Source organism: Telmatherina bonti, assembly GCF_933228915.1.
Source record: "Telmatherina bonti genome assembly, chromosome: 15".
NCBI classification, from domain to species: domain Eukaryota; kingdom Metazoa; phylum Chordata; class Actinopteri; order Atheriniformes; family Telmatherinidae; genus Telmatherina; species Telmatherina bonti.
Genome location: NC_136613.1, coordinates 17,153,873 through 17,225,961, shown reverse-complemented (window position 1 = coordinate 17,225,961; position 72,089 = coordinate 17,153,873). Strand labels below are relative to the sequence as shown.

The following is a 72,089-nucleotide window of genomic DNA, read 5'->3' as shown; positions in this document are numbered from 1 at the left end:
CTTTCATACAGTTTCAGACACAAGCTTGTTGAGCTGAAGCCCGAAGAGAGCAAAACATACCAGTTAAGGTAATGGCAGCACAGGAAACCCATGCAGCTATCTTTGATGTTAAAGTGTAAAGATTAAAATACGTCTTGTGTTGTGTGAATGGCACAACTACTACAATTTTTTAAAGGAAACCAAGACGACCAGAGATGAGATGCATGATGTGGATTCATATCTTTATCTTCTAATTGTTGAAAGTATGGAGATTGGATACAGGTTTGACACATTAACATATAACATGCATGTTGTTAAAATGTTGTCTGTCATCTCGAATATTCTGCTTTTAAAACAAAATGTTTTAGTCCACAGAGGAGCTTGTTTTCACATAAGTTCTTCGCTTGTCATGATACAGACAGGTAGGGACAGGAGCAGAAAGAGCCTGTAAAAGGCTTATACTTGGGCTGTCAAGTAGGCAAGCAGGAGTGAGAAGAATTTTTCTGTCTCGGATAATCAGGGCAGTGAAACATGCAACACAGAAAAGATACAAACCATCTTATTAGCTACTAACAAATGAAAAAAAAAAACTGATGAGGTAAATATCAAAAGATCAATAAACACAAAGAAAATGATGTAGATAAACCTTTTGATTTAATTCTTTTTATTTAGTTTTATTTATTCTTAAGGTTGAGAAGACTGGAAATGTGTTAAAGTTATTCTGTAAAAGGGTGTCATTATTTAAAGATAATATATAGCTTGTTTTTTGCATGACAGTGTGAAAAATAAAATAACATGACAGATTGCAATGTTTTTTTTCTACATTTTTTTCAGGTTAGTTGTTGAAGACTAATGTATTGTTATGTTAGATATTAAAAAGTATGGATAGATTCATTTTTGGATCAGTTTTTGTAACATGAATCTAACATTTATTTTTTTAATTCATTCTAACCATCAGTCTATTTTTGTCATATGCTGAACTTATTTCTACCTGTCTCAGACAGTAATTTGCATTTGAGTATCAAATCTTGGAATATTGTTGGTGTCTTATGACACTTATTTTATATGTAGTTTCATGACAGAATAATATTCCAATAAAATATTAATTTATTATAATTTGTAAAACTCAAGCATATTAATTAGTAAAACTCAAGCTTAAACTTTCCTTATTTTCTAGTTCACAGAGAAGCAGATTTCACCGTTGGAAGTAATGTTAAACTGACTTATAGCAGTAAGACATGTCGTGATAAAAGGTATCTATTCTGGAATATAATACTGAAACAGATCAGAGACCTGCAGGAGTTTTAAGGAGTTTGTGAGACAATGACAATGTATGGATTGGTTATCATGCAGCTGAAATAAAGTAGCTGGTTACTTTGTCTTTTCTTGGACAAGTAGTAAACGGATTCTAATTGGTCTCACTCATAAGGTCAATGTCGTTTTATTGTGGAAACTGCAGGCATAAAGGTGGACATACTGTCGCAAGTTTACAAAGAAACCTGAAGACGATGAGAAATGAGAAGCGTGATGTGGATTTACACCGTAATCATCTTTTTGTCCAAGGCACAGAGCCATGAAACAGGTCTGAAAAATGAACACTTGCATGTGGTTTTCTATTATTTTAAAAGATTTTGATACAAAACATATTTGATCCATAAATTGAATGCTGGAAGGGATTGTCTCTAGAAAACTTCTTTGGTAGTTCATATATTTTACTTTAACAATTGTGAAAGAAGTCATTTTATATGTGAACAAATTTTAAAGTTTGAAGTATGTGAGAAAATGACAATATAAGTTCAGTTATGCCAGAGGTGGCATAGTTTTGCAATAATAGTCGCGTGTCCAGCGCTCATCAACTTGACGTGGAAATAAGCGGTATTAGTCTGGAGAACTTCTTTTTTTCTTTCTTTTTTTTTTTTTTTTTTAGGGTTTCTTGAGGGTTTTTTCCACTGTGGGGTCCGTTAGCTGTGGTACAGTAATGCCACAAGTTACTTTTAAATGCAAATAATCACAACACATAAGACTCACATGTTACATGAGATTTTAATCATTGAGATAAGATTTTGTTGTGTTTCTTTCATTACTGTTATTCAGGTCTGCTGGAGATTAAACCTCTTCTATTATAACGAAGTCCCTTCTCGCCTTCATTAACTTGCAAACTCACAAACAGCACTACTAACAAATGAAAATCTTGTTTGTTGCCCTGCTGATTAAATACATCAGCATGAATCTCAACTCACTGACCGATTAACCAAATCACTCTATCACTAACCTTTTTTTTTACATTCACCTCCTTCTTTGTCAGGAACTAATGGAAACAGCTCTATGACCTCCAATACAAATTCTCCAAAAATTGATGGTAAATTTCTGTTCCTGTACTTCTTTTTTTTTTTTTTTAAACTATGTTGCTTTTGTGTGTCTGATTTTAATAAATAAATATTAAAAACATCTGCAAACACAGTGACTGACAAAAAATAAACATTTAGCTTTTTCTTTTCTGTTTTTTTTTTAAATCCTGAAGGCACTTTATATCTGAAATGATTGTAAATGTTTCATGATTTTATTTTTTAAAAGAGAAAGGTGTGTTATCCTGAATGAAGATATAAACTATTAACAAACTCAATCCATGTCCATCAATTTTAAACAAACCAAAAAAACATCTTAAAATACATATTTAGTCTTTACTTGTCTGAGTATGATTTTATTTCTGTATCTTATAATTTTGTCGTTTGAGAAAATTAAGGCAAATGATAAAAAGTCAATAGATTAACTTAAAGGCCAAACTTTTATGTAACAGGCAGCAGTCATATAATTTAGTAAATTTTTAATTTTTACATGTTTAGGTCTGATGCCTTTATTGGTTGTTTTCTCAATTATATTGTTGTCTTTGCTAAATGTTTATTATTGCTAAATCTGTTTATCCTTTCTTGATATAATAATAAAACACCAATAAACTTTTTAGTTACCATAATTTGCTGAACTAATGGGAGTTTGCTTTCTTTTTCTTTCTCCAGTTCACAGAGAGGCAGATTTTACTGTTGGGAGTGATGCTAACCTGACATGTACCAACAGAACATGGAGAGATACATTGTTTGTCATCTGGACTATAAAACTGAAACACAGATCAGAGGAATGTAGGATCTCATTTAGTGATAATGGTCAAAGCGAAAACACCTGCAATGATGGCAAGACTCTTCTAAACACTTCCAGTGCTCTGCCATACCTGCACATCCCAAACTTTTCAGCTGATGACGTGGGGATCTACAAGTGTGAGGCAGTTTACAGAGGAGGAAATGAATATTGTAATATCACAGTAACGGCCACAGGTAGGATGTTGTCAGATATATCACCCTTACACTGACAAAAGGATTATTTGAGTTTTAACCACTTTAGTTTAGATTGTGGGAAGTTATTGAACTTTTGATGCTTTAAACTAAAGTCTTATATCCTTTGTGATTATCTTTCCCGATTTAGTTCCTCCGACTATATCTGCCTGGTTAGAGTTTAAACACAACAAGATGGTAGCAGTTTGTAGAGCTGAAGGAGGAAATCCTGCTGCCAACTTCAGCTGGACTCATGCAGGGAACACATCGTCTTTGATTGTGCAATGTGACAAAGAAGGATATTTCACAGTAGACAACAATCTGGAGCTCCCTGCCACCAAGATTCCTGAAAACCTGACCTGTGTTATCAGTCACAAGTCCTGGAAAGAAGACAGGATTCTGGTACCAAAGTTAAAAGGTCAGACTGCTGCAAACAAGATAGAACAGGATGGAAAGTTTTTAGGTTTGACTTTTTTTTGTGCAATACATATTATATATGTATATATCTATCTATCTATCTATCTATCTATATATATATATATATATATATATATATATATATATATATATATATATATATATATATATATATATATATATATATATATATATATATATATATATATATATATCTATGCAGTTTATACATACATATATAAACTGTATGGACATTGTTGTGAGTAAAATAGATGGTTATTGTTTGTTTATCACATGGAAGTCACTTTGGATAAAAGCCAAATGATTGTAAATTAGAACAGAATAGAATATAATAGAACCGGATATTTCTGTAACAGTTAAAAAAAAACTCCATGTGCAAACTAGAGAAATACTCAATTTCAGGTTAAAGGTGTCAGTATAGTCAGGAAGAGTACTTTGTAAATATATCATTTTTCTTATCTTTGTGTTGCTGAAGGAGAGGACACTGCTCTATGGTACCACTCTGAGACACAAATGTTTAGGCTAACGTTGATAACAATTCTGATCTCTCTGCAGATTTTTCTCCCTTTCTGTGGGTACGTATAATTGTGGTGATTGCTGTTCTTTTGGGAGCATTCTTTCTTTTTGCAGTAAAGTTAAAGTAAGGGGTTTGATAAAATTTAACGTCATTTAGATACGTTAGAATCCTTTCTTTTGTTATTGAGTAAGTCTGCCTATTTGTGTGAACTTTTCCAGGCAGCATATAAAGTAAGGCAAATCACCAACCACATCACCACAGGTAGGTCATTTTTCTCTAATATATAAATAGGATTTTTTTTTTTTTTTTTTTTTTTTTTTTGTTTGTTTTATAAAACTTTCATGACAATGTTTTTGTTTTGTTCCTCTTTGTCTGACATTCTTCTTTGCCAGCTGGAAGGAGTGTCAACTATGCAGAAAGATGGTGAGAATGATGAAAGTGTGTTACAACGATTAAATGGTCTCCATCACCTGCACAATCTCATCTGATCCTACACCACCCCCATGAATATACTGTTGATATACTATTTGATGCATGGTTACTGCTGGCTGTGTAAAATGTGTCTCTTAGCAATAAAAATATACATCCTTAATTGCTGAGTCTTGTTTGCTAATATGGAAACATCTTGTGCCAAGAGGAATCATAAAGAAACCAAATCATTTGTGAGATATAACCTCGGTGACAGGGCTTCCTGAGACAGCCTAACAACCAGATGTGGATACGTTTTAAAGCTCATGTGATAGGCTGATGGCCTGTCCAATGTACCCATGCCTCCTGCTTGATGGCAGCTGCAAGGGTACATCTATGTGACTGGATGAAATAAAGTAGGTATAGAAAACTGTTGGATTGTTAAATAAATGGAGTCTATAAAAGGAAGTCTTTAATTCTAACTTATTTTGCTGAAATACTGAAAATACGTAAATATGTTGTTTTTCTCCATTTAAATATTTCCAAATTACAGCTGTTGCCTTTGACCACATACATGCATATTTTTAGTCATTAAAAGATTAGAGAAAACCGCGAAATCAAATTAAAAACAATAAGATCAAAGAAGTATGAACTACTCTTCTGACTGATAAAAATCTTTTCTGTACAGGCACATTAGACTGTGTCACAGCATATTGGGGAGGGGTAAAGATACAGTACCGAAACAGTTCCTCATTAAAATCACCAATAATCTCCTCATAGCTGCTGATTGTGGTCTGTTCAGTATTCTCATCGTTCTTGATTCGAGTGCGGCCTTTCACACAATTTTTCACTCAGTTCTCCTTAATAGATTGTCTTCCACTGGCATTTCCCACAACGCACTCCGTTGGTCTCTCAGGCCGTACTCAGTTCATCCAACTCAAATCCCTCAATACCCACCCTTCACCCTTTACATCTGGTGTGCCCCAGGGTTCAGTCCTGGGACTGCTTCTTTTCATCATCTATCTCCTTCCTCTTGGCATTATTTTCCGTAAATTTAATGTCTATTTTCACTGCTTCGAGGATGACACCCAGCTCTACCTCTCCAGCAAACCAAATTCCAAACTCCCTCCCTCCTCCCTTAGTACTTGTCTTTCTAAAATTAAATCCTGACTCACCGCCAACTTCCTTAAATTAGTAATAAAACAGAAATTCTTCTTACTGGAACAAAATCTTCACTTTCGAAAGGTGACAGTCTCTCTCTGTATATCGACAATGTCCCTGTGTCTTCCTCCCTCCAAGTTATGAGTCTGGATGTCGTCCTCCACAGCACATTGTCATTTCATGCCCACATCAATAACATCACTCGTCTTGTGTATTTCCATTTACGTAACATATCTCATCTCCACCCTTCCCTCAACCCAAATACCACCTTTGTTCTTGTCCACAGTCTTGTTACCTTCCATATTTATTCTACTATTGCAAGTCTCTTCCCTTTTTGTCTTCCACAGAAATATCTTCATAAGGGTCAAATGGTTCAAAATTCAGCTGCACGCATCATCACCAAGACTCCCTCTTTTCACCACATCACCCCTATTCTACAGCAACTTCACTGGCTACCATTTAAATCAAGAATAGAATTCAAATACCTCCTGCACACCTTTAAGCCCCCATGCCCTTATCTGCCAGACCTCTTACAAATCTCCCCTCCTGCTCCCTCAGGTCATCCTCCTCCATCTATCTCACTCTTCCCTCCTACTGTCTCAGCACCATAGGGGGAAAGAGCCTTCAGTTGCTCAGCTGTCCACCTCTGGAATGCCCTCCCACCAGACATCTGTAACACTGACTCTTCAAATCCATCCTCAAAACACACCTGTTCAAGAAAGCATACTCTATGTAGTCCCGGTTTTTATTGCTTCTTCTTGTTTAAATGCCTGTTTTATTGTACAATGTCCTAGAGTGACTTGAGCGGGGCTTTTAAATGACATGCATTATTATTAATATAAAGACAGGTAGGCATTATTTTAGGACTGCAGTCCTATGCACATCTATCTATCTATCTATCTATCTATCTATCTATACCTACCTACCTACCTACCTACATAGGTTGTGGTCATTGGTAAATTGCTCCCACCAGCTGGCAGATAAATAGAAAATTTCACATAAAATGCCATAGAAAGATGTTTTTATCTTATCAAAGATTTGCATTTGCAAAGATTTGTTTCATAGTGGCTTACATTGATATTGCTTCTTTTATACCTACTTGCTAATTTCTCTAAACACTATCATGACCAGGTACACAAAAAATTTAGTTTCTTTCACATCTTCTTTATAAAACATAATAAATATTTATTTAGTTAAGAGTTTCTTGTCTAAGTATTGAGCTACCTAAAATTACATTAATGAAATGAATCTTGTGCTGGATGAGTCATGGTTTGGACTTTTCAAAGATCAACAAAGAGCTGAAGTCGAGGGAATAAATACACTGAACACAACAAAACACAGATGAAACAAATCTACTAACTGAACCCAGGTGAACTAAATCAACAGCAACAAAAGCTAAACAAGACATAAGGGAGCTAAACTGGAAAAACTACAAAATAAAACAGGAAAACAAAGATGAAAAGTTCAAACCATGACAGGATGACATTACTGCATTCTTTTTTTGCCATCATTCAACTGCATTGCAAAAAATATCACCTGTAGCTTCTGGTGTCTGAGAAATGATTTATTTGGTCCAAATCACTCACTTTGAAGGCCACAATAATTAAAAAAAAAAAAAAAAAAAAAAAAAAAAAGTAAAAGCCTTTTTGATAATTAAACGTTGTCTCGAAGTGGAATAATAAAAATATCCACTAGATGGCAGCATTGTCAGGTGAGTAGTGTCCTTTTGGGATATATAGTTGTGTGGTTGTTACCACAGTCACCTCACAGTAAGACAGTTCCTGATATGAAGAGAATTTATTTCTTTGTTTTCTGATAGTATTTTTTCAGTCCCAGTTGGGTGATCCTTCTCTGCTTTGAACCCCTTCTAGTTACGTTGCTCCCCATCACCACCCAGGGATAATTATAATAAATGACTGCAGACTGTGTTTGTCAATGATAGCCATTAGTAGAAGTTTACAGCTATAAAAACATCATGGCAAGTAAACAACATAGCTGTTGTTAGTAGTGCTTTAACTGTGGTGAAAAAAAATTGGATTTAGTGGATTTTTCCAAAGATTAACATTGACCACCAGATTTATTTAAAAAAAAAAAACGTATATAAATTATTGCAAATGTAAATAGATCCCAGTCTGTCCATCTTATTTAATAAATAACATTTCATAATACCTGGACTTGTTGTCAGAGTACCCATGAAGGCTGAGTATGGAGTCTGCAATCTCCCAGTTCTGGCTAGATGCTCAGAACCTTATCCTCAGCACGGTGAAGATCTGGTAACAGATGGAGATGTGTATGGAGACGTACTTATGTACAGTTAAACTGGACTTTACTGACTTCATGATTTTTATGTCGTTCAGCTTACAGTCCTCAGATGTTGCCAAGAAGTTCAACACATTGCTTTCGCGTTACTTATCTGACTCATCCCAGACAATGCTATTTTGAGACTTGAACTTCAGTTTTCTGCCTTTTCAGTGATGTGTCTGACTTTCCTATAGTCAAGTCAGATTTAAGAGTTAAAACACAGCATGGTTAGAATGGTTAGAATGAATGGTTAGACCCATGGTTAGAATAAATGAACACTGTTTGGTTGAAATGTTAAAATTAGATAGTTAGTATTGAATAAGACCACCTCGTTTTTTTTTTTTTTAATGATTTCTAATGCTCCCAGGTTATGATTCATGTGTGACTGATGCTGCCTCGTATGTTATTTATAGCACAATTTTTAACCATGAATTGTGGCCCTTTTACACTTTGGATATGTGGAAAAATAATACCCTTCACCACTTTTAAAAAAGTCATTATGTTTTAATTTTTTCAAGCAGTGATGAAGTGATGAATCAATCCACATGAACCAGGAACTGAATATAAACATGGCATGGAACTTAAAAAAATTAAACTGAATGAAATCTAAATGTTTGCTCCGTTTTTTATTCAAAGCTCTTTACATAAAATATGCTGAAAATAAATAAATAAATATGTAACCACTGTCTCAGATACCCACCACCCCCCATTTCCATGATCCAAGACCATGTCATCTTGTTAGTCTCCCCATAATCTTGAAAATTCATCGATAGTGAGTACCAAACTTCTGCTGCTGACTCCTTTGGTACAAGAACTTAAGCAGTTGACAGCTTCAAATACACAATGTGTTAAGCCCAATTTTGACAAGTCATAGAGAATGGGGAAAGACTGCAGAGTCTGCAGGACAATTTCACTATATGAAAGAAGCTGTAAATTACTTTGGAAGAGCAAAAAGTATGTCTAGGATGATATCGTTCTTCATATGGTGCTTCTCTGGAGGTGCATTTATTGTTTATATTGTGTTGGATTTAATGATGGTTAGGAAAACAAAAATAAATGATAGCTCCGACAGCAATTGATAACACTTATTTTCTCCCAACATTTATTACAAAGAAGTTGTATCTGCATCTTATTCAATAACAGACTATTGTAATGAAGTTTTTGTTGATTTTTAAAAAAAAAAAAGCTTTATATGACTTCATGGCCTTAAAATTCCACGTTCCAGACTCATTTAATGGCACAGTCATAGCTATTAAGTACTTTATTGGGACCAAGGTCTTGAGACTGAGAATGTGCACTATACAATTTTTCATCTAGGGTGACATGCAAATTTTTAATCAGTTTTTGCTTGATGCAAATACATCACATATTAGCAAATTAATATAAACTACCAGCCATTTTGAACATGCACCAGGGCAGATTCAGCAAACAGGTGTAAGGAAAAATTATGAAGAGAGAAAAAGACAGCGAAAAAGATGCAGAACAAGAAATGAGACACGAGCCAAAGACTGTTTTTTTTTTCACTAGCTGGAGAGGGCTGACTGTGGTAGATGCAAGATAAGCTGAATTATACATCAATAAGGGGGGTGTTTAAGGTCAACTTAGGTAACAGATGTGACATATTTGGTATGGGAAAATAATCAATCTCGTTCCAAAAATATTCTTTCTGTATGACTTGTTAATATGCTCTACAGTCTCTATACTCAGACATTTTTTTATGAACTATAAATCTCACAATGTATTGACATTTATAAATTAATTCTCCGAATGCATATAATTGTGAAATGTACATATAATACAAGATGTAAACCTCATGAAAGCTGACTGTGCAAATGTTCCCACACCGTTTGCAGATCACGATTAAAATCGCGAAGAGGAAAACATGCTGTGTTCTTTGAATCAGCAGATTCAATTGTTACTGGTGTACGTTCAACTGATAATATCACATGTCAGCTAAGCAAAAAGCAACAGCGGTGTCTTGACAGGCAACTAAACAAAATGTCATCCTCAGACAAATCAACTGCACCTGTTAAAGTGCATAATTGTTAACCGCAGTTAATTTTCCACAAACTGCAGTTTCTCTTCGTAGAAATGTGTCGTCATTAAAGCTTGATTCATAGGTTAGCTGCCAAATGGCTCTTACTGCTGGAGGGTCTAAATGACACGGCTCCTGCAATGACTTTTTATTTTCATTTAGTTTGAACAACATTCAGGTAGTAGTCATTGTGGAACTTGGACATATTTTGAAGTTGTAGAAGGATAGAAGTATTAGAAGTATAATTATTAATCTATTTTTTGTTGGCATGTCTTGTATTTGCTGTGTCCTTCACTCTTTTCTTTTTCTTTTTATAAACTTTATCTGATACTTTGTAATTTTCTTACTTATATTAAACATGATGTCAAAAACAGATTAAACCCAATGGTATGCAATAATAATGATAATAATAATAATAATAATAATAATAATAATAATAATAATAATAATAATCATCATGATAATAATAATAACCTACTTAAATAGTACTTTTTATGAACTTAGAGACACTTAAAAAGAGAATCTTCTCTTTTTCTCTTTTTGTCCTCTTTCCTCTTGATAAGAGGACAAGAAAAGCAACAAATGTAAATGAGACTAAAATGAGATAAGTTAATAACCAAACAAGGCTACAACGTGGACATAAATAAAAAGAATGACAATTTACATTTGAAGTGCCTTGATATAATATTGTCCAATGGGCAACCTGTATGTGAACTCTGACATGGTAATCTTTTAATTTCTAACAAGTATAAACCACATGATTTTGGACCAGCCAGACCAAGATCTCAGTTTGTGAGTAGTAATTTGTGTGTACAATCTACAATTTTGTGTGAGGGGCTAAACAACGGTATGTGGGTAATCTACTAAGACTGATTACATCAATGAATGGCAAGTGCAAATAAGTGGTTTGCGCATGACGTGACGAGTTTGGAAAACATGACCTATTCAATTCAATTCAATTCAGCTTTATTTGTATAGCACCACTTCACCATAATGTAGTCCGAGAGCACTTTACATACACATCCTTTCAAGCCAATTCATATATAGCCTATAATAGAAGCCAACTTATTGCATCGAATCATGACTTCGATCCAATCCCCCATCCTGAGCATGCACAAGGCAGCATTGGGAAGGAACAAAATTCCCTTTTAACGGGAAGAAAACCTCCGGCAGAACCCGGCTTAGGCAGGGCAGTCATCTACCTTGACTGGTTGGGGTGGAGATGACAGGAAAGACAGAACAACATGTACAACTGCACTTATTCAGGAAGACCTGCGGAAAAAAGGAGAAATGAGTTAGAGACGGCGATATTATACATTAAAACATTAGAGAAATGGAGAAAGGTACTTCTCAGTGCATCAGGTAACATCCCCATTGCTACATAAGTAATAAATGGCTAAACTACCCATAACTACTAAAGAGCAATGAGCATAACCTGGACAGTTCGGTCCTGTACAAGCAGACTCCAAATCAGGAGATGCTCATATCCTAACTATAGGAATCATGAAAAGGAAGATTTTCAGTTTAATCTTAAAGGTGTGGAGGGAGTCTGCCTCCCGAACCCACAATGGTAGCTGGTTCCATAACAGAGGAGCCTGAAAGCTGAAGGCTCTTCGTCCCATAGTACTCTTCAAGACTCTGGGAACCACAAGTAAACCTGCAGTCCGAGACCGAAGTGCTTTATTTGAAATATATGGAACTATAAGATCTTTTATGTACAATGGAGCTTGGTCATGGAGAGCTTTATATGTGAGGAGAAGAATTTTAAACTCCATCTTGGATTTAACAGGGAGTCAGTGTAGAGAGGCTAAAGCTGTTGAAATATGATCTCTCCCACTAGTCCTCATCAGAACCCTCGCTGCAGCATTTTGGATCAGATGGAGACGTTTGGACAACCCATAAATAAAGGAATTGCAGTAATCCAGTCTGAAAGTAATAAAAGCATGGACTAATTTTTCTGCATCTTTCTGAGACAAGATGCCCTAACTTCTGCAATATTATGCAGATGGAAGAAGGCGGTTCAAGAAACCTGTTTTAAATGTGACCTAAAAGACAAGTCGTGGTCAATAATGACTCCAAGATTTCTCACAGTGGTACTGGACGCCAGATTAATGCCATCCAGATTAATTACATAACTGGATAATTTTGACCTAATTTTTTCGAGCCCGAAAATCACGACCTCTGTCTTGTCTAAGTTTAAAAGGAGAAAATTCAGAGTCATCCAGGTTTTGATGTCCGTAAGACATCTTTGTAATCTATGAAACTGATTGGTTTAATCTGGCTTCGTGGAAAGGTAGATCTGAGTGTAATGGTAGTACACATACTACTCATAATAGTAATGAAAATTTATGCCATGCTGCCTAATGATATTTCCTAAGGGAAGCATGTATGATGTGAAAAGTATTGGTCCAAGCACAGAACCCTGAGGACCTCCATGACTTACCCTGGTGTGTGAGGGAGACTCATTATTTACATTAACAAACTGAAATCTATCAGAAAAATATGACTGGAACCTGCCTAATGCGGCCTAATACTTATGCCAGCAAACAAAGAAATAAGATTGCTGATAACCTTGATATATAAAATCTTCTAACATACAAATATGAGTCTGAAAGAACAGCATTTTCTATTGTTTTCACACTTTCAGTTTTCATGTATTTATACAGACCACAACACAGACATGAGTTAAGATGCATTCTACAGATTGGGACCATTGTTGACATAGTTTATTTACTACAAAATGCTATTTTTTCACAAGGATATGTCAGATGCTGGTAAGATTACACATCTTGTAATGCTTGAATATGTTTCTTCCTTCTCTTAAAGTACTCTATTTTTTAAATACAATTACCACAACTGCACCTTTTTTTCTCTCTATTTAAATGCACAGAAAATTTAAGTTATTGACTTAACAGGTGTTTTATCTAAACGTGAAAAAGATTTTGTTGATGTAATGTTTCAGTGCCTGGTTATATTTGCATTTCTGAAGAATGTGTCCACAAAAGCCCTGTTTAAATTAGAGTTGGAATAAAAGAAAAAATGCAAGCAAGCAGATACATCTAAGAGAAATAAGAAAAATGTGTAAATCTCATAATGCTGTATATGTGGTTTCACTTCTTGCAACTCTCTTTTATCGTTACCCCTCAGAACATGAGTTTGAGTTGCCAAAAAAAGCTTACTTTGACATCAACAGGAAGCTGGCATTATCAAAGGGAAGTGGTGCATACACAAACATGCGCTAAGAAGAAATATGACATGGAGTTTGCTTCTCCTTTTTGAAAGTCTTAAAAGTTTTAAAATGGATTTTCTTCCCTTTTTTGGGTTTGGATGTTTAGATGACGCGCCTGGGTGCCGTTTCTTTACAGCTTGGGTGTTAGTTCTTTGTGAGAAATAGTTTCACATGTATGAAATATGCCAGCTCATAGTCAGCTGAAATTTAGTTGTCCATGTGTAAATAAACACGGTCTAATGTTAGATGACAAGAAAAGAAGAACCACAGTCTAAGCTACATTAGTACAGGTAGTACTTCCTTATTTGTGTCACTATTTTCAAATCCTAAAAGCATCCACTTTTTGATGTTTTGAAGAGTTTTTCTTAGTCAGGTTGTTTTTTTTTTATTTATTAAGATTATTCAACAAGGATTTTTCTCACTTGCTGTTACACAAATCTGCATCATGACCAGATTTTTTAGTTTTGTTGCAAACATGATCAAACTGAGAGCAAAAAGAAGAAAAATTCAAAGCCATTCTGATTCACCAGATATTACTTTATATGGAAGTGTTAATACCAAGTTGTCTCATTGTAAGATGCCGTTATGAACCACAGAGTCCACACACAGCTAGCAGATGCTAACCGCATGTATAATGACTACAACGTGTTGTTTTCAGTGAAATCTCCGATCTGCAAATGCAGGATCGAGTCAGTAATAATGCCTACACCCACATTATCAGTGCATGTCGGCAACTCAGTGTAACTTGTTCCCAGCAACATGTTCTGACACCAGCAAATGATAGACCACAACCAGCCCAGCATTGCGCCTACTCAGCATAAATCATTTCTTCTCTGAAAAAGTTTTTTCTTTCCATGTGATTCAAGAAAGCTGAGAAGGTTGTTCATTCTGTGAAAGTAAAGTTTTATTTCGTTAACAGTTTTAGGGATTTTGAATGAATAATTGACATTTTTCCATACTTTCTGCCTATATCAAGAGGACTAGCCAAATAAAATCACTTTCAACAAGTTAGATTCAGAACCCTTAATATTCTGTACCACTGCCCAAGCTTCAGATAATAACTATAGATTATAACCACAAAAATGTAAGACAGATGATAATGCTGTGGCTACACTTTTCAGAGAGCTGCACAGTTCCTCAGGTAGCAAGAATTTCAGACAGGATATTAGACCGTTAAAATTCATGTATTTGTGTGAAGGCACAGAACATACCGTAAAACAGGCAACGCATTTTTAGTTTTTCATTTGTATAATTACGGAAAATTATCCAAAAAATCCTATCTGGAATCAGTTACAGTGCATGATCAGCACTTTCATTCTGTCCTGTGAGACCCTTTTACAGCAAAAACTAATCAAAGCCAAACTCTCATTTAATTTTCCTAGTTGACTCTCTCTGTTGTTGGTAGGTTTGTTAATATGAGATGCCCGCCTTTGGGTTCTTCCACAACATTTTTAGTGCATTTGGGGTTCTGGACTTTGATGCAACGATCATAAAGCAGTAGCCTTAATAACTGAAACCACACTTTGGGCTGTTGTGTTGCTTTATGCTTCACCTTTTGTTAAACACAGTTGTTGAAGAGATAATATTTTTTCAGTATGATAGGTTGTGAAGTATCTGTGTAGGTCAATGAAAATTACATTCACAGACTCGGAAATGGTCTAGTTCCTTAAACTTTGCTTCCATACTTTTCTACATTAATTTTGCTCTTCTTACTATTAATGACATTTCTACTTGTTAATATTTGCTTTTATAAGCCTCCAAGCTTTACACAAAGCATTTTTGTTTGAGTCAAAGCCTCGTTAAATTTTTCCTCAGTCCATTGGCTTCTCTACGTTTTGCATGACCTATTTTCTACACCATTTCTGCTAATGCACTTTGAACTACATTTCTTTTCTCTTGCGCCTATGCATGAAATCTGCATGGTATCTTTTAACTCATCTTGCTTTCAAACATTTATGATTTATTTATGATTTATTGTGAGTTTTACTATTTGTTGCTGCCACTTTTTAATGCTTTCTTTGCACCATCTGGAAGGATTTACTGACTGACTTTCCTGTTTGGCTTGACGCTACCAGCCACAAAACTTTTGATGAAAACAACAAGTTATCAGGTTTAAGACATGAATATTAGGAGTAGGATCAAACTGCTGAACTACCAGGCAGAAAGGAGAATTTGAAACTTTATCATTAGTAAAACAGAAAGTGGACATGAAACTAAATCTAAAACAGATCAAGACAAAGTTCAGATGAAATGTCAAGATGGACTGCCAGATAAAAACTCAGACAGAGACAAGTTTGAAAAGCAAATATTCTGAAAAATACCAAATAAGCTGGGCCAAGGATTTACACAGATGAATTTGTGGTGTGACTGTGGCATCTTTCTTTCAAATTGTGCTGGTAAAATTCAGTATAGATTGTTCCAAAGACTATCCATCTTGACCTGGATCCAGTAAAACAGGCCCACAGCATGATATTGTCACCAACGTGCTGCACAGTTGTCAACAAAGTGTGTCAAAGTTAATGCAGTGGTCTCAACCTAAAACAAAACAATACACATATACTGCGGTGTCCTCCCTGATCTTATCTATAAAACCCTGTCATACAGACACAAACTGTTGATCAGTTACTTCCCAACTTCCAAATAATAATGGAAACCAAACTTAGAGAAGGTTATAATTGTTTAAATGTAACACATTTATTCTTCATTCCTGCCTTTGGGAAAAATGTCACTGGAATTGCTGGAATAAAACTTCTTGAGAAATTGTAGCTAAACAACAACATGAACAACTATGTTTTTATATTTTTACTCAGATCCCACAAGTTTGTGTCATAATTCCCATTCAGACACGCATTGTATGATTTTTAAGATGAGCCTTTTTTGTCCTATGTGTTGATGTTTCCTTCTACTGTCATGGCATTGGTGATACATTATCTCAAATTTAATCTGAAATGTTTACATCTATTAAATGCTCAAAAATGTTAAAACACCACAAATGTGCTGTGTTTAGTTTGTTTCATGCCTGCTTTATAATGTAGTCTAGCTTCACACAGCCTTTGAAAGACGACGATCATGTGACTATAAAGAAAGGAAACTGCTGTCTTAACTTGTGAGACATCTTCCTGTGTGGGAGAAAAAAAGGCAGATGTTTGAGTGGAAAGTGGTTTGGAGAGGGAGAAGAGCAATCACAAGTAGGGAGGGATTAATTTGTCACACATCTTATATATTTCTTTTTCACAGGGGCGTCAAGTACTTTGACGCAGTTCATCTGGATGGGAAGGAGCAGGAACTTGAAGCCTGAGCTCATTGAGCATAGATAGAAAGAAAGTGAAATTATATAAGCAAGGAAAACCCATGGATCTTGACGGATTTGGAATGTAAAAAGACTAAAATATGTTATGTGGTGTCAGAGGCATTGCTGCAGCAAGTTTACAAAGGGACCTGAAGAAGAGGAAAAATGAGAGGCGTGATGTGGATTTATGTCGTGATCATCTTTTTGTCCGAGGCATGGAGCCACGAAACAGGTGTGAAACATTAACAAGTTAAACTCGCACGTGGTTTTATATCATTTTAAAAGTTTCTCCTTTTCATACAAAATGTATTTGGTCCACAGAGGTTATAAGAAGGAATCGTCTCAATGGACAATTTCTTCAATAGTTCATATATTTTTACTGGAACAGTTTTGAAAGAAGACATTTTGTGGTTTAACAAATTTGAAAATGTGTGATAACATGACAAGCTATATTCTGCTATCATGCAGCTGAAATAAAGTAGCTAGTTACTTTGTCTGTTTTTGAACCCGCGGTAAACTGAGATTTCTTTTAAATTGTTCTGACTCATAACACCGATGTAGGTCTGCTGTAGAAACTAGAAGCGTAAGGGTGGGCACATCCTAGAGCTGACACGGAAAACAAATGTTACATCACAGATATATGAAAAGATTGCCCATATGTTCTGAATGAGTGAACGGCTGGCTGGCTGTTGCTTCTGCAGTGGAAATCATGGTTTCAGCTGAACTCTGCAACATCACGATGCAGCTTTTTTCCACTGTTGGGTCTCTTAGCTGTGGTTTCACTATCCCACCTCAGTATACAGTGTTTGGCCAAGATGTAAAATGTCAGTCCACATATAACTCAGCAGTAATAAATATGTGGTGTGAGAGGCGGTTTTTCTAAAACCAGTTACAGTAATGCCACAGGTTACTTTTAAATGCAAATACTCACGACACATAAGACTCACATGTTACATGAGATTTTAATCATTGAGATAAGATTTTGTTGTGTTTCTTTCATTACTGTTATTCAGGTCTGCTGGAGATTAAACCTCTATTATTATAACAAAGTCCCTTCTGGCCTTCATTAACTTGCAAACTCACAAACAGCACTACTAACAAATGAAAATCTTGTTTGTTGCCCTGCTGATTAAATACTTAAGCGTGAATCTCAACTCACTGACCGATTAACCAAATCACTAACCTTTTTCTTAAATTCACCTCCTTCTTTGTCAGGAACTAATGGAAACAGCTCTATGACCTCCAACACAACTTCTCCAAAAATTGATGGTAAATTTCTTTTCCCGCGCTTCTTTTTTAACTATGTTGCTTTCGTGTGTCTGATTTTAATAAATAAATATTAAAAACAACTGCGAACACAGTGACTGACTAAAAATAAACATTTAGAAATTTTTTTCTTTTCTTTTTTTTTTTTAAAATCCCTAAGGCACTTTATATCTGAAATGATTGTAAATGTTTCATGATTTTGTTTTTAAAAAAGAAAGCCGTGTTATGAATGGAGATATAAACTATTAACAAACTCAATCCATGTCTGTCAATTTTAAACAAACCAAAAAAGCATCTTAAAACTTATATTTAGTTTTTACTTGTCAGAGTAATTTTATTTCCATATCTTATAATTTAGTTGTTTGAGACAATTAAGACGATTAAAAGTCAATAGATTAACTTGAAGGCCAAATTTTTATGTAACGGGCAGCATTCATATCATTTAGTCAATTTTTATTTTTTATTTCTACATGTTTAGGTTTGATGCCTGTATTGGTTTTCACTTGTTCTCTAAATTATATTGTTGTCTTTGTTAAATCTTTATTTCTGTGTTTGATTTGTAATTTTACCACATTTTACTTTGTTTATTCTTTCTTGATATAATAATACACCAATAAACTTTTTAGTTACCATAATTTGCTGAATTAATGGGAGTTTGCTTTCTTTTTCTTTCTCCAGTTCACAGAGAGGCAGATTTTACTGTTGGGAGTGACGCTAACCTGACATGTACCAACAGAACATGGAGAGATACATTGTTTGTCATCTGGACTATAAAACTGAAACACAGATCAGAGGAATGTAGGATCTCATTTAGTGATAATGGTCAAAGCGAAAACACCTGCAATGATGGCAAGACTCTTCTAAACACTTCCAGTGCTCTGCCATACCTGCACATCCCAAACTTTTCAGCTGATGACGTGGGGATCTACAAGTGTGAGGCAGCTTATAGAGGAGGAAATGAGAATTATAACATCACAGTAACGGCCACAGGTAGGATGTTGTCAGATATATCACCCTTACACTGACAAAAGGATTATTTGAGTTTTAACCACTTTAGTTTAGATTGTGGGAAGTTATTGAACTTTTGATGCTTTAAACTAAAGTCTTATATCCTTTGTGATTATCTTTCCCGATTTAGTTCCTCCGACTATATCTGCCTGGTTAGAGTTTAAACACAACAAGATGGTAGCAGTTTGTAGAGCTGAAGGAGGAAATCCTGCTGCCAACGTCAGCTGGACTCATGCAGGGAACACATCGTCTTTGATTGTGCAACGTGACAAAGAAGGATATTTCATAGTAGACAACAATCTGGAGCTCCCTGCCACCAAGATTCCTGAAAACCTGACCTGCGTTATCAGTCACAAGTCCTGGAAAGAAGACAGGATTCTGGTACCAAAGTTAAAAGGTCAGACTGCTGCAAACAAGATAGAACAGGATGGAAAGTTTTTAGGTTTGATTTCTTTTTTTTTTGTTTGAGTGCGCTCTGACTTATCATGTAAACAGCTGCAGCGTGGATGTCTATTTCATTTCAACTTGCCTTTGACCTCTCTGCAGCTTCTCATGCTTGGCTGTGGCAAGCTGTGCTTTCAGTAATCACCGTATTGATGGTGGGAATTTCACTTTTTGCACTAAAGAAATTAAACATTTTGAGGTAAGCAGTAAGATATCATAAAAAGTTTGATAAGATTATGTCTCACAATTAGAAATATTTTAATAATATACATATAAGTATGTGGATAATAATTGAAGAATTCAGCTTGTTTGTGTAACTTTTGGCAGAAATTGTCGACAGTCAGATGCAGCAACATCCAAACCACCACCGGTAGGTAATTTTTCAAACTTTTATTCAGTTTTACTTCTGACAACCCTCTGATTTTATTTATTCTCTTTTTTCAGATAGAGGATGTGGAGGAAGTGGAGCCCTATGCTTGCTATATTCAACGTGTGAACTCGATATATAACTAATCAGCACACATCGACACATGAAAATTCTGCACATGCATCACATTCACACACTTAGATGGTCGTACTGGGACTTTATGAGAAACTGAAGAGCGTGAAACTGAGAAACGGTGACATAGTAACAAAAAAAAAAAAAAAAAGGAACGGTAGTGACATCAAAGCCTTCCGGTAAGAGAGGGAAGCCTCTCACTTGAAGCTTGTGCCACCAGAGGTATAGACTGATGGAACAGGGGATGTACCCACTGTCTCATATTTACAGCGCACACTGCCCACTGCTCTCTGTGAGTGGGTCAAATGCGGAACATTGCTACAAATGCAAACTGGAAAAAATGGCATTGTGATCCAGATGTGGGATTGGATGAATGCCGAACTACAGACCTTTCCTTATTCTGATTAAATACACACAGCAATTGCATTTATTTATAAATCAACCATAAAGAGATCTGCAACTATTAATGTATTCTCACTGGAGTCAGCCTGGTAAGACCAGAGTACATGTCCAATGTAGAGACAGAGTCATGTGACCATAATGTTGATAATATTACATCTGTTTTATATTTTAGTATATAATAATGTATTTGTGTGTATTAAAATGCAGATAAATAACTGATTGTTTCCTGCTCCAATCATATTGTAATGACATAAGAGCACAAAATGCTAACTGAACATCTGCAGGATGTGTAAAAGTAAAATGAGTAGATGTTTTTCTTTTGATGTGTTCATATTAAGAAGATTAACAGTCGAGATTATAATTATATTTTATATTCTTTGTAGATAAACAGCAATAGAGAACTGACACCTGTTCGAAACCTACTTTTGGTCACCTTTTTGATGAACATTGACAAAATGGACCCTCAAATTGAAAGGTGGGTTAATGAATTTGGCCCACTCACACTCACATAATGACTGTAAAACAGAAAAAAGAAGCTGATGGGCATGAAGTGGGCTTTTCTGCCCTCTACTGGTAGATATTGGAACATAAGCAGCTTTACTGTTGAGTTGCACATAAAACGGGCAAAAAAGGCAAAAACTACAGTTCCATTGTGCAAAACATACCACAGAAAACAGCGAAACATCCCGTCAAAAACAAACAAAAAAAAAAACACACATACACACTGAGCATCATGTCCTGCTCCAAATCCTATCTTTACAGTTGAAAGGAATCTGCTTAGTTTGCTGCTCATGTCTGATACTTTTCATTTTGCTTGCATGTAGGCTGGAAGCATGTTGGGGATCTGTTAGCAGACTATTTAAGCGCGAGAAATGGTTAAGTTTAAAAAGAGAAACATGTTTACGTGTGAGTGCAAAGACAAAGCGTGAATATAAGTTGGTAACACTTTCCAACAATGGTCCAACTCATATACTTAAGTAATCGGTAGCTCATGATGAACTAATGTTTTTATTATTGAAGACTTTATCAGGAATTCCTGTTGCTCATCATGAACTAATGATGGTCTCAGGGTTGATTTATTTGATTACTTGATCCCTAATTGCTCATCAATGGATGAATATTAATTCACTGTGATTCATCAATATATAGACAAATCTAATAGTTTATATCGAAACATATAATTTGATTCCATGCTACGGATTTTCTTTTTTTTTTTTTTTACATTTTTTTTAATTTTAATTAATTAATTTATTTTTTCTTTTTTATGAAAGACAGACTTAAAGAGGTTCATTTGGGTGAACATGGATATGTAAAAGCACCTTGGGTCACAATTAATAAAGGTTGATTGTATTTTTTTTTTTTTGTTTGTTTTGTTGTTTTTAAAGCAGCTATGTATTTGATATAAAACATTTACATATTAACTAGTGTCATATCTTTGTTAAATGGACTGCAACAATGCGGTGATTTTAAAATCCTAATAATCACTACAAGCACTTTTACATATCCATGTTTACCCAGGTAAACTTCTTTAAGGTGTGTCTTTAATTTAAAAAAAAAAAAAAATCTGTAGCAGGGAATTATACTATACGTTTGTATTTATACTGGGAAATTCATAAGATTTTGATGAATTAACAGTAAAATAATATAAATCAACTGATGATCAATTATTGTGTCAAGTAATCATATGACTCAACATTGAGATCATTATTAGTTCATGATAAGCAACAAGAGTCCATTATAAAGTCTTAATTAATTAATGCATTAGTTTAACATGAGTTACACATTAAGTAAGTATAAGACTTGTACCATTATTGTAAAGTGTTACCTATAAGTTGAAAGTCCTTCTTGAAGTAACTTTTGTATTGCTTTTATTAGTAGCTGCTAAGTCTAGTGTGAAGTCTATTTAAATCTTGCAACCTAAGAATATAATTAGTACAATTAGTACTATAACAATTTCTGTTTAAATAATACATCATTCAGCGTGCATCTGCATACTGGAAGAGGATACTGTTGTAAGCCGCAGCAGTGACTTTTGGTCTACATTTCATTCCTTCATTAGTTTCTGCTCTTGACCATTTAACCACATATCTTGTCAGCATGTTGACGTAATTTCAACTTAAAACAAGCAACTTCTTTGAGAATTTGACATTGAGTTAAACAGATTATTGTTCCTGCAGTTTTGAAATATTTTCAGTGATAAAAGTGGTTCAAATGAATAAAATGAATTAACAAAAACTCTGGAAATTTTGATAAAATAATTTATTAAAATGTGAAAAAAAAACATGAATGAACAGTACTTTTTCACAGTCGTCTCTCTCTCTCTCTCTCTCTCTCTCTCTCTCTCTATATATATATATATATATATATTCTAACGTTTAAGAAGTGTGCAATATTTCTCAGTAACTTAAAGCTGTAAATGGACAGATTCCTCTTTCATCAACATCATGTTCTGCGTTACAAACCATGAAGCTGCAGTTAGGCTTGAACATTATTAATGTTGAGCAAAAATCAATCGAGGTAGCTCAGCATGAGTCATAGGTTGTGAAACTTTGGTTCTAGATGGTGCAAGGCTTTGGCTCTGACTCAACAACATCAACAGTCTTTAGATAAAGATCAGACCTCAATCTGCAGAGTGTTATCAAATGACAGCAGATGTACTCAAAATACCAAACGCACTGTTGCTATTCTTCATTAGTTTCCATTTTCTGCTAAACATGTTTTTTCCTAATCTTTTCCTGATGTCAAAAAGAAAAGACAAAGTTCTGCCATTTTTCTTAGCACAAAGACCCTTTTATAGCATGTCAACGCCATCTTTCTGTAACACGCACAAATAATATAAGAACTATCCTCAAAATTGTTTTAAGATTCTCAAACAGTTTATGAAAATTCAGTTTAAAAGCGCTATAAAATTCTTGAATGACATTTTGCCACAGTTTTTTCTGACTGTCATTGTGTCAGATAAAACAAGACGTATTAATATGAAAAGAAGATTTATTCCATGCAGGCTGTAGTTTAAAGAGGAGCAGAATTATTGACGCTGCTTGATTTTCTGTTTCTGTCGCTGTTGACTTCATTATAGACGCTTAGATTTGGAGGTTTTTCTTCGCTTTGTGCTTCCAACAGTCCATTTGTTATGAAGACGTAACTGAAAAAAAAGAAGAAAAAACAGCCATAGACAACTGAAAAAAAGAAAATCATATTCCTCTGAGTTCTTTGTGTAAAAAGATCATCTTCAAATTTATCAACTTGAAGAAGAAACCATGCAGTTTGTGTCCTGGTTAGAAGTTACCTCAGAGAGGAAAAAGAAACATATCGAGGTTAAACATGTCAACCGGCAGCTGCACTTTTCCACAGTTTCTCTTTGATGATCAAGATTTGTTCTTGATTCACCCGTAAATTTGAAAGTTCATCTGGAAAGAAGGTTTTCCACACCATTATGAGTCAGTTGACATTATGGAGAATATTTTCTACTTGTCCATGTGAGCTTTTTCTCTTCTCTTGTTTACTCCATGAGTACATAATCGTCTGTGCATTCATCTTTAGAGGAGCATTCAGAATCTGCCTCAGGTTGAGATGCTCCTGGGATGTTAACTATAGCATAGTCACAGTCATCGTCGGTGGTAGCTTTGACCCGTCTTGATCCTTGGATATTGCTGTGGTTGATAGAGGCGTATGTTACATCTTCATTTGGCTGCCGGGGAAAAGTGCAAAGAGTAAGAATTGAAGTACCCCAAACATGAGCTTAACATGCATGTAAATATATGACATTATTTTTCTGAGACCTGAACTCGTGGGAATCGAAAAAAAAAAAAATGAACGGAAAGATGAATATGAATGTTGTCCTCACCTAATAATAATAAAATTCCTCTTTTACAATGTAGTCTCTTGCTAAAGCTCTCCCAGTATGCAAATCTAGCTTCTCGCTGAGCTGTCATAAAAGCAGTGACACACACAGCTCCCATGAAAAGCTGGAGCTGATAATGATGCAGATTAATGGTCAACAGAAATAGACGTAGGCAAATCTACCTTGTTATCTTTGCTTCCATCAGCGGATGCGCAATTGCCTGAAAGAGAAAACAGTGTAGAAAAGCACATCAATATATCGTATTTTGTTACGTATTTAAGACTGCATACACTAAATACTTTCATGCATACAGTTTTACCTTTCCTGGTCTTCTTTAGCCTGATAATGAAAGAAATTGATAAGATAGAGCTCAAGACAACACAACACAAGTTACATGCTCAATTGTTGAACATACATGAAGCACATTAACAGTCAAAAAGTTTCTTCACACCATTTCTTTATTAGTGTCTGTCAGAAAATGTCACAGAACGATATCTGCAGCAGCTTTTCAGATATGCAGGTTTATCCTACAGCTGTGTCTCTTTGACAGCTTGACAGATATGTGCGCTGCAACAGGAAACACTTTACACAGACCTACAAGCAACAATTGCCTGTAGACAAGTGTCCGTATCATGACCAACGGCTCTGGATGTGGAACTTTGCATGCTTCTGGATAAACATGTAACATGATAATGTAAGATAAATACATCTTGCTAAGGAGCAAAAATGTTATTTAAATTTGACTCGGTGCTGACAAAGATCCTAACCGAAACCAATGTCTATTTTTATCCACTAACCACTATTTCCTAGATAAGGCTAATGCAGAACTGCCATGCAATCTCTTTTTTATTCAAACAGTGCTGTTTGTCTAAACAGATGGTTATTATTAAATATTAAATGGTCTTCCCTATTACAGATGGAACTGTAGTTTAATCATCGCAGTTGAAAAGACACTTTCTGTATATGCAGCTCTTATACGGAAACTTTAGAGTGCTATTACTACTGCTTTTAATTTGTAAGTATGCATTCATGGTGACTTACCTGGAGCTGCAGATTCCCATGATGATCCCTCAGAAAGCTCCTGGTTGTTGGAGGACAACCCCAAGCGTAGCACCGTTGTCGCCCCTGATGCCACTGAGCTCTCTACTGCTGCATTAGAATGCAGACAGAAGAGAAGATACTAGAGAGAGGGAAGGAGAGGAGACTACACAAAGGCCTGCTTGTGTGCGGTTGTGTTTGCTACTTTGACTTCCTGTATGAACACACACACGACAATGCATGACACACCAACACAGATACCGACTAGAGGAAATGCTGGATGAGAATCGATTCACCTGAATGTACTTTTGGTGGAACTCACTATTGTCACAATACGTTTCTCAACAACTATACCCATTACAACAGAACACCAAAACCTCACCCTTATCTTAAAATAATTCTCAAGTTCTACAGAAAAACCCCATTTTCACCCTCAGCTCATTGGTCAAAACACATATCTTTGGCAGCCAGTAACTTAAAGAGCCTTTAAATGTGTCATTTTTAGTGTATTGGTTCCCTAAAATGATCAGACATTAGGAAATTCAAACTTTTAAATGAAATATTATTCCTCTGACTTTATTAAGCTGGTAAGAAAATGTCATTATGAAAGCAGAAATCATCTGCACTGTTTACTACCAGGGGTAACTTGCTACATAGCAGAGCAGCTCATTTGAATAATTGTGCAAATTTTCTTGATGAAGAATTTTAGGAACTTACTCATTTTTTCATATACAAGGGAAAGTCTGGTTTACATTTACATCTATATTTACATGTCTTCCACATAAAGCACAGCAAGAGTCCCTGGCTGACTGGTGAGTCACTGCTTAAAACTGACTTTACTGAGTTTAGGAACATTTACCTCTAAGCTCAACTAGCTTTGTTTTGTTTAAATTTAGGGTTTGTGGTAAGTAGCTGTGAAGGTTATTTCTATCTCTGCCCAGTTTGCTCTGTAACAGTTAGAGCAGACACATACTTTCACTTTGAACAAGTGTTTCAAAGTCATATTTGACAAGCAGACAGTGGTTGCCGTCATAAGGCTGAATTTTGAACTTGGGCTTGCTGGAAAGGGTTTAGTGACAGATGGAAATGCTTAATGATGTCATAGCCATAAACATGTTAAGATAAAAGAAAGCATGACTGCTCTTCATTAATTAACAGATACAAACATGCACATGTGTGCTGGTAGTAATATTAAAGCTCTACACCAGATGGGGATGTTTGAAAAGCAGAGAGAAGTTTGCACACAGCAAGAAGAAAAAGTAACACAGATCTCACTGGCTGTCAGAAATGGGTTAGCTTCAGTTTGCCCCACCTACTGGTTGTGTCAAAGAAAAGAAAAAAAACACAAAGGATAGGTAAGATAAACAGCATTCACTTCGGCAGGGGATTTAAACATTTGACATATTTGGTAGCATATCATTTACCAAATAACTTCTAATCACGACATATGAGCTTCATCTTCTTTTTGTATGCAAGGGCAGCATATATTTCTGAATGTAGAAGCAACAAACAAACTATTATTTCAAAAAGTTGATGATAACATCAAAACTCTTTACTAATATAAGATGCTTGCAAGTATAAATGTGAAGTAAAGCATGTAAAAGCTGAGAAACAATCATTTTGGGCCTGAGATTAAAATAAATTCCTTTATCTGTCTCAGTGGCTTCATTTTGAAAAGCTTCAGCAGCACTTGTGACCATTAAGCATGTAGTTTCACCATGACATTTTGAAATAGACTCATGTTCAGGATGTTGTCAGAATGCATGCAGGTGGTCAGGATGTGGTGAGCACTGTCATAAGCCCCCCCCCCCCCCCCCCCCCTCAGGGGCTTTGTTAGACTTCTCACCACTCTTTAAGAACCTTTTGAGTCTAATGGACAAACTGAACTATCTGATTCTTCTCTTCTGCATTAGTTTAATCCGTATCTATGGCAAAGCTGAAGGTAAAACTTAGCATTCTTTGGTTTATAACAAGACTATCATATGGGACATTTTTAATAAAATGTGAATAGCAACAATTACTTTTATTTGTCATTAGAATATAAATAAACAATTGCTATTATCAAAAGAACACAGAAAACAGACAGTATCAAATGCAACTAAAAGCATTTTGCCAATCAAAAGATAAACATTTATATAAGTGTGACTTGGAGTTTAGGTGATCATCTCATGGCAGCTAATCATATGTGAACAACCGATAAGATCTGCATACATGCATGTACCCGCAGACACAAAATAAACAACCCAACCAAAATAGATTTAATCCAAGAAATACAATAAATAAATGAATAAATAAAGCACTTTAACACAACAATAGTCATAGCAAAAGTGCTGAACATAAAACAGATTTAGTATGAACATGTGAGCTGATTGGTAGAATTTGGACAGGATGTCATGACTTTAAGAAAGGCTTCATAAACCTTTATAAAGTCATTACATTACAATGAGTTAGGAAATAATTCAGTCCAGTCATACTGGTGTTTCCTGTGGGAGGACACTCCTGACCTACAAAAGAGAAGAAATAAGTATGAAAACCCACAGTTGTGGGAGAAGTGACTGTGCAGCGGGTTATAGAAAGGAAAAAAAGATGACTGCAGAAACTCAACTAGTAAAGTATCTAAACATAGTCTTTTTTTTTTTATTTCTTCCACCCTGGCTGTTAGTTGTTTCCTGTTTAATTTTATGCTGCAAGCAGTTAGTTAGGTCACTACTGCTTTTCTGCACTGTTTGGGGTTTTTGAGCTTTCTGTTTGCCTGCACCTTGTATGCTATTACAACCTTGTCCTGTTTTAAGATGTCACATTGACAAAAACAAACAAACAAAAAAAAAACTAGACAGAGTAAGATAAATCGTGTAAAAACCGCAGCACACAAATTAGACTTTCACTTGCATGTATTGAGAACTGACAGTTGAATAAACCTTTGGACCCACCACTTTTTTCTTTGTTCACATACCCATAAATGTGTCACAAAAAGCTGTGTTGAAGAATGTAAAGAGCAATAGAGAGCAATAGTTTCCACTGGAAATGAAGCTGGGCTGCAGTACTATTCTCAGCACCAGATGGCGCTGTTTGGAACATCTGGAAGGAGTTTACATACCACTGACAAGCAATGCCCACAATCTACAACAGGAGGGTGCTTCAATTTGCACCAGTGGCTGGTCCTAGGAAAAGAAGTAGGGAATAAAAAATAAACATTGCTTTTAATTTTATGTGATGAGAATAATAAGTATAAGAATCTACAACCACATCTCCAAGTCAACCTGTTACCCCCCAAAAAATAACATTCACAGACATTTTAATCATTTTAACAAAGTTACTGAACCTGCTTATCCTTTCAGATGTTTGAATCTTCCTCTTTGCCTTTAGTATGTGTAGTTATTAGACATGTTTTTCCCATTAGATAGCCCATATTAATGTTATTAAAAACCAAAAATGTGTCACAAGTTAACACTGATCAGTTACATAACAAATCTGTAGCCTCTTTTAGATCAAAAGGACTTATTTGTTTATTACTTTGTGCCTTCATTTGTCTATTTATTTAAACTATAATAAGTTTAACAAAATTTTCTTCTCTCTTTGGTATTGAGTAGAAGCACACAACAAGCCTCTGAAGTCAAGACGTTGTCCTTAGCTATTGGACCCCTGTAGCTGGATTCCTCTATAGACTGTTTGTTAAGATTATGAATGTGTATGTGCTTCTAAACCAAGGTGATCCAGAGTTTACTGGGACAGAAAATAAAAAAATGAGAGCCTACGTGTCTGTTTCTGTGCTGAAGCGGGCCTACAGTAATGCAAATACTTTCCCCGGCATTCTACAGTGTAACATTTATTCCTGATGTAATACTAATACCAATAATAATGGAATGCAGAGTCTTCACTTTTGTGCAAACTGGAAACTTTGGTACCTCATGACATAATGAAATTCACATGTGCAGGATGGCCGTAGAAAGTGTGTGGGAGGTCAGGAAGTGGTGTGCTCACAAGTGAAGTCGGCCCTGCAGTAGTCGAGACATTTTAGGTGATGAACATGGCAATAAAGCTGAATTGTCTGGTTGTTTGGTGCTTTACGCTCATCAACATGTGTAAAGGAGGTCAAGGTAAATATTAATGTCTTTTTTTGGTGATACAATGGTCAAGAGAGCACAGAGTAACATTTTAATAGTGTATAACTAATTATGTATGTGTAAGAGATGAAAGAAGGTTCAGGAAAGAAGTAGGGTGATAATAGATGTTAACCTTTTTAATTGGTGGGCTATGGTAATTCATTTGTGTGAGATTAAATTAAAATGAGGTTAAAGGATGAAAAATTAATAGTTTTATTCAACACTCAATAGGTATAAGTATGATTTTACAAGTATATTTGGCTGATGCAGTTTAAATGTTAAAATACTCAGACATTGAGGCACAGAAATGCTGTTTTCTGACTGCATCTGGTGACTTTATTAGAAAAAAAGATTGACTTGTTGCTATGTATCACTAATGCATCAACAACTCGCCCAATATTCAGTTTCTGTTTCAAACTGTGCTCCTTCAGCACCCAAGCTTAGTGTCTTTTACTGAAGTGTCCTGTTCTGATGAATTGTTTTTATCTGTATATCACATAAATCAATCACAGATTTACAACATGATAAACAACTATCTTAGTATATAAGGTTTTAGGTTTTAAGTAGGATGCGTACGCAGATTGGTAGTTTTTCTTAGAGGGGACACCACATTAACCCTTTCACGCATAGTGGCCATAGTGGACACCTATTTACAAGCTTTTTTCTTGCATATTCATGAACAAAGATGGTATTTTTGTAAATAGACCACTTCAGTGAATGTAAGTGAGTCATCTGATACGTTTCCACTCACTGTAGAATAAATAAATATACGATATAATTGGACATAATGTAATTACGCATGTTTGCCTTTGTGATTAAAAAAAAAAAGAAAATAATACAGCTATATTTTATAGAAGATTTAAATAATATAATCATGATTATATGATTTTATACATATTTTAAATAAATCATAAATTATGACAGATTCTAAATATCACTAATAAACAAAAAAGTGTCATTGCATGTGTCTGTAGAGGTAAAATACTGTATTTAAAAAATGTTGAATTGTTTTTTTTTTTTTTTTTTAAATTAATTCATGCATGAAAGGGTTTAGACATTATATAGGTAAGCTATTCCACTAAACTTGGTGACTATTTTATTTTAACAATACAATAGACTAGAACTGAATAACAACTGCCCATAAACATGCGCTTTACTGACACGTGGCAACACTATTATCATCTTTTCCCTTGCATTAGTAATCCGTGGCCACGGGGCAACATCTCACAGCCACCTTGGTAAAGTGTGGCCACCAGTTCATTCTTTTTCTCAAAATGTCCTCAGAAACTTTCTAAACCTATTAACCTTAATTAATTAACTTGTCAACAATAACTTTGTAGATGTGTGTATTAGAAAAGTACTGTTTATATACAGCTGGGACAGCGTCCAGCTTCCCACTACCCTTAATTGGAGCAAGAGGTTAAGAAAATGGATAGATGGATGTACTTGTACAGTTTTTTCTGCACTTTGGACTAAATTAACTAAAATAAATATGTGTTTGTGCACACATACTTCTTTACGTCTCATGCTGACACTTCATCAAAATGATTTTTTAAAAAAAGAACAAGAGATTAAAAAAATTATAATTTGTAAAATAAAATGTTAGCATTTAACATTGTCTGTTCCTTGACAATTAAGCATCTAGGTCTGAAATGACATTTGTAAATACTGAAGTATTAAATACAATTAAAAAGTAACTTTATCAGAGAGTCACAGAGATTTGACCCCTGTTCTGGATCGTAAAATAAGCAGGTAAACAGACTGAGAAACAGGTTATTGTCAAAAGAAGGTGAAATATAGAAGAAAATATGAAGAATAACTTGTTCCTTTGAACTGTCATTTCAGATGGGTCTGCTTCATGTGAGATTATGCTGAAGGTGAGGAGAGGTGTAGTCTTTAGCGTTGCTCCAACAAATGCCCTGACGGTCAGCTGTTCAGTCAAAAACTGCGGAGAACCACTTAATGTCACCTGGTGCAAACTCCTCAGAAACATTACCTGTGAAGAGATTAATAATGCAGAGAATGTACAAATAAGACAAACACATGAGATGGGAGGGCTGATCTCTTATCTGAGTTTCAAGCAGGTTTCAGCTGATGATGACGGCCTGTACAGATGTGTTTCAATTAGACGCAAGCTGCTAGTCTTTAGTAACTCCATTAACATCTCAGTTTCAGGTAGGCATTTTTTCTCTTCTTTCATCATCAGATACCTATTGTAAATACACACATGGTATGTTTCATTCTTCATTGCTGTTTATTATTCCCTAAAGACAAGATCCAAGGGGTTGAACATTTCAGTTACAGGGCAGGTAGGAAGCAATACTTCTTAGTTATATTTTACACATTTATTTTACAGTTCAGAAACATTGATTCGGTTCGTCTTCTTCTGCAGGTGAGTCACAGAGCACCAACAGCAACGAGGATGACTGGGTGCCCTACTTCTCTATCTGTACTAGCCTTGCTTTTCTGGTCACCACACTGACCGTATTAACCCTCTTGTGTTTTCCTGGATCGAAACGTAAGTGCACTAATTCTTTTAAACTGTTTTTATTAATTAAAGAAAATATGTTCTAATCTCCTAAAACACTATGTTGCGTATTTACAGGAAAATGGACCTCCAACTCAAAAGGAGAGGTATGTAGATGCAATTCTGTGTTTTAAAGGGAGGAGATTTAGGATAAATCACTCTCATAATTAGTGAGAAATATGGATGTGAATTTAAAAGCAGATTTTGAAACAGACGAAGGTCAAATGCTTTGAATACAAATAGATAATTATATCTCTCCTTGTGTTAACAAAAATCAGAATGTAAACGTGTTTTCATTCTGGTATTTTTCTTTCTATGATAGGAAATGCCAATTCATATGATTCCAACCCTCCCAAAAAGGAGCGTTCCTTCTGCTCCTGTCCTGCAGACTCACGCTTCGATTCTGAGCGATATTTACTCTTCATGTACTGCAGAAACACCAACATCACCTCCTTTCTTCATCCCTACTGAGAGACAACATGCTGACACAAAAACAGCAGTTAGAGGTCCAGAATCAGAGAATGCAGTGTATGCTGTCATCAGCCACAGCCAGCGTGGGACCCCTGCTATAAATCTGCATGCCACCTCTAAAAAGGACAAAAACCCAACATATGCTGTCATCAATCTGCCCTCGAGGCCTTGACTTTGTCACAGATTAAGTATTTGAGAGATAAACAGCATGAAGAAGCTAGTGACATATAAAAAGCATTGCTTTAGTGACATGGTGGAAGGAGTAGATGGAGGAGCTTGTGGTCAGCGTGTCATCTGAAGTTAACCCGAGTGGCAGAAACAATTTGTTTCAGCCGTTACTCTCTATGACTCCTCTCTTACTTTATTTTTTAAAATCTAATTTCCTTCCAGTCTCTGGATTTACAGGACTTGGAGGATTGCTTTGACTTCAGTCATGTTGCTGGCTAAAGCTCTGGCAGTTTTCTTAAAAAAATGTACTTATTATTCTTATGACTGATTTGGTATGTAGACTGAAGTTTGGGAGGGAGGGCAAAAGAAAGAACAGTCTTGCATTTTAATCTTGGTTTGATCTGTTGTTTAAAAAGCTGAAGTATATTTACAGAATCCACTTACAATCAAAAGTCTGGACACACTTTCTCATTAAATCCTATTGGATTTGATGGGAAAGTGTGTCCAAACCTTTGGCTGATGTGTGTGTGTGTGTGTGTGTGTGTGTGTGTGTGTGTGTGTGTGTGTGTGTGTGTATATCTATATCTATATATATATATATATATATATATATATATATATATATATATATATATATATATATATATATATATATGTATGTATGTGGAGCTGGAGTGCGTGTGTTTGTGTGTGTGTGCAAATATTGCACATGAATTAATTATTTAGATATTTAGAGAAAAACTTGCTATTAACCCTATAAAATGCTGTGAAACCTCAGAGAACACAGACAGATGTGGAAAAAACATGTCACATTATTTTCAGTTGTACATAATCAGTGGTTTTGTCTTTGAGCCTACAAGAACAGATCACCGGGCTTGTCGACCACATAAATGTAATTTAGTTCAGACACACAGGAAATAAGAGAAGCAGTTCTAAAAGTCCCTTTACTTGCAGTTTACTGCCTCTGCCACACATGGATAGTTAGACACTGCATTTCAGTCAGTGGCCGTGCCAACTGTAGTTAGTCTTTGTCACAATTTGCTGTTATAGCCTAATTACATTACTTCCAAGAAGAAATTTTTGTGATTAATGCATATTTTAAAGTGAGAAATTATTAGAAAAGAATAATAGAGGAAAAGGAATTAAATTTTTCCAAACAAAGGAGCAATGACAAAAGGATCCATTTACTAAAAAAGTCATGCATTAGAAATCCTACTAAGGTACAGTTAATACGGTACCATAACTAAAATATGATTAAGGTACTTGACAAAATTAGATTATTAATACTAATCCATCAGAGTGTTGGGAGCATGTTGCAGTTGCAGAGCTGGGTTGAATTGCAGTTTATATGCAAGAAAAATGTGGAGGATAGTCATATGATAAATTGTCATTTATTGACTATTTAATAAAGGTTTTGATACACAAATCTGTTTTCGGGTTTAGGACTTTTTCTCCAGATTTAGATTTTTGGTGACACATCAGATAACTTAGTTCAAACTGAAATGAAACCATGTGAGAAGTTTCTGTCATTCCAGACATCCCATCCCAGCATTTCTCCATAGGAACACCCCTTTTCTCAATCCCTGTGGCCCAAACCTTTGCAAAATAAACAGCTTTAGGCTCAGTGAACTTTTCATATGCTTCTTGTATCAGTGCAGCACATATAACACCCTCTTGTACCCCCCATTATTAAAAGACAACCATTCGGTCTCAGATTTAGTTAATCTCTGTATCATCATATCCACAGAAAAAGAAGAATGCATCTTAAACCTAAATAAGGTACCAGTCAAAATTTGGACACTCTTTCCCATTAAAACCAATGGTGACTGGTAATGTATCTCTATATCTGATGATGACTGTTGTCTGGGCAACATAAACGGCATTGCTCACACTAACAAAAACACACATTTACTGACAATAACGTCCAAGAGGCCCTAAAACTCATGGCAATTACTGCGACACCTCACAAATTAGATTAAACTTTATTTCTTTGGAATAACTGGGAGTTTATTCACTGTCCTGCAGCATATTGCTGATGTCCATCGTGCAGCTGGACTTATCTGAAACATGGCCTGTTGGATTCAATGTGATCCAACCTTCAATTCTTTTAAGAATTCTAGACTGGCGATTTTTTTCTCCTTCTATTCAGTTTCAAGCTCAGCTGAGACCGACATGAATTGATTAGATACATTCTGCAACACACATGATTTTGACTGAACAGAAGAGATAAGATTGTGACAAAAACCAACAAAGCTGAGGCTGCTGCTGCCCAGCTCACCTCATTCAACCCCCTGGAACCACAAGCCTGCGCTCATCCTGCTGAACAGCTAGTCACACGATGGTAATTCAGTTTACCGTTTATAATATCCAGGGGAGCACAGTGTTGCTCGTAAAAATACCACCTACTTTGTTTGTCTTACACCTTGCTCTGTGGTATGGTTGCCCAGGAGATGGCAGTGAGAAGCTAAATTGAAGATGTACACAAGCCATGAGTCAGGGGGACTACATTTTATGTCATACTGGAACTTTTTCCATTTAGCAGTGGTGTTTGGCAGTCACGGCTCACACACAACCTCTGTACGTACACTCTTTCACACAAACACACACACTGGTAATTGCATTTTTTTTTCTGTGGTGGACAAAGGCCTCATTCAGATCACCAGAGGTTGAAAGCATCATGGCTTGTGCTAAGGCCTGATTAGATCGGGCCTGAGGTCACTCAGGAGTGTGTGGACAGAACTAACACTCAGACAAGATGTGTTCAATGCATGAAACATTGTCCTCACACCTTACACATATAATATAAATGCCAAATAAACCTTTACACAGGCACCGTTAGAGAACTATAGATCCTCTGAGAGGACTAGATTGTTTTCAGGGCTCAGAAAGATGGAACCCAATAACAAATCAGAAACTTCAGGATACTTTATCAACTTAGGCTGGAGCCTGGGAAGCAGCTGGCTCTTCCTTTCTTGTAGATTTCCATAATAAAGGTGCAGCAGAGATGAACAGTCCAATACCTAGAACAATCCGAGATACAAAAAAATGGGAAGAGCCACAAGGAATCAGGGGAAATGTTGGGGCTGGCAGGTGGTGGAAGCTGTGGGGGGAAAGGGGGCCAGACACCACTGAGCACAGGTAACAGGTTTGACAGGTCTGGAAACACACAGAGAAACTCTGACAGTCTGGCAATCAGCAGTTCTGGGATTGCTGCTTAAGTAGGGCACAGCTGGAAGGCATCAGCAAATCAGTGCTGGGGAGGGACGCCTTCACAGACAACTGGGAAAAACTATGTGCAAAACAAGACAAAAACCATGACAACTGTGGGCTTTTAACCTGCAGCTCTCAAGTTTAATTCTATTTCCCTTAAGTTTATTACAATTCAGTTATTTTATTTTATTTTTTTTTATCACTTTTCACAGTCAAAAAGCAAAGATCCCTCAACAACTCTCCACTTCACAACATGCATACCTACAATCATCATCTAAAATATATACAGGCCTTACAGCCAATATTCCTCCATGGGAACTCACAGGGTTTTGTCTTTTAGTCTTTGAAAACAGTCAAAAATTTCAAATTCCACAGCATATACTGTTAAACATTGACACATATCTGGAATGTGGGATGTGAACCAGTATGTGTGTGGAGATGTGGGTAGGTGGGTGGGTAAAGAACAACATTGATGCTCTCTAGCAGGGTTGGCAGGAAGGTTGAAGGCATGTGGCTTGGCTGTAAAAATACACATTTCCAAGGTGCAACAAGGGACACAATCTGAAGGTTTTTTGTGTTTTTTCAATAACCAAAGGCATGAAGGACATTCTCAGCTTAAGTAGCTTGTCTGCTGCAATTAATACCCTTATTTTACATCTGTCATTAATTCTAGTTTATTTTAATATGATATGTACAATTGTGCTTATATATATTCATCCCCTTTCATTAAAGAAAAGGCAGAATTTACAAATAACTCTCAAATAACTGGAGACTTAAAAGAACAATAACTAAAACTTTTCAAAAAACCTAATTTAGTAATGTAAGACATGGTTTTTTAATTTAATTGAGTTGAAGAAAGAAAAACAAACAAACAAAAAATTGGTCCTTGACAAATTAGAGCAGTTTTCTGTTAAACAGTGAGAAAAAAAATACCTGTCAACAGGTGCAGAAGTCTGACTGAGAGGGACTGAAAACACCTGACTGGAGCAGAAACATTAAAGGATTGTTCAACAAAATATTAGTTTATGAGTCATGTAATATGTAATAAATTATCTTATTTGTTTGCTTTTTAAAAAAAATATTTCTATTGAACCAGAATGAGAAAATAATGTAAGGATTTTCACAAAAGTTTTATTATTACTTTAGTCAATTTCAGCTTATTTTACAGGCAGCTGTTTTTTTTTTTCCTTTTATAATGAAAGGGTATGAATAAATTTGAGCACAACTATATATATTCATAAATGTGCTTAGGCTGGATAGCAAAAACATTTTTTCCAAAGGAAAACACAAATGTTTTATATTATCCTATAGTTTAGGAAGGCAACAAAGCACCAGGGAATTGAGGTGCTTATCAGCAGTGTGTGTGTGTGTGTGTGTGTGTGTGTGTGTACTTTTTTAAAAAACTTTTTGTCTTTTACCCCAAGATCCATCATAGCTTCCCTGGTTTAGGATTTTTTAAACATTTTTTTTTAAAAAGGCCTGAAAAATGAGCATCTGGCATGCAGGCACACAAGAGAGAAATCTGATGTTTCCTTGAATCCAGTTTTAGATGTTTCAAAGCTGACAAAATGAGTGACAGCGAGATTTTTTTTAAAGAAATAACGATTCAGTTATTATTTTTTCTGTTCTTTTATTATTTGTTTTATTTATTACATTAACTTTACATACATAGTTGGTGATAATGCATCTTCTCTCGCTTGCTAGCCGACAGCTGCTCCATGCAAATGTGGATGCCTCAACACATTTCAGTATATCGAAAATATGCTCTGGAAGCTTTTTCAGAAATATTCAGATGTGATCGACTCTGTTAGCAAACAAGAGAAACTCTTAATAGTAAAAAAAAAACGAGACGTTCCTCTGATAACTTTCATATGAATGCTGAAAAAGTAAGCAACTCACAGCTGCAAATCATATGCTTCGGTACTTTTTCAGTACAAAGCAGTCGCTGGGTACATGTGAACATGACGTTACCTGGAAGCATCCTTGCAATGTAATCATAGACCAGTACGTTTGGAGACTCTGATCCATCAACATAAAAGTGAGTGTCTCTTTGGGATATTTAACCTGGAGTCCTCAAGTAATTTATTTCAAACCGTTGACACACAAAGTGACCAACCACACGACCAGCAACACGATACGCATTCCTTTCTGGAACACCAAAAAGGTTTCACTGTTGCTCCTTCAGGCAACTGATTCAAGCCATCTGACCGTGGAATTTAACCTCTGACAAATACACACATATACACACCACAAATTGACTGAACTATGCAGAAAGGTTTGCAATGGCTACAACAGATTATATGAGTATACAGCTCTGATAGTTAATTTATAGTGTCCACAAACCCACTCAGCTCTTTAATACTGACATCTATGAGGAAAGAGGAAAAACCTTAAATGTCGGCTCACTGCAGCTATTAGCTGGGTGATCAAAAGCACAAGGTCCACAATTACTTTAATTTTCTTACTGTAAAAATCCACAGGCCAATTACTGAAACGTCAAAGTATGAGTTATGTGGGCCACAGATATGTTTAAGGTCATTTCTTTGGACTTGGAAGAAGTTCAAATCACCACTTCATCCCCACCTCTACTTCAAAGAAAAGGTCAAGACAGAGGTCAACAGAAAGAAGTATTTCAGGATATGTAACATGCTACAAAAATCAGTGAACTACTCCCAGCCATACAGAGGCTCTGCAGTTGGCTCTGGAATGTGTGTCAATCAATTACAGATCCAGTGAGAGAGAAATAAAACACGCTAAACCACATCTCACTGACATTGTGTGAGGTCAGCCTGGAGATTACACAAGAGTCGGATGTTGAGGCAGCAGAGCACAGCTGAAAGTCGTCCAGTTGATGCTCAGAAGTGGGATTGTACCGGACATCTTGTGGAGGTGCGTCACAGCATCTTCCCTTTGCACCTGTATAATTGCAAGGAAGATGATGTTGACGATGATGCAGTCTTCTAAGGCTGATCCTAAGACGTGTGGCGTCTTCTTTTCAACCTCTGGTCACTTCAGATTAATCGTCTGGAAAAACATGAAAATAGTTAATTGCACTTTAGATTATCATTTCCTCAGAATGATGACACTGTCATGAAAGGAGTGTTAGCCAATGTCTAGAAATGAAACAAAGCCGCATGAGAAGGATGGGGGTGCAGAGGTGGAGTAACAAACAGAAGACCTCGTTTCAACATAATTTTATCTTTAATTTGTTTTTTAAAATTTAACTGTGAATCTTTATGAAATTAACAAAAGAACTGATAAATCATCACTCATATTAAATCCACATAACTCATCTAAGAAAACTAACTTTTGAAAAGCAAACGTGCACCTGCACATTGGTGCACTTTCTGTTGCTTTTATATTGCTCCGTACAAAGCTACCACACTCCTTTAACAGCAAGACACATTATACCCATCCATACAGAGAAGCCTCTGTTCTACCACAGCCATGGTTTCTCAGTGTTACTGTAAGTAATGTGTTAAAACACCAAAGCAGATCAATGTTCTACAACGTTTGGACAATGAGTGTGTAGAGACCAGCCAAATGGATGTGTGCTAATAGTGGTTATGGGAAAAATGTGAGTGTGATCAACACAGTGTCTCCCTACAGTAGAGGGTTTTTATGTAAACATGTGTCTTATAGCACTTTAAAAGAGGCACAATGAATTTTTTAACAAGTTGATTCAAATGAACTTTTCGACTTTAAAACTTTGTGCTTCCGACTTGACCTTTTCTTTACCAAGCAAGCAAATAATGGTAATGAATTAATAATACATTTAAAAAAAAAAAAAACTCCTCTCCCACCCACCCCTCCCATCTCCCCAGGGTCGGACAAGTGGCTGTTCATCTCTCAAGCTCGGGTTCTCTACCAGAGTCCTGGGAGTTTGAGACTCCTATGCAGTATCTTAGCTGTTCCTGGGACTGCACTTTTCTGGACAAAGATGTCTGATGTCTCATCAGGTATCCGTCAGAGCCAGCTCAGTTGGTAGAGCAGCAAAGTGGAGAGCAGGAGACCTGACTTCAAGTCCTAGAGGTGCTAGGTATTTACTTAGCTCCAAAGTAACATCATTCAGTTGGGTCCCTTAGTGCTACAGTCCAAATATGTGCTGGCTCAGATGTCACCTGGTCAAACAAGGTCTGTATCACACACTGAGGAACCAGGGTGTGGTGATGAGAAATGGGCTACTGAAACATGAAATAGACGACATATATGTATATTAAAAAAAAAAACTTTATAGAAATTGTTATATTTTTGAGACTGGCTATGTCTTCTGCCCACTGAATTCAATTCAATTCAATTCAACTTTATTTATATAGCGTCAAATCACGGCAATGCCATCTCAAGACGCTTTACAGACGGAGAGGAAAACATAATGAAAGCCAATTCATAATAGCCTATATAAGGAAACCAACAGATTGAGTTGAGTCCAACTCAATCTCCCATCCTGAACAAGCACACTGGCAACAGTGGGAAGGAAAAAACTCCCTTTTAACAGGAAGGAAACCTCCGGCAGAACCCGGCTCAGGACAGGCAGCCATCTGCCTCTGCTGTGTGGGGGGAAGAGGACAGAAAGACAACAGACAACAGGAACTGTTACTCCCGGCCAGGGAGACCTGCTGAGACAGGAGACATACATGTTAATGATGCAACACTGTTATGGGGGGGGGGGGGGGGGGGGGGGGGGGGGGGGGGTAAAAGAAAGAGATAAAGAGAAAAAGAAAGAAGTCTAAACCTATAGCAGCATAACTAAGGGATGCTAACCATCCCTAGCTATAGGACTTATCAAAAAGATAAGTCTTCAGCCTAGTCTTAAAGGTGGGGAGGGTGTCTGCTTCCCTAACACTAACTGGGAGCTTATTCCATAAGAGAGGGGCCTGATAACCAAAGGCTCTGCCTCCTGCTCGGCTCTTTGAGACTCTAGGAACCACAAGTAAGCCTGCAGTCTGCGAACGAAGTACTCTGTTTGGTATATAAGGAACAATGAGGTCTTTGATATATAGTGGTGCCTGGTTGTGGAGGGCTTTATATGTAAGGAGAGGGATTTTAAATTCTATTCTAGATTCAACAGGCAGCCAAAGAAGAGAGGCTAAAACTGGAGAAATATGATCTCTCATGCTGGTTCTGGTCAGGACTCTGGCTGCAGAATTCTGGATCAGCTGAAGGGTTTTCAGGGCATATTTAGGACAGCCCAGTAATAGAGAGTTACAGTAATCTAGTCTCGAAGTAACAAAAGCGCGAACCAGTTTTTCTGCATCACTCTGAGACAGAATGTCCCTAATTTTGGCTATATTACGTAAATAAAAGAAGGCTGTTTTAGTAACCTGCTTAATATGTGGACCAAAGGACAGGTCAGGGTCAAATATTACCTCAAGGTTTCTCACTGTAGCACTGGAAGCTAAAGTAATGCCATCCAGGTTCATTACAAAACCGGAAAATTTAGCTCTGAGTTTTTCAGATCCAACGAGAATTACTTCAGTCTTATCTGAGTTTAAGAGGAGAAAATTTCTAGACATCCAAGTCTTTATGTCTATGAGACAATTTTGTAGCCTATTGGGCTGATTTGTTTCATCTGGTTTAAAGGATAAGTATAGTTGAGTATCATCTGCATAACAATGAAAGTTTATTCCATGCTGTCTAATAATTTTGCCGAAAGGGAGCATATATAGCGTGAAGAGTATTGGTCCAAGTACAGAACCTTGAGGAACTCCATGACTTACTGTAGTTTGGGAGGAGGACTTGTCATTTACATGAAAGAAATGAAGTCTATCAGATAAATATGATTTAAACCAGCTTAACGCTGTAACTGTAATTCCAATCACCTGTTCTAGTCTTTGTAACAGAATGTTATGATCGACTGTATCAAATGCAGCACTAAGATCAAGCAAGATAAGTACGGACACAAGTCCTTTGTCTGAGGCCATAAGAAGGTCATTAGTAACTTTCACCAATGCTGTCTCAGTGCTATGATGAGCTCTAAATCCTGAATGAAACTCCTCGCATAAATTATTTCTGCTCAGGTGGGCAAGTAGCTGAGCGGAAACTATTTTCTCCAGAATTTTGGACATAAACGGGAGGTTAGATATAGGTCTATAATTTGCTATCACCTCTGGATCCAGAGATTGCTTTTTAAGTAAAGGCTTGATTACAGCAGTTTTAAATGATTGTGGTACATATCCTGTCACTAAAGACATATTGATAAGACTTAGTAGTGATGTATTAATTAAAGGGAAAATGTCCTTAAAGAGGCTTGTTGGGAGAGGGTCTAAGATACAGGTGGATGGTTTAGATGAAGCTATTATTTTAGTTAATTCAGAGGGTTGGACAGGACAGAAACTATTTAGACACAAGTCAGATCCTGGTTCTAAGGATGCTTCGGAGACCACAACAGGCTCAACATTATAGGTAGAAGGAAGAGTATTGTGAATTTGATCTCTAATAGTGTCAATTTTATTCCTGAAAAAATACATGAAATCATCACAGCTAAGTGAGAAAGGAATACATGGCTCCACAGTGCTCCGGCTCCTAGTAAGCCTAGCTACAGTGCTGAAAAGAAACCGAGGGTTGTTTTTGTTTTCCTCTATCAATGATGAATAATAAGCTGTTCTTGCCGTACGTAAGGCTTTTTTGTATACGATTAAACTTTCTTTCCAGGTTAAGTGAGACTCCTCTAGTCCTGATGAACGGCATCTGTTTTCCAAACACCTTGATGCCTGTTTTAGAGCTCGAAGCTGGGAATTAAACCAGGGAGCCTTCATAATCTTACCTAATTTCTTCTTCTTTAGGGGGGCAACATTATCCAAGGTTGTACGCATTGAAGCTGTTATAGTATCAGCATGTTGATCAATCTGAGCAGGAGTAAGGCTTAAAGGGGGACTCTCAGTCATGCTAACACATGGTAGATGTGAAAAAATTGATTCAATTGATTGTTTAAATTTTGTAATATTATTGTCTGATAAACATCTACTATAGTAGAATTTATTTTTGGTCAGTGAGTAATCAAATAAAGTGAATTCAAAGGTTAATAAGAAGTGATCGGACAAGACAGGGTTTTGAGGAAATACTTTGAGCTTATCAGTCTCAATACCATATGTTAGAACCAGATCAAGAGTATGGCAATGAGAGTGAGTAGCTCCATTGACATTTTGTGAAAACCCAATTGAGTTTAGAATAGAGCTAAAGGAAATGTTTAAACTATCATTTTCATCGTCAACATGAATATTAAAATCACCTAGTACAATGACCTTATCAGTAGTCAGCACTAACTCAGACAAGAGATCAGAGAATTCGGTCAGAAACTCGGAGTAAGGTCCAGGTGGGCGATACACTAATGCTAAAAGGAGCGGTTTCTCTGAATTCCATTTTGGATGAGATAAATTTAATGTCAGGAATTCAAAAGATTTATAGTTAGTTTTGTGCTTAGGATTAATTAAAAATTCTGACTTAAAAATAGCTGCAACACCTCCTCCTCTGCCTGTAGTTCTAGGAATGTGAAAGTTTAAATAGTTAGCTGGTGTAGCTTCATTAATACTAACATAATCCTCTTGCTGTAACCAGGTTTCCGTAAGACAGAATAAATCAATGTGGTGATCACCTATCAAGTCATTGACTAATAAAGACTTATTTGGGAGGGATCTAATATTCAATAGGCCACACTTTATTGTCTTATTTTCAGATTTTATTAGATCCATTGTTTTTATTTTTATGAGGTTTTCACGATTAACCCCAGAAGTGTTTTTGTGTTGTTTAATTCTTACTGCTGGGAAGTTGTATAAGGTCGGAATGGGGTTTTGGGTGGGCGGCGGCAGGTGGGAAGCTGCAGAAAAGTGTGTAGGACTACAATTCTGCCTCCTGGTCCCAACCCTGAGTTGTCAATTTAGCTGACTAATAAAGAGTCCATATTGCTAGATAAGAGAGCGGCTCCATCCAACGTGGGATGGATGCCATCTCTCCTAATAAGACCAGGCTTTCCCCAAAAAGCGCTCCAATTATCTATAAAACCCACGTTGTTATCGGGACACCACCTAGACAACCAGCGGTTGAAGGATGACATGCGGCTAAACATGTCATCGCTGATTAAATTTGGCAAGGGACCAGAGAAAACCAAGGAGTCCGACATGCTCTTGGCAAAGTTACACACCGAAGCAACATTAATTTTAGTGACCTCCGATTGGCGTAACCGGGTGTCGTTACCGCCGACGTGAATTACAATCTTACGGTATTCACGTTTAGCCTTAGCCAGCAGTTTCAAATACGATTCGACGTCGCCCGCTCTGGCCCCAGGAATGCATTTGACTATGGTCCCCGGTGTCTCTAGAGCCACGTTTCTGACTATGGAACTACCTATAATCAGGGTTTCTGCCTCAGCGGGTGTGTCGCCGAGCGGGGAAAATCTGTTAGAAACGTGAACAGGTCGGTGGTGGCCAGTGGGTTTTGGTTTGGGGCTACGCTTCCGCCTGACCGTCGTCCAGCCCGCCTCGGCTCCCGGCTGCGCGGGAACTGCTGAGGGACGGCTCGGGATGGCTGCCCTGGCTGGTAGCTCCGCACTGGCTAATGGGGGCTTGCTGACTAACTGCTTCCCTAACTGAGTGCAGAGCTGGGCTTCTAACTCACACAGCCTCGCCTCCAAAGCTGCCAAGCTGCTACACTTAATACACCTACCGTTATCACTAAAGGAGGCGGAGGAGTAGCTAAACATCAGACACACCGAGCAAGAAAAGGCAGGGGACCAGTTAACTGTTTAACAATAGATAGAAGTTAGAAAGAAGTTAAAGGAGCCAACGGCTCGTAGCAATCCGCAGTGACACACGCTAGGGAAACAGGAAATGACACAATACGTTACCGCAACGTCAGCACGTCCAGCCTAGCTCCCACTGAAACTTGCTTATAGTGTGTTATAGTTAAAAGCAGTGTTGCAGGGGATCCCAAAGCACCTCTGTTACTTCATTGTTTCTGAAACACCCTAGCAGATTGCCAAAACCCATGTTAGGAAAGAGGCCTCAGTATGAAATTCCGTTGACTGTGAGATGAAATTTTGGGTTTGAGAGATTGATTGCAGAGGGAGAGAAGAACTGCATAAGTAGCTCAAATCACAAACATAGGCTGTCTAAAATAAATTTGTTTGGTCAAGTTTTTTGGCTCTTTAATAATACCAATTGGTGTATTTTAAACCATTGGATTAGTTACCTGATTACCTTTACATAAAGTATGACTTATAAGGATTGTGCAATGTGCATTTGTAGAACTACCAACATGCGTGGGCACTGCCCATTAAAAATATGCCAAAATCTCCTACAATATTCTCCTATTGCTTTCCACTCTTGTTTGAGTTTCTTGGTGACTCGGTGATTGTGGTCTCCCATAGTAAGGAAATAACGGCCACTATTTAACTTTATTAATTTGACACTGTGAGGGACCTTAGTGGGATGATGTGGAAGATCCATGAACAGCTGCTTGGCACCACCCAATGCTAGTTCCCACAAGTGTTCAGTTGGGTTTATGAATGGACTCACAGCAGGCCATTTGATCTTCTCTACTACCAAATTCTGAAGGTATAGCCTGGTTCTGTGGATGTTTTCATCCTCGTGAACGGAGTTCCATATCAGACTCTTGTGATATGGAGTCAGTGACTCCTGAATCTTATTTTAATATGGCTATCAGGTAGGTGCCAGCCATACATTTGTGACTGGTACACACCTGGCAGCACCTGAATCTTAAAACAAGAGTTAACAGCAACAGGAGAATATTGCAGGTGATATCTTTTGGGGGCATCGTCGTTTAGCTGTCTTAAATATTTCACAGAAGCATAATTCTTCTAAGTTATATCTCATTCTAAACGAGACAAATCAGGCTTTCCAACACTGTATAAGATAACATTACAGTGTAAGATGAAGGTGGATAACAAACTAAACATAAATGTTTTATTTCTAACTTCCTGTTAAATTTAAAAAGTATTTTAAACATTTGTGATTTTTAACACATCCAGTCAGTTTGAGGGGCTTGTTCATGTCACGGGTTTTCAAAACCTCATTTGACCACTTTGTGCCTCAGTAAAAAAAGACAAGAGATGAACCAAATGGTCATAAAACAGTCTGAATACAAACTTTAACAATAACAATGCTGAAATGTAACAGCAGGAAAACCACACAAACACATGCTTACCTTCTTTACGCAAAAAACACTTCCAAAGGCAGAAGCATAAGGACATAACCAGCAGAGCTGCTACGGTGGTGACTGAGATCAGGATGGTGAGAGCTGTGCCAACTACAAGGCAAAAAAAAAAAGACCTGATCAGGAGATTTATCATTATCCATTAACAGCTAAATATATAATTTGTTCAATTGGATTTAGTTGCTGGTATTTGTGTCTAGGCTAATCTGAACAGTGCTTCCCTATTTTGACCTGTCTCTAATAAATTTTGAGTTTTAATTTACAGTGTTACCGTCTGATTTCTCTCATGTGTGCACTATTGACCCAGTAAACCATGATAAACTGAAGGCCACCAACAAACTAAAGCCTTATCAGGGATGCATGTGAGGAAATGGAATATACTCATTGTCAATCTAGCTTATATTTGGATGAGAGAGTTACTATGGCATTTTTTTACAGTCATTATATGGTGCAATATACTGAATAACATGATGTGAGTTTGCTGGGTTGGTTTGAATGCCTCTTTAGGTTTATTGGACTGATGTATTATGTCATAGCTAGTTTGAATAGGTTAATCTTGGTTTAATTATTTTTGATACTAGTCAATTGAAATGAAATGAATAAAATATTGATCAATGAATTAAATATTAAGTACTTTAAGAAAATTTTGGTGTTTTAGTTGGATTTTAAAGAATAAAAACAATAACAACTAGAGGAGATCAGAGAGCACAGACCTCCGCCAAAACATTGAATTTTCTTTTGCTCATGATTGTGGGCAAAGATTTTGACTTTTAAGCTCTAATAGCAAAATTACCCCTATCTTCCCATAGCAAAAAAAATATATTTTTAAAATTCCTGAATGAATTCAGAGATCTGCATCAACCCCCAAAATCTGTCAATACAATTTTGAGTTATGTTGCTAACAGACAAACCAACAGAGTAACTAACTAACTAGAAAAGCACTCGGAGAGCACGCACCTCCATCATTTCATTGTGAAAATGCAAAATTTTACAGAATCAAAGTTGCACCAAGACTCATGCTCAGAAAAAGAAATAGCAGCCATCTGTCCAGTAGTTTTTGTGTGAAGTTGCTGACCAACAGGCAGACATAACCTCCTTGGCGGAGCTAATTAGAAGCAAAGTAATTAGGGTGGGCAACTCTGGTCCTCAAGGGGCCACGGTCCTGCAAGTCTTGGGACCTTCCTTGGTGCAACACACCTGACTCAAATCAATGGGTAATCTGCAAATTTGTGCAGAGCTGCTAATTAAGTGTGATAGGTGTCAGGTGTGTTGCAACCACACATTGTAGCTTCCCTGTAGACCAGACTCAAATTTCCCCCCCCAAAAAAAAAAAAAAAAAAAAAAAGAAATTATATATATATATATATATATATATATATATATATATATATATATATATATATATATATATATATACATATATATATATATATATATACATATATATATATATATATATACATACATATATATATATATATATATATATATATATATATATATCAGGAGGGAGGCCTGACTGTCAAAAAATTTAAATCCAAAAGCCATCTTTGAGAACCTCTAGAGGACACAAGTAATTTCCAAGTTAAGGTCTGAGTAAAGCAAATTCCGAGATTTTTTATGTGAGCAAGTTATATGTGTTAGACAATGGCTGCTTAAACCTAATATTGTTTTTCCATCAGGTCTCTCTACAGGCTGTTTAGAACAGATAAAAAAACACAAATCCATCATGAAGGGGGCTGTGTATATATGGTAAGAAAAGCAACCCAATCTGTAACACAGGAATGTTCCATATAACCTTACTTTGATGCATTACTCCTGGATTAGCAACCAGCCAGCTAACTTTTCTGCCCTTCTCAGGGGGATGTGTCTTTCATGGATGCCTGCATCAGATTAACTTGGTCTTTTTACTTTATCAGCAGAGGAACAAAAACAACAAGACAGAAACTATTCTCATATCGAAGTAGTTTTGTGCATTTAAAATGAACCCGGCTCTGTTATCATTTCAGATGAGGTAAGTCAGGGTGTTAGGTTCCCCTCTGCCTGAGAGGAGAAAGCACTGATGGCTTTGGGGGATTCTGAGACTGAATTTCATACACTTTATTTTCTTTAATCCTTAATATTTGGCTGAGAGAAACTGAAAAGAAACCTATTTCAGCTTTACTAAGACTTTAACTAATCTTTTATGCTTGATATGTGTAATTACTAATTTATTACAACTCACCATTTTTACTCAGAAAAAGATTGTGTCCTGATGATGAGCTTGTTATGCCTCAACTGCTTGTTTATACTTGCTCTGAGTGATCAGACAACAGCAGCTTGTCATCACAATATTTGTATTGAATGACCAATTGGATGACGCCTTAGTACTGTCACAGCATGCACCTTCCTTACACAGAATGACAGCCTTGCTACCGTCAGCACGGCATCCTCAGCACATTGCCATGCAGGCACCTCAGTTAACACATCCTTTGATTTCGCTTTAACTCCTTTGCACAATCAGAGGTGCAACAATGTTGCCGTCAGTTTAGTCTCTGAACTTTACACTTACAACACTGTGGTAAAAAAAGCCACAACAATGCCACCTCCTCTCAGCTCCTCAGAAATATATAACTACGTTGTGGAGTCGTTTTGATTTTAAGAGCAAACTGTGTTACAACTTCAAATCAAGTTATATATGCAAGTCCCCAAAGTATTTCCCATTCACTTTTAAGCACTATTAAAAGGTGACATAATAATTCTAAAATACTAATATGAAATAATTCTTATAATCAGAATGCAGTCCTATCAATACAGTAACATTTGGAAAGTATGACTTGCATTCAAACTCAGAGGTCAGAACTTCACTATTCCTATCAGGAAAGGTGAACTGGAATACCTCAAGTCAGGCTACAGCGCAGAACGGGTAAAAATTGAGGGACGTCACCAACTCTGATGTCAAAAACCTTTATGGCTGATATTTATTTTTGCACTTATTAAGTTTTTTTTACACAAGTGTTGACATGAATTGCAATAATAACTATTAGCCAGGGAATTAATCCCACTTGTCCCCTAACTTGTTTTGCTTGAACACAGTCAACTTGGGTGTGACGGCATTTTAGGGTCCAACATTCGAGTTCAATGCACCATTATTTCAGGCAGAGAATGTGTGCAGGGAGTCAAAAGGAAGTCAGCTGGCTTGTCCAGCAGGAAAATAGGTTGCACATGTTCCCAAAAACTTAACCAAGAGGAAGAGTTGTATAAAGCCAAAACTGAGAAAATAGACTTTGGCATAAATAAATACACGTTATTGAAGATGATATAAAGATTGATACAAAAGTTCACTGATGAAACACTTACTTTTAGTGTTCATGGATACAGCTATTGGTGATTCAAGCCCTTTGTGGTGCACCAGGCATTTGACAGACACATCTTTCAGTAATCCTGATTGGACAGTCAATGTACTGATGACCAACGTGGTACCATCACTCTGGGGGAACAGTGTGGTCACAGGGGGGCCCATAGTGCGGTTATCTCTCTCAACGTTCCACACTATCTCTGCTGGGGGCCGAGACACAGATGTACAGTTGGCCTCGATCACACCTGGAGAGGTGGTCTTGTAACTCACTTGAGGTTTTGGCAGCACTGCAAGAAGTAATTAAATCAAAGTATTAAAACTAACATTGTGACACAGAGACACATGGTTCCAAATATACAATGTCATAGATAATTTCTGTCCTTTGTCAGTTGTAGTGTGTAAAATACATAATCAAGCTCTAGGGATGTTATATCACCCTAGTAGAAAATGGAAAGCATGCTGAGGGAGGGCGCATAAAGTATATTTGTCTGGCCAAGTACATATTCCAGTTGAGCATGTGTTTGTGTGTCATGTAGGTGATACCTGGGATAAAAGCCCAAATACCTTGGATCAACAAAGACGTGAACTCCTGCTTTCATAAGATCAACGAGTAAATCTCTGAATGTTTTCAATTCCCTGTTCTCAGCGCTGTGCGAGGAATTTCATGCCCTGGAACCCAGAGCATTTTTGTTGGCAGAACACGTTTAGCCACAGACATTTGGCTGTTAAAGTTTCTGCATCTTTTCACTGTTCTGAGGGATGAACTTCACACACCACAGGCTGGATAATGTCAGATTATGGGCAGGGTTTGGAATTGGAAAGAAAACAACAACAAAAAAAACTTCAGATAACACTGCAAAAAATAATAATGCCCCGAAGATTAACAAGAATCTGCTGTGTACAACGGCAATTTCACAATGTATTTAGACCTATTTTGTTTGGTTTTCAACATTCATACTTACATTCTGGTCCAAAGATTTCTAAAACAGCAAAAAGGCTTTAATGACTCATGTATTATGTTGTCATATCATAAATGAAGATAACACACTTACACAACTTGTGTTATTTTAGCTGATTACCAAAACATGAGTAAGTTGGAGTTATAGTGAATATGGGCTGAAAGTACAGATTTAATGTAAGTAAAACAGGCCGTCCTTAGGTTGGAAAAACAAGAAAATCCCACCAGAGATCGTGTGAAATTTAAGCATGGCAAAAAACACCAATATGCTTCATTCTGACAAGAAAGAGGGAAGGCACTTATGAGCTTGTAGAGCTACACAAAACACCCTACCTTAAAGAAAAGAGAAAGAAAAAAGACCAGTTTTAAAGAAAAAAAAGACAAAAAACAACTTAAAAAGTCTGAATTGTTCTGGAAAAGCAAAATTTTTCAAAGACAAAACTAAGACCATAATTTACCAGGATGAAGAGACTGAACAGCTTGTGATCTGAAAACTACAACATCATCTGTAAAACATGTGGAGAAAGCGTGATGAAACTGGCATGCATGGCTTCCACAGACTCAGAGTGAATAGAGTACATTGAAGTCAGAAGCAGCGGGATGGAGGTAATAAGGACATACTTTCTGCTCAGTTTCAAAAGCCAGATGCAGCAAAGTAAGCCGAATAGTACTTCACAAAACACATGAACAATGCACCAAAATGTTAAGCAAAATCAGCCTTGGAGGTTTTGAGCTTAAACGTGAAAAATAGTGTAACAGCCGAGTAAATAGCCTGGTGAAAATGATAAAACTGTATTACTCTGGCTGGAGACAAAAAGTAGAAAGCTTCACTAACAAAGAACTGAATGTAAATTAGTAAAGATTTAGAAATGCAAGACACGGGAGGAAACCCATTCTTAGACTGAGAACATTTCAGATTCCAGATTCCTGCCTGCAAAGAATTTTAAGAATAAAAAAATTCATTTGATTTATGCAAAGTTGTCAACATATGAGACCCATATGAAAGGGGTTAAAGCATTAAAAAGGTTAAACTTTCTTATTAACTGGCTGTGTGGGACAAATTAACGCTGAATGTCTGCACTTTGAGCCCAAATTTATTTATAACTATGAATTATGTTTTATAAACAGCTAAAATGACTTACTTTGCATCAACGTACACATATTTCCAAACCTTGCTTTTGATTCCTTAAGTAGTGTGGCACAATATACCCATGGGTAAGCAGATTATATTGATGTATTTTCAAGCAATAACAAAAGTTTATCTATGTGCATTGCATTCACTAGTCCATGGCATGGAGTGCTGCTGCAAGTCCATTTAATCTTCTAGGATAGCAAAGACATTACCTGCTTCTGTCTGGCTAATAATAGTAGCATTTATTAAATGGGTTAGTTGGACAAAGCCTCAGATTTATGGCACTAATTTTGTCCTGATGCTTCGCTTCTTGATTGTCAGCATCAGAACATATGCAGCAAATAGCCTTTTTGGTTACTGAATGTATTTCAAAATAGTCCAGGTTTATACAGACACCTATGAATCATAAATCTTACACTTCAGTGTGTTTTGCTTATTATTGTTCATGGCATGATGTTAAAAAGTGGGTGCAAGGCAGAGGACGGGGTGTATGGTATTCTGTCATTCACTGTAGGATGAGTGCAGAAGCATGTTGGCAGGAGAGCAGCAAAAAAAAAAAAGAGAAAAGAAAAGAAAAAAGTATTAATACGATGCTAATCATGTCTCAGCGCTAGGAACACCTACTGTACTATACAGTTCAATTTCAAACAAAAGCACATTTGTTTTGTGAGATTACTGTGAGAGAAAGGGAATGGGAGAGAAATGAAAACGCAAATGAGCACAAAGGGAGGCAGACAAAGCACAGAAGGGATCACTGTCTGCAGCAAACACTGACACAGTCATGAAACAGGACCTCACTCCCTGCCTCCATCATTCTTTCGAAAGCTCCATTATTCACATGAACACGCTTGCTTTGTGTTTGTGTGTTAGCAAAACCACTGACACTCTGCTGCTTTATCATAAATGTATTCAGCAACCATGATGAGGAAGAGAAGAACAACATTCCTCTCTAAATCCCAGAGGTAGCTGTGTTTCCTGCCTGCAAAGTCCAGGTTAAGGCTCCTTGAACTTGCACCAAAGTCTACCTCCTTTATTTACCTTATGTCCTACAAGCTCCCTCATTTACTGCAGAACAAATTCTTCCCGAACTACAGTCCTTCAAAAATGTGCTTCCCCCCCCCCATATTTCAATTCAAAACAGTGACACTGATGCAAAGCATCTGTAGCAGAAAACTGCAGCAGGAGCAGTGGAACGACTTGACTTTTGGTGACAAATGTATTCATGATCACACTGTAGGGATGCAAATGTGGATCAGATTGTTGGTCAAAGTTAATGACTGTAGGGTTTTATAGATTGATAGATTGCCATTAAGTTGGGTGGGAAACGGAGCAGTCTATCTGATGCAACCATTCATGGCAACAAAGTAAAGATTTATGTTGACTTTTTGTGTTCTCTGTGTTCTCATTTATTTTTAACATCAAATTTAAGCACAAACTACTAAACTTTGAGAAATAAAAGCAGAGGATTACTGTCAAAGTCAAGTCAATAAAGTGGTACACATGCCATCTTCCAGTCTATTTACATTGCTCCACATGTCGTTAAGAAAAGATTATTACAGAAATTTTGCTGAAGATTTTTGTTTCGCTGTATAAACTCATGGAAGCTGAGTTATTGCAGGAAGTGTTAAGCATTAAAGTAAGCATTGCTAACATGCATTTCATTGTGTAAAGTTTTACCGACATTCAGTGTAGCTATGTTTTCCCCAGCTTGCACTTTACTACTCTACACATCCAAAGATATCTTGTTGGGTGGAGGTGGGCAACGTTTACAAATAAAAGACCTTTTTTTTTTTATCACCCGTCCTACTAATTTATCACAGTTTAGAGTCACAAAACGTATTCGACCTTTGAAAGTAACTTACAATGAACAAGACTGTTTATTTTATTGCCCTTAATGTGATGACAACAGAAAATGTCAAATCTTTGCACATGTCTACATATATCCACACAAAAGTACTGCTCAGTAATATTGTCTACATTGCTTGACTCTTCACAGGTAGTTCAGGCTGCTGGAGCTGAATTTTGTTCAGCTCCAGCAGCAGTTTGTTGTTCTGTGCTTGATGGTTTTCCTGAGACTAACTTATCTATAAGTTTCTGTTCTATTTCATATATCTTTCTAAAGCCCGGGTGTAGATGCTCTGATATTTAAACAAATGATTTTTCTGTACAGTTTACAGTGAGAGGAGCTTCGGGCAGCTTGACTTTGGGGACTTGATGTACTCTTTTAGAGTAAGCACTCCTCAGATTTCCACAGATGTTCTGAAATAGCTTTTTGTCACTTATCTCTAGTTTTTTTTCTAATTTCTTGGCACTAATAAGGTTGTCAATGAGTGTCAATTATATGGCCATTCAGAATTAGTCTGTTGTTCTTTGAAGCAGTCGAAAAGGACTAAAGAGGTGCCTTTGACTGAAGAGCTATGGACTGCATACACCCGCCATTGGGGGTGTCATACGAATTAAAAACTGATGCTGCAAGCTGCTGCCATATGTGACAAGCTCAGAGTGATACAGGCCACCAGTACAAGGTTTAACTAGGGTGAACAAAGCACCATGTCCAGAAGTAAAATGCTGCTTGAGGAGCAGCAAGACCTGCTGAAATTCCCTCTCCTTTCGTTTCTGCTGTTGTTTTTCTCTTTTCTCAACCCATCAATAATTCTTAAGAGCTTTTGGTTTCAAAATTTAGCTCAGACACATTGGGTTGGGCCTTAGATTGAAAGCCTCATGGAAATAGTTGGAAATCATAAATATTCATTCCCTGCATGTGTATATAATTACTTACTGGCAGTTTCTCTAAAGCTATTGTTGAAGTAATAGATCAGGTCAGATTAGAACAGAACTCATCTCACAAACAAAGCGCCAAAAGGGAGGAAATGAGAAATGAAAAGAATAAAGGTCTGTCAGTAGCTTTTCTGTTTAGTAATGTTAGCAGCAATATAGGCCTAACAGTTGTATAAAGAAACATTTAGGCTGTGCCAGTGATATGAAATAGTAAAGACCTCCAGCATCCATAAATGAGCATAGTACATTTATAAATGTAACTTTTTTTCTGAAATCTTTTGGTTTAGTGAAAGGTGGTCTGTGTAAAATGGGACCAATATTTCTTTCAGAGACTTTAGGCCATATAAATCAGTGAGAAACTATCTGCATGTTCCTTTTTCTCACAAAATTAATGGATTCTTGTCTCAAAAGGCAAAACATAGAGAAGAAAAAAAAAAGCACTTAAATTTAAAAAAAAAAAAAAAAGGATAAATTCACCAGTCTCAGTGTAATAGAAAAAACAGATGTGTACAAACTGGGAATATCAACACACATTCAAGCCTATGAAGAGCAGGTGGTGGGTTCAATACAAGCCCAAAGGAAGGGAACAAAAGCCTCACTGCAGGGATACAACTTCACTTTTTTATGACAGCAAAAATATGGATGAAAACCAGCACCTGACTGTGTGTGTGTGTGTGTGTGTGTGTGTGTGTGTTATTTGTTTCTTTCGAAATTTAAAAGCAAGCATTTACCATATGTGGACAGGCAAACCACGGAGCTCTTCAGCCCATCTGAATGTGTTTCATACAGGCAGGTGTAGCAGCCTTCATCCTGAATAGCCACGGGCTGGATGGTAAGCTGGCTGTCGGAAAGGGAGGCAGCGAGCCACACCCTTCCCTGGTATGGTGGTTCAATCATGGGGTCGCTCCGCTTTGCAAAGGAAGCCACTTCTGTGGAGTCGCCTTGGGCAGAAGTGTGTTTCCATGTAATCTGCTGCACCTTTTCAGGCAAACCATAGGAGCATGACAGGGAGGCCTTCTTGCCGCTCACTGCTGTTTTATTTGTGTCAGCCATGACTTGTGCTGGAATATGGAACAAAAATAAATTAATTAAAAAAAAGGATGATGAAACATGAGAAAACAGACTGAAAAAGGAGATAGAAGGTGAAAACAGGGCAGGAATAGAAATATGAGGCACCCAAACAGAAACCAGTCACTGAAATCTGCACCAGCTGTTTTTGGTTTGCAGAGTAAGCCTTCACTCTCCCAGTGCGCCACAGCTCTTTATTAACATGACTGGCTCCGTCTCTGCAGGCTCACCGGCTTGTGTTCAGAGGTTAATAGTGGTTAGGGACATATGTATGCACATATTTTCAATTTTAATGGTCGTACAAAAAGAGCAGGCATCCAAAATCGGTCAAGCCACGGAACACCAACAGGGACAAAGCAACGATGGAGATGGAATCCAGACAACTGCTTTATACGATCCTCCTGTGGCATTCCTGTTTTTAGCCAGGTTTTTCCTCACTTATTCTGATGCTTACTCTGTGCTGAACTGTTACGGGAACAGATGCATCATTTTCATACTGTTAAACAGAAAACAGATGTGCAATGATATGAATGCTGTATCAAAGAGAGGACATGTGAACTCATAAGATTTAAGCTTGTGATTCTGGATATGTAGGCTCCTGAGTGTATCTCAGAGGGTCTGAGGGTCTGTCTCCATTCAATGTGTCACTGAGATCATAACTCAATCAGGTTTTATGTGGAGGGTTATCAGACTCGATTCAAGACTCTTCTAACTATGCCAAGTATCCATTTTACTATGAATGGTGGGTTCTCAGGGGCAGTATCCCAAGTAGGGAAGACTTACCCTCTCCCTCTTCTTTCAGCTCATTCAGGGAGGGTGGACTGGATCCCATGGAGTTCCCAAGACATCCAAGATACATAGTCCCTCCAACATGTCCTGGGCCTTCCAAAGAGCCTCCTTCTGGTGGAGCATGCTCAGAACACCTCACCAAGGAGGCATCCAGGAGGCATTCTAACCAGATGCCCTAACCACCTCATCTGGTCTCAATATGGAGGAGTGTCACTCTCACTCTATCTCAATAAGGGACAGCCCAGGTACCCTAAGAAGGAAACTCTTTCCATCCACATGTATATGCTATCTCGTTCTTTCTGTTCCTACCCATAGCTCTTGAACATAGTAGAGGGTACAAATATAGACTGCTGGGTAAATTGAGAGCTTTGTCTGATGGGTAAACTGTTTCTTCACCAACACAGATCCATAAAAGAGTATCTTTAAAAGGGTTAATTGAGTTTTTTTTCCATTTTTTAAAAAAATATTTTTTTTCTGTTTTGCTAAGAAAAAAAGTTTTCTGAGCCAAATTACTACAAAACTGAAGTTACAGAACTGTACTAAAGAGCATAATCTGACCCCGAGCTCTCCAAATAAACAGAAATGATTAATTTTACCCCAAGTTTGTTCAATTGATCCTTATTTTAAAATCACTTTGGATAAAATATTAGTTACAGACCCACATGAACAGGTTATTTGTGGTGCTTTCACGTTTATATATGTAGTGGATAAATGCCTCAAATGAAGGACAATTTCTTTGTTAGAGTTGGTGGCAGCAGAGAATAATCTGAAAAAGAAAGATTAATGCATAATTTGTAAACTGAATCCATAAATGACTCTAATACTGTACTCCATCTATTATTAGACAGTATAAAAATGTGAGTGGAGAAGCCAAAGCTCTTCAACACAGCAACACCAAGTGTGAAACACATCCTGTGGCCCTATGCTGCTTGTCTTCTCCCTCTCTCTATAACCATTTCCAGTAAAGCTGCTGTAACGTACAACAATTAAATAGTTCAGCAATCAGCTGCTGCCTTGATGAAGGCTAAAAAGGTCATATTTGGAAAGAACTGAAGAGCTTAAAAGTTCATTGGATCAGTGTATTAGAGGAAACACCTGTTGTATTCACAACACTCACCAGAAAACTGGTCAGAGTAAAACTGGCTAATAAGACCATGATAATTTACATGAAAATTTCCCTGACTTGATATATTTTTTAAGTATCTGAGGTCTATTGCACTTTAATTTACTTCTGTATAAGTTTTCAATGTTGAATGGCTTCCCCAAACATTTACTAATCAATAAGAAATACAAATCTAATAGAAATCATCTAAAAACTATTGTAAACATGCCAGATTATAGCTAACAAGCTAATTTGCTGAGAAAGAACTTTCCAGAAAGTGTGTTTTGACCAAAGGCAGTTCTTCTGTGGGGAATTTCACATTTCCACCTAGAGGAAGAACTCATCCTGAGTCCACTGTGATTTCTCAGGCTAACACAGTCAGACGAGGGAGGTGGAGCCCGCCCATGTAACTCTGTATAAATCCCACATGTATTTTCAAAATTCTCAAAGCTGATCAGATTGTATTTAACAACAAAGTGAAAGTGGTGAAAATTACATTTAAAAAAAAAAAAAAAAAAATCAAGAATTTTAAATGTTTTCAAGTTGATTATTTGTTTTAAAACAACTTGTTTATCCTTTCAATCAGAGGTCAGAAGTTTTATTTGTACGTCCATTAACTGGTACCCCTTTACATTCATTTACACATATTTACTAAAGAAGAAGACTGATTATTTTAATTAAAATAATCAATTAATGCTAAAAAGTCATGTTCATTATCTTTCCCCCAACACTTAGTCTTTAAGTCTATAGGTTCCAAAATTAGATGTGTATCGATTTTTCTTTTATATAGCGCCACAAATGTAAGATGTTTTAATAACGACTCACCTGTAACAGTGAGACATGTAAGTCCCTGCTTTGAACCAGAAGGATGCAGGTCAAAGATGCAGGTATAGCAGCCTTCATCGCGGAAGCTCACGCGGCGGATGGTGATAACCGAGGCGTCTTTTGGGGAGGAAGCAAGCTCCACATGCTGCTGGCCACTCACACTGTCTTTGTTGCCGGGTTGATAGCTTAGCAGGGTCTGGTTCTGAACGTCCAACCAGCGCACCTGCTTCAAGGTATCACCTCGTTCCCTTGAAACAGTGCAGGTCAGGGTGAAGGGCTTGTCCACTGGAGCTTCCAGACGCCCCGGTGCCGTTACTCTGCCTGCAACATCCAATAGGTCATGTTAGAAACAGTAGGCTTCTGTAGTTTGACTGTTTTTCCTTCACTTCTTTGACTGATTTGGCATTGTCAGACTCACAATGTAGTTGCTGCACCAGCAGTAGGAGTAAACACAACTGCAGATCTTTCCTACAAGATGTAGGGATCATCATCTTCTTCACTGCTCACAAAGAAAAGACAAAAGTTACATCTATCCCAAAAGAAGATTGTAAGCTCTCATAACTTGCACAACTACGGGTCCAAAAAAACCCTGTATTACAATGTGGCCTTATTTTTTGCCTGCTTTCAGAGTAAATTCCTCTCCTATAATCCGTTCCATTGAACACCATCAAATGCATTCAAAGTCCCAGAAAACTTCCAACTTAAATGCTTTAACATTTAAGTGCAAATATGCCTTCACATCACTTACTAAGCAATTTAATAGCAGAATAAGATAGAAAGAAAATAAACACCAATTATTTAAAAGTTCTCAATCGGTTGTCAAATTAGGACTTGTTTGTAAATTATGACAAGGTTAATTAAAATTGCGCTGTGAATTTACTTAATTCAAGATTTCATAATACATGACTACTACGAGAAATATTCATTTAAAAAAACAAAAAAAAACAACTGCTGTGCATTATCTGCCAGCAGGACTACAAGAAGTTATCTGTCAATCTGTTATATAGCAAACTAAAAACATAACATATAAGATAAAATAAATAGGTTACAAACGTTTTTCTTCCAAATATTTAGCAAGTTTACACTAAACTTTTGCCATATCACAGTTTATCAGAAAACTACAAAAATCTCACAAGTGCCTACAAGTTAATGAATAAGCAATAATAATCCAGGAGCAAAACAAACAAAAACATGACACACACACACACACACACACACACACACACACACACACACATATATATATATATATATATATATATATATATATATATATATATATATATATATATGTTGCATATCTGCATTAATTAAATCTTGGTAAGATTTTCAACAAATGACCATTACAAACTTGTTCTCCTACCATTTTTACTGATATAGGAATCTTATTTCATACCCAGTAATGTGAAAACAACAGAGGAAAGCCCAGTCTGCCAGTTTTTCTTTATATTCCCAACATATTATTTTATGTACTCATGAGATGCAGATACTCACCTCTTTCGTCTTTATTAAGCAGGTAAAAAGCCACAGCTTAAGAAGTTCTACCTTTGCAACATCTCAGACATCTTACAATCCAGCAGTTTTCAGGCACATCATCAAGTCAGTAACTATTCTTCCCTCATTCAAACGCTTTATGCTGCATGCACCTCCAATTTAGAGCACACCAGCCGGCGTCAGCACGAACAGTGAAAAACTAGGACTGGAAACTTAGGTTAAACCAAGGCTCTAAATTATGTTTTAGCGCCCTCTTGTGTCCTTTATGTGTATTGCAGGTTGCGGGTACATCCTGTATTTAGTGGAGCTACAGTAATACAACAAAAACAGGATTCGATCTACTGAAACCGTATTATATTTCCACATTATAATTTCGTCTGCTGGTATCATATTTAAAAGAAAAATATTATGAGTTCTGTTTCTATCTATTTGAGCTTGCTCAGTTTTTTATTTAGTTTATTTTCTTTTCTTCTTTTAGTTAGTTTTAATCAATTAATTTTTTGTCTCTTTTTATTCTCTTAAGTTTGTTTTAATTCTGCTTTTAATGTTTGTTTTGCACCTTGCTGTGATGTATAATAATGATATTTTATTTAAAGCACTAAAATGATCTTGCACAATAAATATGATATGAAAAATAAATCTACCTTTCCTTAAGTATTATATTTCTTCGTTTAATTGATGTTATCACTTTTTACCCAGTAATTTTCTTTCATTTTTCAAAATCAAATTTTAAAACGTCACATCTCTGCGACGGAAATAAATGGATCGGGCTCATGTCAGTGACGTACGTGGAAGCGTTGTAGCATGACAGTTAAACAGCGACTCTCAAAATGAACAATTTCTCTTTACATTCAAGATGGACCGTTTTCATTGTCGAGTCAACATGAAGTGATACTGGCCTCAACGCTTCTACACACGGAGGGGGGAATTTTCATAGCATTAGAAGCTGTTTTACAAACATCATCATGTCGTTTCTGGTGGACTCAGTCATCATGTTCACTTCTCAGGTAAAGATGAGCTGGAAGAGTCCCAAAAGTTTTGAGTAAATTTCTTTACTTTAACACGAACAGCGGGCGGGTGGACGGGGAAAACTTTCGTATTATCATTGTTAACCCTGTTAATATCCTGGCTAAATTTTTCAAACACTGTGAAGACTTATATTCTATGTGTTTTTCAGGACTGGTAATCATTACGTTAATGTTTAACAGCTTAATAATGACTATCATGTTTACAACGTGGGTGCAGGAAAATTGAGTTGACAAAAACAAACAAACCAAAAATCTTGGTTTGTAACTTTTTGCTATATCATAATATTAAGCAATAATGGAAGATGAAACATACAAAGAATGCTGTAATATTTGATATATATAATCCACTGTGATATTGTTAAAAGAAGTTTTCATTAATCTAGTTAAATGATAGTTTTGTCAGACTTAATGACAAGAAAGGACAAAAAGATAATGAAGTCAAACATGCTTTTATAAAGTTTTTTGTCTTTTACTGGATTTTGTCAGTATATCCTTGTGTTCCATGTGTTTGAAATGACATATTCATTCATTCATTCTCTGAAGTGAAAAACTTTATAAATTAAATACTGGGTGACATAATCATTGTGAATATTGATTCAGTTGCTCAGTTGTGTCATAGGACAATGTCCTGCCATATAGCCATAAAAATATAGATATTCAGAGATTTCTGTACATTTGTGAATTTCTAATACAGAAATGCAAATATGGGAGTAGCTTTTTTCTGCACATAAAACAAAAAGAAATCTATTCCATCACTGAGATATTCAACATTTATTGATATTAGCTATGGTTATTTTGTGTCCAGACATGTTAGTAGGTCATGAAAGCAAGCAGGAAGGAGGCATTTGTATCACGATGACCCTGGAACAGTTCATTTAAACTTCTATAGTTTAATGGAAAACATGGTTTTGCAAAAGGTAAAATATAAAATGTAATGATGTAGTTTCTTCTTTTCTTCCTCCACCACTTTATTTACTCCAGGTGCTGTTCTTTGGCTTTGGCTGGTTGTTCTTTATGCGACAGCTGTTCAAAGATTACGAGGTTTGTTGTTAAAAGGCATTTATCAGGAAATGATCACTTTGTTGCTGTTCACTTCATCAGTAATTGATGTGTACAAGAAAACTAATCTTGTTTTCTTTCCAGGTGCGGCAGTATGTTGTCCAGGTGGTTTTCTCTGTCACATTTGCATTTTCATGTACAATGTTTGAGCTCATTATCTTTGAGATTTTGGGTGCCTTAAGCAGCAGGTAAGCGTTTTCCCTGCAAGGTAAAAGTGTGTTTTATTGCTCAAAATTAATGAAAGGTACTAATCCTCGTGTTAATGTCACAGTTCCAGGTATTTCCACTGGAAGCTAAACCTATATGTGATTCTGCTGGTTCTTATCTTTGTCGTGCCTTTCTACATTGGCTACTTTGTTGTTAGCAACATACGCCTGCGTGAGTGAGACCACTTTTAACTTCTCAAAATAAATCTTTGAGAGCAAATGTTTGATGTTTTGGCTGGGATCATTTTAGTCCACAGTTTTCACAGCAAAGTGTTTGTTTTCTGTTCTGTAGTTCAGAGACAAAGGCTTCTTTTTGCCTGCATGGTGTGGTTCACCTTCATGTATTTTTTCTGGAAGCTGGGAGACCCATTCCCCATCTTAAGTCCAAAACATGGTGAGTGTGGGTTCCTTTCTTCACTTGGCTCTTGCCAGCTTTATGGTCTGGAGAACAGCTATGATAGACTGGTTTTGTCAGAGCACTGCAGCCATTTAGCTTGAAAAAGTATAAAAAGAATAAAGCGAACCTCTGGTTTAGCTGCTTTCAGTCTGTTGCTGTGTTCTGTTTAGGGATTTTGTCAATCGAGCAGCTAATCAGTCGCGTTGGTGTGATTGGTGTCACTCTCATGGCTCTGCTGTCTGGGTTTGGTGCTGTCAACTGTCCCTACACGTACATGTCCTATTTCCTCAGGTAAGCCCAACTATGATAGCCTCTCACACCATCTGCAGCTGAATCATAAATTATTGTCGGTCATGGATCAAACAAAATATTGACAATGCTTTGCTTCTGTTAACTTCACAGAAATGTAACAGACAGTGATATCCTTGCTCTGGAGAGGCGGCTGCTTCAAACAATGGACATGATTGTCAGCAAAAAGAAACGGTACGAACCCCCTCTACACACACGCACACACACTTAAACTAGATATTTGCCAGATATTTTTGCTCATCTATATTTATAGACGCGTTTGTTCTGTTTGTGAAGAATCGCCATGACACGGAGGCAGATGTACCAACGTGGAGAGGACCAGAACAAGCAAACAGGGTTTTGGGGCATGATCAAGAGCGTCACTGCGACACAAACAGGCAGTGAAAGTATCCTTAACACAAAGATATTAAAATAGCAACAAATCTTCATTTTCAGCTGCCTATTACTTGTCCAGGGTTTTGGGAATAGATATCAGCCTTGACTTCTTTCCAGATCTCTCTCTGATCCAGCAGGAAGTTGACGCTCTGGAGGAGTTGAGTCGACAACTCTTCCTTGAGACTGTGGACCTGCAAGCCACCAAGGTAATGTACGTGCACACACACACAAACACTCTTTGTTCCACCTAGTTATGTGGAAGACACAGTGCTCTAAAAACAAAAATGAGCTAAATTTGTGGATGATGACAGTGGAAAATTAACGACAGCATTGTGATGAGCGACACCTTCAACGATGCAGTTACCTTATGTTAAAGACACACACACACACACACACACACACACACACACACACACACACACACACACACACACACACATTCACCCTAGATAGATGACTGGCTGAGTTAACAGGTTGATAAAATGACACAATAATTTCCTAAGAAGGGCTTTACTTTGTCCGTGTGTACAGTGACCTGGACAATCTCTTGCATCATGCTTCACATGTCTGTTTGCAACCTCTGGTAATCCTCTGTTTGGTCTTTTTCTGTCAACACCACATCAGCAAAGCACTGATTTAAAATAAAATATATTTAGCCCTAATCACCACATATTACAGAAAAAGTTATATTTGTGATTTTTGGGGATAAACTACTCAGTGATATGACTGCATGTTGTAGCTGCAAATTTTCTCATTAGTTATAGTTTGTAGTGAAAGAACCTGTTTCTTTTCATGAGAGATTGTTGGTGGTTCTGCTTCTTTTGATGCCATCATGCACATGCAACATAAAACATTCATTCTCACAAGAAATAATCTCAGTTCCAGATTCAGTTATGCTTATTGATTATGTGGTCAACAACCATATTTAACCTTCATCACACTGCATAAAAAATGACGTTTTTTCCTTATAAAACTGCATTTTTTTCACAAACAGAAAAAAATCACGCCTACCTGTTTCAAAAGCACATATCTCTCTTGTTTATTGTTGTAATAAACAATGAAAAAATATGTTCATAATGTCTTTATAATTGTCTTTTGCATATATTTCTTAAAAAAAAAAAAAAAGCACACACAAACAAAAATTTATTTACAGTTTTTCTTTGGAACTTTTTACTGGTGAAGATCAGGGGTGCATTCTACGTTGACGTTCAAAGTGAGGAACACGACTTGATCGTCCTGCTCTGTCCCACTTTGCATCTTTTACTTGGTCCGCATACCGATTAGTCTCACAGACCAACAGAGCGATGATCTCTTCGTCGAAGAATAGCTCAAATGGTTCTCCTTCAGACACATCATTGTCTTCTAAGTGCAAGTTAACGAGCAGTGAACTAAGTTACTGTATTTCAGCGCTTTCATGCGCCGGCAGCTCTTGAGCGCTTGCAAAAATCGGGTGCATGAATTCGCCGGCAGTGTGTTGAAGGTTAGGTGTTGTATGCCAGCAGCTAATGAAAGGTTCATTTAGAATTTTAGAAATAAGTCATCTCTTCTTTTGGTTTATTTAATAACTTATCTGGAGCAAAATGATGCAGTACTTAGGTTGGTATTTTATTATACTGTATAAATATATATATTTATTTATTTATCAATTTATATATATATTTGAAATGGTTCTTCAGTGTATATCTACCTTACCTTTGAGTCGCCTGCTGATAGTTGCATTACTTCTCATTTGTGCTCATATGTCATACTTATAGAGATTGTTTCACCTGACTTCTCATGATTTTTAGGAGCGAATTGAGTACTCAAAAACATTCCAGGGAAAATACTTCAACTTCCTTGGTTACTTCTTTTCCATCTATTGTGTTTGGAAAATCTTCATGGTAAGAATGGCAGCACTTACATGTAACTTCAAACTCGCACATACTGGAGGGTTCTTGTGAACCATTGTCCTGCAAATTTTAGAAGTTTTCCTGCTCCAACACAGTTTTTAATTAAAATAAAGTGGGTCTGCTCGACAGTTTGTCCTCAAGTTCTACAAAAGCCTGTTATTTTGAGCCAGGTGAGCTGGAGAAGGGACTCTTCAAAACCCTGCAGGGCAGTGTCCCCCTGAGCTGAGGGCCCGCTGCTTCAGATATCATCAGCTACACAGCTTGACAACTGTGTGTTTGTGAAAAATGTAGTGGAGTGTTTTTTCATTTAAAATATCTCTTTCAATCATAGGCCACCATCAACATTGTGTTTGATCGAGTTGGAAAGACGGACCCTGTGACGAGGGGCATTGAAATTACAGTCAACTACTTGGGCATTCAGTTTGATGTAAGACTCACATGTGTTCACGCACACATTTCTTTTTACATTTAAACTAACCGCAAAGTTTAGTTTTCCTAAAATTGAATAATTTACTTGATGAGGAGATGACTCACTTTTTGTCCACATTAGAGGAGCAAGTCCTTGTAATTGGGAAAAGTACATATACATAATTACAGTTACCTCTTATAAGTGTTATTATTATGACCCATCTTATATTCTATAAAACAAACTAACATTTAATTTTTTTTTCTGTAACAGCAGTTAAATCTAATTCATAATATTTATTATAAAAAATAAAATCTCTGAAGCTTTTACTTCAGTTGTGTCCTCTAATTGTGTGTTTTGCTTTTTTTTTTTCCTTTTCTCCCCTTCTACAGGTTAAGTTTTGGTCTCAACACATCTCCTTTATCTTGGTTGGAATAATAATCGTTACGTCCATACGAGGCTTACTCATCACTCTTACCAAGGTAAGACACTTAGCTAGGGAAATGTTAGAACACACTAGGAAAGGAAGCTACTTTTACTGATTCAAAGCTAAATTTGCAAATTTGAGGTAACTGATTTTGTAAACTATAAATCTGTCATTTCTAGCACACAACTTTTTATTTCCCATATCATGGAATTTTATTTTAATCAGTATGCTATGTGCCACCTCGTTTTTAGTTCTTCTATGCAATATCAAGCAGCAAATCTTCCAACGTCATCGTGCTCGTCCTCGCTCAGATCATGGTGAGTATCGTTTCTTCTCAGTTTACTTTTCTTGACAAACTACAGTTAAATCTGTCTTTTTTCCTCTCTGTGTCACATTCTAATAGGGGATGTATTTTGTCTCATCTGTACTGCTGATGCGCATGAGCATGCCATTGGAGTATCGCTCCATTGTGACAGAGGTTCTGGGAGAGCTGCAGTTCAATTTCTACCACCGCTGGTTTGATGTTATCTTCCTGGTCAGCGCCCTGTCCAGCATCCTCTTCCTTTATCTCGCCCACAAGCAGGCCCCAGAAAAACACATGGCCCTCTGAGCTCCTTCTGTGCATCTCTTAATTAAAACCATCTTCTGATGACTTTATATCTGGAACTGAGATATCCAGAGATCATGTTTATATACGTAGATTCCTGAATCAGGAATGGCTGATTTCTGGGTCCAAGTTTTAGAGAATTGTCAAAATGTGATTAGAAACATTGAAACTGTAGTCCCTCTAAAATAAAGTTTAAAAGAAAAAATATTGAAAATCTTAAATGATTGTTTTCTTCCAGGAAATAAATACACTGCTTTTGAATTTTCTTTTTATCAAAATGTTCTATTTTTTTTTTCTCTAAACACGCTGGATCAAAAGTTGTTTGTCACTGTTTCACTCCCACTGACATGCAAATGTGAGGCAGGCCAGACATGGAACTTGCCTGGCAAAATAAACAGACTTGAACATTAAATCTTTCTTCGCATGGTTTGTTTATTTTGTTCTGTATTTGTGTCCAGAAATGGAAATAAGTTTCTTCTTCTCTTCAACTATAAAAGCAGCAGTTCATGGATTGATACATGAAACATCTCTGTGCTTATTGGCAACATAGATGACAATCGTAGCACAGGTATCATTGGCATTCTCAGATATGGGAAAACCATTATTCATCACTTCACATGTTCTGATCAACAAGGAAATAAAAGAATGCATGATCACATGTTCCTGAACATGTTTGTTCCAGAATCAGCAGCTCTGCTATAAATCAGATTTTTGTGAAATTCAACAAAAATCTTGACTATTTTCATTCTGGGTTTTTTCTTGTTCATTTTCACTTTTGATTTGTAACTCTGTGTGAGCTGTATAGAGCAAATGCCTTAGGAAAAAAAAACCCCAAATCAAATCAGATTATTCCAAATGACAAACATGTCCCTCAGGTGGTGTCTCAAAGTCTTTCATCTATGCTGTTTGCAGATGACGACGATGACACTGATGAGGTCTAAAATGGAGAAAAACATAAAGAAAATTTAAGTGTCATGATTCAGGAGTGCAGTGAAAATGCAGCAAGTAAATTTCCACATGTGAACATAATCATAAGTTCACAGCTAATACTGTAACATCCTGAAGGCTGAGATCCTGCTCAGCAGTGCTGTAGCATGATAATGTGGTAGTAGTGAGGAAACACAAGGGAATATGCCCATTACTAAGATCCCTTTTACTGGTCCCTTTTCCATTGGACATTATGTTCTTGTGTTTGTGATCAAAATAATGGTTTATAAAGAGAAAATAGCACTTAGGAAAGTGGTTTTTCAGTTTTCCATGATGCCATTTATACAGTTATTTGTGTGTACCATGTGCATTTTGCATGCGTGTAACTTAGAAAATCACATTAATTATGTCATAATACTAATATTTAGTAAGTCTCACTTTAACTGTGCAATTAAACCTGATAAATACCGTTTGAATGCATTATTTAAGACTTGGGCAGGATTTTGCTTCTGAGAACTTTTTTACTTAAGTTTTGGCATTTTATTTTTGATGATGTTCCATTTATATCTGAATGACTTCAGCTCTGACTGGTAGGCAGTTTAAAACTTACAAATTGTAACTGTGACATTTGGACCTTGTCATTGAAGAAACTTAAGCTTACGTTTGGATGTTTTACACAAGCTAAGAGCTGCCATAAAAGCACTCCAGCACAGACAGAAGTGAACGAACTTGTAGAAATTAAACAACCATTTTATAAGAGAATAAACAACTTTAAGATAATTGACACTGTTTTGAAGATCTTGAAGCCCACATTCTGGAGGACAGAGATGATTTAAGACAGTTTTTTTTTTAAAGATTTCACCTTAAAAAATGGGGATAAAAACAAACAGAAGGTAGCTTTGGGTATTTATTACTTAAAATGCAACACTCTTTCACCTAAAAATGTGTGACTTATTCAGAAAGGTACAAAACCCACAGGTGACAATAACCCAAATGGACCACAGGGACAGCAAGACAGCCAGGCCACACCAGCTGAAGGTGTCATGGTCTTAGAAATACTTTGTGCCCATAACTCTCCACCAGACAGAACTGGTGGAAAGCTTTTCAGATGAGGCTTCTGGAACCAAGGAGAGGACTACAGCTGCTCTCATCCTAAATATTTTGCATCCACAAAGTGGGTCACTGAACATTAGGACCTTTTTAAATCTCATATCCAGTATTATTATTAATCTTAAGAAGGATCATGTATGTCTGAACAAAGTTGTAAAATTCATTCATTGCCTATAAAGTTGCTGTTTTCTGAAAAAGCAACAATCAGTGACAGTTTCTTATCTGGATCTGCTCTGCTGACAGCTTATTGGTTTTTATTTTTAAGGTTGAAAAGAATCAACAAGACATTGCTTATTGGGTGAGTGGTTGCATAGTAGTGGTTACAATGGTGGGCTTGGTTCTGGAGAACCAGGGGTCAAGTCCTCGGCATGTCAATAGAAGTGAAGACCTTTGGGCATCTGTGCAAGATCCTGAACTCTCTAGATGTGATGGGTAAATGCAAAGAGCTCATTTTTGTGATATATAATGAAAGATTTCTTCTTATATTTAAATTGCTCAGTTTGAAACTGATGGAGACACAGACTCAACTGCATGGTAGTCCAAGCTTTAAAGGTACATTTACATCAGTTTGCTTTCACACTGGATTTACTCGAGCGAACTGGACCCTTGAATAATATTTTACCATCTTTGCTGGCGGTGGTGCTTTCAGTTATCCACAAAGCCATAAACTACCCATAATCCCTTTTGCATTGCAGTCCACTTCCTGTATTTGGTTCACTTGAAGCGGAACGAGGTCTACACGCTTCCCTGCACACCAGAGTTAACCTGTTCGATCCTCATTCATATTTCCCTAAATGTACAGGACTTCCTGAACAAATAAAGTAGGATTTAAATCAGACAGGTTAGTGTTAATGTGCCCTACAGCATCCTCAGTGAAACCAGTTTCAGAACCAAATTTATTTTCATTTCTTTGGAAGCAACATAAATGCTCAAACGACATTAGGAGTCATATTTTGATGTTCTAAATCTCTGTAGGAAATATCCAGTTAATACAGATATATTAGATGTTGCAGTAAAGAGTCAAATTGACAAATGTCAGTGTTTAACTAAATAAAACAAACATAAAGATGGCTGTGAGCATTTAAAAAGCACCACTTACCCTCTGTCTTTCTGGTTCAGCTGGCGTGTCAGGCCTGGCCTCCTCCTGTTTCTTCTCGCTGGTCGTTGGACTGTCTGCATTGAGGCCTCGAGGGCTATATGTTTCTCCAAGGAGGTGATGTGTGATGGTCACTCCTTTGGCTTTAAGCTGTTCATAGACTCTCCTGCTCGCTACCAGCATCTCCAAGTAGTTGTCACTACTGCGGATCATTTCCACCACCTCGTCATATCCTCTCTGCTCCACATTCACTCCGTTTACTTCCACTACAATGTCATCATTCTCCAGACCGGCTTTGTCAGCTGCTCCACCCTTCACCACCTGAAACAACAGCTCTCTCACCACTTGGTTTCAAAATAATAATGACCAGAAAGTGAACATTGTTGTTATGCTTACAGCCTCAATGTATTGACCACGAATGCCCTGGATGCCATTTAAGTGAAAGCCGTAACCAACAGCGGCTTTCTCCATCTTACACAGCTTAGGCCTCAGGTTCTCTATCTTGTCTTCAACTGGTGTGGATGGTTGGACAGGAGGATCAGTCATGGCCTCAAAGTAACTGGGTGGTGAGTTGGAATTCTTTATCTCCTCCAAAAAGATTATTGGAGACACTTTGCCCTGTGATGCAACATAATACAATAAGAATTGTGTGCAGTATATGCAGAACTGAAGACAGTCAGTAATTCTGAGGCTCACCAGCTGATACAGTTGGTCTGTTTTTTTGTCCACCACAAGGAGGCAGCAGCTGTCTCCGCTTTGTTTGATTCTCTCCACCACCTGCTCATGACTGCAACTCTCCACCGACTTGCCGTCCACAGCGACCACTCTGTCCATTTCCTTCAGACCTGCTTTTTCTGCAGGACTGTCTCTGTCTATGTCCTTTACAAAGTGTCCTGTAAAGGAGTCAAGGGGGGACATTATCAAGCCACAGCCATGCCTCTTTAGTGTAGGGTCCATCGTATTTTAATGGCCTTGCCTGGTTGTTTGATTTCCTCTCTGAGCAGGAAGCCATATCCATCAGATCCTTTGGTCATGTTGATAATGCATGGTGTGTGAGGCAGATACTTGACGGTTGCAAGCCATGAGCCTATCTTTGTGTGTTTGCTCTGATATAACTTGTCAGTTTCCTCATCAGCCAGTAGGAACATTATGGTGTTGCCTACCTGTTTGATCTTTTCCACCACTTGATCATGTGTGGAGTTTTCTACATTCTCCCCATTGATCTCCAGCAAACGATCTTTGACTCGGACCCCTGCTCTGTGTGCCACGCCTCCTGAAATCACATCTGTCATGAACAGACCCTGCTCACCTGGTAATAAGAGCAAAACATATATACATATTATAAGTTATTGTCCAAACATAAAAATTAAGCAGAGACAATAGTAATCACTAAGTGCATCTCTCATAAAGTAAACACTCACTGAAAATGTGTGGTTGGTTGTTTAAACTGATGCTTATTCTTTCTCTTTGTTGTTTCCATTTTGCTCTGGTTGACTGACCTCTGACTTCAACATAGATTGTTGTTACAGCCCTCATTTTCTGAAATACCTCTATGTGTGAAAATATTTGCAAGAGTAAGGAGTTTTTATGAGGCTGGTGCTGGATTGTTATATAATTTATCACCCCATGTGGGGGGAACTTGACTAAGGCCACACCTAGCAACACTGATGGGCGTAACCATACATAATCAGAAGTGTGCTCTGTTGCACATGTACATGGAGTAGAGATAAAACATAAATCATGGTAGTGTCTTGTGATATGTAAGCTAATGATTTTCATCTGTCAGTTTTTGTCAACATATACAGACAAATATTTATGAGAAGGCAGTACAGTCATACAGCATGTTTGTGCACTGACACAAAAGTTTGATTTTCACTACTTTTAACAGACATGGTTTTGTCTGTTAAAAGCTGAATTATTTTCTTTTGGAATTGTATGCATGAATGGGAACCGGGGAGAGTTGGATGTGTCCTCTAAGAGGTGTGCAGTTTCTCAAACTGTAGTCCTTGGGCCCATCTTCCGACACTCACCTCTAACTGAACGGAGAGAGAACTCATAGCCTGAGTTAGACTTGACCAAATAGCAAAGTTTAGGTTTTGGAGCCTCTTTTCCATTGGGGACTGGCTTGCTTTTAGGGTCTGAAAGGTTTATTCCCTGAGATTTTGCTTGCTTGTAAGATGACTCATCCAGAACATGGAATGTGACAGATGCTCCACTGTTTCTCACCAGCTCCACCACCTGTCCCAGAGAAAGCAAGAGGGCTAAGGAAGAGGCTTGTGGTGGGAATATTCCTAACAATATATTATTGATGTGATAAATGCAGTGCAGTAACTCTACATCCTGCTTACCTCAGAATGGGACAGATCATCAACAAATGTTCTATTGACTCGGAGGATGCGGTCTCCGTCTTTCATACCAGCCAGTTCAGCTGGACCTCCCATTTCTAGGCAGCGGATCAGGTGGCCCTCCTCATTCTGCTCGACTCTCAGATAAAACCCAAAAGTCTGACCTGGCCTCTTGGTCAGAGAAATCACCCTCGGCTTGTACGTGGCCATGTCCTTATGTAGAAGAAAAGCGTAAAGAGCAAAATTAAAAAAGATTACAAATTAAAATAATTTATAATTAATACTCAATGTCTGCCAACCTATTTCACAGATTTCTGTGAGATTAGGTTGCCCATACAGTGTTTCATCGTATAGCAGAGAGCATTTTCTCACTGAATTAAGTTTTAGGAATAACTAGAAATATGTTCTACTACCACATTGCAGCTGTTTTGATTTGTGATTATGAAATAAAAGACAAGGCTGAAACATCTGATATGTTCATCAGATTTTTTAAAATAGTACTTCAGTAAAGAAATCACGTCGGCATTAAATAAATTTAACTTTGAAAAGCTGTCCTTGTTCTCTCTCATTCATCCCACTTTGGACCATTTTTACCCCT

General features: G+C 37.0%; 4 protein-coding genes across 4 annotated transcripts; 2 read left to right on the top strand and 2 right to left on the bottom strand.

Moving 5' to 3' along the window:
- The first annotated feature begins 16,790 nt into the window (after positions 1 to 16,790).
- LOC306766827 (cell surface glycoprotein CD200 receptor 1) lies at positions 16,791 to 19,928 on the top strand. The gene is made up of 6 exons (XM_079254677.1): positions 16,791 to 16,912; positions 18,625 to 18,936; positions 19,085 to 19,351; positions 19,501 to 19,597; positions 19,726 to 19,768; positions 19,843 to 19,928. The coding sequence occupies exons 1-6, from the start codon at positions 16,846 to 16,848 to the stop codon at positions 19,909 to 19,911; spliced, it is 855 nt and encodes a 284-aa protein (XP_079110803.1). The 5' UTR covers positions 16,791 to 16,845; the 3' UTR covers positions 19,912 to 19,928.
- Positions 19,929 to 37,467: 17,539 nt separating this feature from the next.
- Positions 37,468 to 59,439, bottom strand: LOC306766765 (OX-2 membrane glycoprotein). Its single transcript, XM_079254593.1, has 7 exons — positions 59,311 to 59,439; positions 58,235 to 58,315; positions 57,817 to 58,137; positions 54,764 to 55,093; positions 49,167 to 49,451; positions 45,819 to 45,920; positions 37,468 to 38,684 (listed from the first exon to the last, which is right to left on the bottom strand). The coding sequence occupies exons 2-7, from the start codon at positions 58,305 to 58,307 to the stop codon at positions 38,677 to 38,679; spliced, it is 1,119 nt and encodes a 372-aa protein (XP_079110719.1). The 5' UTR covers positions 58,308 to 58,315; positions 59,311 to 59,439; the 3' UTR covers positions 37,468 to 38,676.
- Positions 59,440 to 60,108: 669 nt separating this feature from the next.
- Positions 60,109 to 66,375, top strand: LOC306766357 (Golgi pH regulator). The gene is made up of 14 exons (XM_079254063.1): positions 60,109 to 60,317; positions 61,320 to 61,379; positions 61,482 to 61,585; positions 61,669 to 61,775; positions 61,896 to 61,997; positions 62,171 to 62,291; positions 62,403 to 62,483; positions 62,586 to 62,695; positions 62,802 to 62,890; positions 64,472 to 64,564; positions 64,905 to 65,000; positions 65,372 to 65,461; positions 65,658 to 65,723; positions 65,810 to 66,375. Exons 1-14 carry the CDS (start codon positions 60,276 to 60,278, stop codon positions 66,014 to 66,016), a joined length of 1,368 nt encoding a protein of 455 aa, XP_079110189.1. The 5' UTR covers positions 60,109 to 60,275; the 3' UTR covers positions 66,017 to 66,375.
- A 521-nt stretch (positions 66,376 to 66,896) lies between these two features.
- pdzk1 (PDZ domain containing 1) lies at positions 66,897 to 71,701 on the bottom strand (the record flags this gene model as incomplete). The annotated part of the gene is made up of 7 exons (XM_079254676.1): positions 66,897 to 66,950; positions 69,150 to 69,467; positions 69,543 to 69,764; positions 69,843 to 70,039; positions 70,123 to 70,455; positions 71,177 to 71,384; positions 71,495 to 71,701. 7 exons carry the CDS (start codon positions 71,699 to 71,701, stop codon positions 66,897 to 66,899), a joined length of 1,539 nt encoding a protein of 512 aa, XP_079110802.1.
- Between the last annotated feature and the right edge of the window lie 388 nt (positions 71,702 to 72,089).

Excerpts from the sequence above, each read along its gene's own strand:
- LOC306766827 (XM_079254677.1), top strand. The coding sequence starts at position 16,846 with ATGAGAGGCGTGATGTGGATTTATGTCGTGATCATCTTTTTGTCCGAG. Across the intron at positions 16,913-18,624 it reads GGCATGGAGCCACGAAACAG|TTCACAGAGAGGCAGATTTT; the intron begins GTGTGAAACATT and ends TTCTTTCTCCAG. Across the intron at positions 19,598-19,725 it reads AAGAAATTAAACATTTTGAG|AAATTGTCGACAGTCAGATG; the intron begins GTAAGCAGTAAG and ends AACTTTTGGCAG.
- LOC306766765 (XM_079254593.1), bottom strand. The coding sequence starts at position 58,307 with ATGATGATCCCTACATCTTGTAGGAAAGATCTGCAGTTGTGTTTACTC. Across the intron at positions 55,094-57,816 it reads TACATGTCTCACTGTTACAG|CACAAGTCATGGCTGACACA; the intron begins GTGAGTCGTTAT and ends TCCATATTCCAG. Across the intron at positions 45,921-49,166 it reads TGTATCCATGAACACTAAAA|TTGGCACAGCTCTCACCATC; the intron begins GTAAGTGTTTCA and ends TTTGCCTTGTAG.
- LOC306766357 (XM_079254063.1), top strand. The coding sequence starts at position 60,276 with ATGTCGTTTCTGGTGGACTCAGTCATCATGTTCACTTCTCAG. Across the intron at positions 62,696-62,801 it reads GACACAAACAGGCAGTGAAA|ATCTCTCTCTGATCCAGCAG; the intron begins GTATCCTTAACA and ends ACTTCTTTCCAG. Across the intron at positions 65,724-65,809 it reads TCGTCCTCGCTCAGATCATG|GGGATGTATTTTGTCTCATC; the intron begins GTGAGTATCGTT and ends ACATTCTAATAG.